Genomic DNA, 72089 nt, shown 5'->3' on the forward strand with positions numbered 1-72089 from the left:
TGGAAGGACATGAAATAAAACAAAAACTTACATTACAGTCCTTTTGATATATCTTGCATGTGAGATCATTAAAGGTACAATTGAGCACCAAAATGACTACAAAGATCAAGTGTACACTTGATCGCCATTTCAATGAATGAACTAAATAGCTTGTAGACAGCTAAATAGACGGCTCACTGTATAAGCTGTCTTTTTAGCTTTTTGTGTCTAACATGGCAAATCAAATAGACAGCAGCTGTCTAAACTATTGTACGTGCCCTTACCCGTGAAAAAAAGGCTTCCTCCATGCATCAATGGCGCAATGCTGAATTTATGACCGACGGGAGGTCCTCGTCCTTTCAGTCAATGACACGTGGGCGTAGATAGGACCCACCATCAAGAGAAGATAAAGACCCATCGACTTCTCCCTGTCTCCCTTTTCCTTTTCTGGTGACTGTCTCTCTCCTTCTTTTTTTTCCCTTCCTTTTTGCAAGCGGCGCTGACCAGCACGCGAGTAGGAGACCGACAAGTGGCGGCGGGCACGGAAGCAGCCCCAGCGCAGCTCCGAAGGCACGGTAGTGCCCCGCCGGTGGTGAGCCCCACAAGGCTCTACCCCAAGGGCGCGACGGCGCACCGGCGGCGGCGAGCCCGCGAGGCTCCGCCCCAAGAGCGCGGTGGACGTCCCAGCGACGGTGGGCATCTCTTTCCTTTTTTGCATTTTTATTTTTTTAGTTTTGTTTTCTATTTTTTTCTTAAGTTTGTCTATGATTTTTATTAAATTTTGTCCTAATTTTTCTTCTAAAATTGTTGGTAAAATTTTTCTTTGAAATTTCGTGTCAAAGTTTTGTTCAGAAACTTTGTTTTAAAAATTTTTACCACATTTTTGGCCCCAAAAAATATTGTAAAGGTTTTTATACTATGTTTGCACAAAAAGTTTCCCTACAATCTTTTTCTAATAATCATTTTGTTTGTCAAATTTTTACAATATATTTTTTTTCACATGGGACGGATGGATGGTACTTCGAAGACCGACAGGTCATTCGGTCATGCGGTCAGAAATCCCCAGGAGCGAGTGCTCCCGGACCGTAAACTTGCCACGTGTGGTGGAACTATTTGACTTAAACTTATTTAAGAGCGCCTGTCGGAACAACAATTATTCACAATACACTCAAAATAGTTTAAATTCAGTAGTCCATTGAGTATTCTCGGGACAACCCGAATCATCCATGACTTGAATCTTAGCCATACGTTAGGATCACATCCACGAAGGGAAAGCACCAACAAACTTTATATTTTTACATAAATATTGAAGGTACGAATTATTACAAACCGTAGGTTGAAACAAGTGTAAGTTAAACCATTCTAAGAGTTTCAATTTAAACAAGCCTCGGAAGTAAGTAATTAAACGTCTAAGTCTAACACTGCGGCACTATGAAACTCATAAAATACCCTAGTTCTTCAGGTTTTCCTCTTCAACAAACTGTTGTTGCATGTTTGAAAACAACAAAAGAGAATCCACTGAGTACGAAGGTACTCAGCATTGCTGACTGACCCGTCTAACTAGTATAGATAGATTAAAATAAAATTTCAAGTAATATGATAGCTTAATACTGTACTGGCCGACTCGACATTTTGTGTAAAGCTTACTAATTGTGAAACCTTAGTTTTATTAGTTTAACCACAATTAATTCTTACCTAAGTGAATAAAATATTTGCTCAATCAAGTGGAACTAAACATCATACAACAATATTAATTTAAGAAAAATCATCATATTGAACTTATTTACTCTATGATGCTTAAGCGATGATTAGTGCATTCATAACCGAGAATTGTAGCGATCCAGACCAATTTACATCCTGTAGAAGATACCTAATCACTAGCCATGCGCAACTGATTGGGTTGCGTATAACGACCTTTTGATTAGCCGTACCCAAAGATTGGAAACACAATTATCTGAACCCAAGGACGCATCCCCACATGGGATCCCACATCTGGCCTGATCTCCATGTGAGTTTCAGGGTACGTCCCTACCTTTCTCCCACATGCCAAGCACGGGTAAGAATATTTCCAATTAGAGAGCCAACTAACCTACCGGGCTTGTTGGTTCCCAAAGGCAGCAAGCAACCAGGTAATATCACTTGATCAGTGGTTAAAACAATGAATGAGCCTTAAATAATTTAATCTTAGTGGACAGAACTACCATCTCCAGCTTCTGTCCACATCTTTCAAAAACCAAGCCATTTCCTTGAGTTAAGTGTAAGACAATATTATCCTTAAGTTGTTGAGCAACCAAAATTATTCAAAGGTGAAACTAAGCATTGCTAAGCATAGGATAATTACTAATTATTTCGAACAGGTGGCAAAGATGTCCTACAAACAAGGTTGGATTATGCATAAAAGTAAGGTTTCAATCAACTCCAAGACTTAATGCATAAATAGGAAAATAACCAATAATTTGGACACATGAATGTAACAACCTAGCCTAATAAAACCATGTTTAATCTTAAGCAACATCATTAGAGCATAAAGAAGAACAATTGGCAGTAGTGAAGACAAGTAAAAAAGACACTTTTGCCCTCACAAGCTGAACAACTTTTTAAACCATAACTCAAATTTTTGCTAAAGAACTTAAAAATATCTCCAACTAAGAGTTGTAGAGCTCAACTTCCCTAACAACTTTTATTTTTGGTGTTTTGTTTTAATTTGAGTAGAAGACCTTCATAAAATCAAAATTTGAATCTATGCTGATTTAAGAAAAATAAATAAAGTCCCAACTTTGGAGCTCTTTATCTAAAATTCTTCAATATGAACTCAAGCTGAGCTCTATACAAACATTTTAAAGCTTCGATCCCTTAACAACTTTGACTAAAGGAGTAAGGTCACAATCTGCATAGAAGGCTTTCAAAACTTAGGTCAAAGTCGGTCAGATTGGTCAACCTAGCCCCCGACCTGCAATCTAGACTGTCTGGAATCAGTTCAACCATGCATCTTGGCATAAGCTTATCTCACAAAACTTGAACAGAACGCCAGAAAAACCCTTTATAAGTGTTTGAGAACTAAGGTCATACAACAACTTCATCATTTTAACCCTGGTCAAATTCACCTTAGAAGCTTTTCGAAACTGGAGCTCAAGTTAGCCAAAAATCTTGAAAACAACCGAGGCGCGGTGAAAATTGGGCAGCGGTGGTGAAAAAGGTTAAACATGCCGGCGGGAGCGGTACTTATACAAAATTTTACCACCTCCTCATCGGCCACCTCATGCTTGCTCCTCTGCTTCGCTTGCACACTGCGCCGATGCGTGGCACGGGCGAAACCACCTCCGGCCATCGATGGCAAGCAGCTACGTGGCAGCGCCACTGCTCTGCTTCTTCTCCCCTTTCCTCCATTTTCGCCCAAAATTCAAACCAAAATTGCGCTCAACTTTCAATCCAAACTCTACTATTCCCTTTAACCAAACTTGTAGATGATTCAATCTGCTACAAGTCATAGATGGAGCTTTTGTTCCATAGAGCAACAGATTAAGAGATATGGATCTCGGAACATTGGCAAAACTTGAGCTTCTACTGAACCCTTCGAACACATTCTTCAGTTAAACCGTCAACACCAAAACAGTGCAAGATTCAAACTTTGAGCTCACATTTAAATACTTAAACCTCCTTTTCCTTGTACAAGAGCTACTGACATTAGTTAACCATAGGCTGGAGATTCCATTTTGCATGATCTTGTCCAATGTGTTAATGTAAACTTCCTCAAAATCTTGACCCAAATTTGCCCACTCAGCACTGTTTTCAGACTTATTCAGTTTATCAGCTAAGTTGAAAACTGCACAACTTTCAAACTTTGAGACTCAGTTTAAAATTGAAATCTCTCTTTTCCTTATGCAACAATATGTCTAAAATATTTACTGATCATCCAAGTCCACTTGTGGTCCAAAACATCCCAAAGCTTAGATGAAAAATTCTTCATAAGCCAATTTCAAATTTGGCTAATTGCCACTTGGAGAATTTACAGATTTGAATAGTTAATCCAAGTCAACAACTTTGACTATGCATTGAGATGCTTATGACTTGAATTTGATCTCAAACTGATCCACTGAGTTCCAAACACTTTCAACATATGATTCCATGTTTGATTCAAATTTTCCCAAATTCGACCATTTATTTGAATTTTTGGTCAAATTCATCCAAAATTGAACTTGACTCATAATACCTTAGTTTACTCCAAATTTCATTATTATCATCTTGATAACCTTTTAAATTCCCAAAAACACTTGGTGTTACAGCCTCTCCCACTTAAAAGAATCTCGTCCCGAGATTCCAATGCTAGACTTCTTCTTCAAAGTGGAAAGTAAAATGCGTCATATAACTTTCTTTCTATAACTTCATAAAAGAAATTGGTGGACTACTTTTGTACATATTATACATTTTTCCATTGAATTTCAAACCTCTTCAAACAATTTAGGATACTTGGATTCCATGTTCTCAAGTAGCCTCATCCTTGGTGTGGTTCTTCCACTGTACCTTGTAAAACTTGATACTTTTGGTACGAGTATCTCATATTTTGTGATCTAGAATCTTAATAGGTCTTTCTTCATAAGTCAAATCCGATTCCAACTCTAGTTCTGGATCTTCTAGAATTTCTTCTGGAACTCTCAAACATTTCTTGAGTTGAGACACATGAAACACGTCAAACATTTCTTGAGTTGAGACACATGAAACACGTCATGTATAGAGGCAAGTTGATCAGGTAAGGTAAGTTTATAGGCAACAGGACCCTTCTGCTCCAAAATCTCATAGGGACCAATATACCTTGGAGCCAACTTTCCTTTAACTCCAAATCGTTGCACTCCCTTCGTATGAGATACTTGGAGATATACAAAATCCCCAACTTTGAAGACTAAAGGTCATCTCCTTTTATCAGAATAACTTTTCTGCCTGGGCTGTAAGCTAGTAAAAAACAGCAGCCGCCATCTCCGGCCATCGATAGGGCCGTGCCTTGTACCATTTGATTCCCGTACACGATCGTTTCTCATTTTAAGTCTAACACAGCCCCCTTAAGTTTGGTGCCGGAGCAAACGGGCCAATGTCGGAAGTCATTTTTTTTTGAGTAAGAAAAGCGATGAATGATGTAACAGCTTGGATTCCTATCTGGACGACCCACTCTATCCCTATAGGCAGTTCCATAGTAATAAGCCTGGCTTGATACGAACGGTCTGTTAGTAACTTGTGCCTTAGTTGGCCAAGAAAATACGCAACTCCGGCCTTATTTGATATCTTGTACAAATGACACACTATTTAAATTGCTCTCATGCATGTATAGATGATTGGGGTTCATTCCACTCTCATATCCATCGATATTCATTTATGCATCCATAGGAGAAGACCAACACACCTTGAGGAGGCCGGTGTCGGGATCAAGGCCAAGAGGCAAATGCAGGGTTAGGGACAGAGGAGGAAGCTTGCGAGCATCGTGGAGGAGGCCCGCTGCACGTAAGGGCCGCAGACGTGCGATGGACAAGGAGGAGGCTAGCGCCAACAGTGACTTTTTTATTTTTTAACCTTTTTTCGAAAGATTCTCACAAATAGGCCCCTGGCGGAACCAATTCCAAAAATGAACCCTTAGCTTGGCGCCATCCACGCTGGCGCCAAGCTACAACGTCTCGGCGCCAGCCATCCTAGCGCCAAGGTCTTTGCGCAGCTGCTGACGCGGATGCCGACGTGGCGGGGGCTTGGCGCCAGCCATAATGGCGCCAAGCCTTGGCGCCATGGATCTTGGCGCCAAGCTAACTCGGGTCTCCAGGATAAGGAACCCACCTCCTAACTAGTTGAACCACAGCTTAGTTTGTTACACACTCCTCGGAATAATTATACTTCTTTAGTTCGAAACGCGAAGAGGTACGGCGTAGATAGCTCGGCGCCAAGATCTACGGCGCCAAGCTTGGCGCCAAGATCCATGGCGCCAAGGCTTGGCGCCATCATGGCTGGCGCCAAGCCCCCGCCATGTCGGCATCCGCGTCAGCAGTTGCGCAAAGACCTTGGCGCCAGGATGGCTGGCGCCGAGACGTTGTAGATTGGCGCCAGCGTGGATGGCGCCAAGCTAAAGGTCCATTTTTGGAATTGGATCCACCAGGGACCTATTTGTGAGAATCTTTCAAAAAAAAGGCTAAAAAATAAAAAAATCGGGCGCCAACAGCCAAGCAGTACATCTGGCGCATGAAAATTGTCCGCGCCGCATGTACGAAGCGACGCGAGACGTCTGTGATGACGAATAAAAATGCTGTCCACCTCCGTTTGCTTAGACATCATCAAACCTGGACGGAGGGAGTACATTGCTCGCTTGTAAACATCATGTTCATAATTAAGCACCTTCCGGGTCAACAGAATAAACTACGTGTACATTGAGAATACATATCAATCATTGAGCTAGCAGAAAATTACCAAGATATAACACTCACATGATCGCAAAAAGCTATTGTTCAGCCAGCAATTCGAAAAATAATTTGTTTTCAAAGCTATTTTTGTCAATGATAATTGGAGTCTGCCAAATTGATGAACACATTTTTCTACTTTTTGATAATTTCTAGGATTTATCACTTAGAGCTAGTTTGGAAGCCAAGAGCATGATAACCCAAGGAAGGAGGCCTCCGGTGAGGTTTTATTAGTCGAATCATTTCCCTGGGTGGCTTTCCCCCACATGGTATCCCTTCCCCATCACTGTTTGCGAGCTAGGGGGAATATCCAGGAAACAAACCATCTCAAAAAAAGCAGAAAGTGCTTGAATAAAAATGAGAGCCGTCCATCCGGCGAAATCGAACAGTGGAAACAAAGAAAGTACCATAAAGTACCAATTTGGTTGGACCAAATACCAAAATAGTGAGAAATTACTATGATACCCTTTTAATTATGTGTAAATCTACTTAATTCTTTTTTAAAACCATGGGTACTTTAAAAGCATTGTAACAAAGCTTAATAATAAACTCATAACGGACCATTGTCGACATCACAATATCATGAAAGGCTCCAGAAAAAATCTTTATTCAATAGCATATATCTCAAGGATGAAATCAATTAAGTTTAATTTATTAAAGTACTTTGTATTCACTAGCTAAACAAGTCTTAATATCATCTCCCTGCTATACTGTTGCATCCCGTCTTTGTCCTACAAGCCGATCTCTGTCTCAAATCCCATGTCTTCGAGAATCTGCAGGAACTTTGTAGGTAAATCAAGATGAACATAAAAATGCACAAATAGCCTTCAGTGCACAATGCAATTGGAAGAAAATAGCAGCAGGCTAATACTTGAGAGCAATTTGAAGTAATTCATATAGATAATTCAGTTAGATAAATAGTTAAGTGCAAGCTGAAGTAAACTGCCAATTTCACTGTCACCTTTCTGTGAAGATTTTGATTAATGGAGGTAGAATAGCTAATTTCATCCTTAAACTTTTACCCATGGATCAAATTCATCCTTCAACTTTCGTGCGGATCAATTTAGTCCACCAACTTCAGTTTTGCGATTCATTCTCGTCCTTAGGCTGACCTGGACGTCCAGTTAAGCCTTCCACATCAGTTAGCCGCATGTCATCAGATGGAAATGTCCTTTATGCCCTCATTCAATTAGCCTGCAGGCCCTGCACCCCTTCTCGCTCCACATCGGACGTTTGCCCCAGAACAGCACCTCCCTCTTGGCGCGTCCGTCCGCGGGCACACTCCTGGATCGTCACGGGATCCGTCACATCCACCTGCAGCCCAGGTGCTGGAGACCCTGCCGGCAGCGCATCCAGCTCGAGCTTCAACATGCACACCATCGCTGGGCCATGAGTCTCCGTCACGCCGTTCAAATAGATCACCAGGCGGAGAACACAGCACCCTGCATAACAACGAGATGACACTTCTGACTCAATCATCAATCAATTGAAGTAGCTTTCTGAAATATTCCAGACAGAGAATAATTCGCAAACAAATTCTGGGATCAACAAATTGATTTCCGCAAGAACAAATTCTGGGATCAACATATTGATTTCCGCAAGAACAAATTGCCTTCGCGTAGCAGCCAGTGATACTAGCTAAACGAAAAAAAGATGAACTTTTGGGTGCATAGGAAGAGGTAAGATAAAGAATTTGCTGAATCGACAACTCCATGTGACAGAAGAAAACGGAGGAACATGGCTCGATATTTTACCACATCGTGGCGTGCGATGCCCAGGACGGCGACAAGTCAGACACGGCTGGGTCTCTCGCCAGGTACATCATGGTGCCTTCCATTGTTGCGGTAGCCTCCAGCGAGGGCCTGCAGTTCGGAGGAACGGGTTCGCCACGACGAGGATGGATGGAGGCATGGAGCCTTGGAGCCTTGGAGGGATAGAGCGAGCGTTGACCAAGGCATCCGAGGGGGCAATAGATGGAGCGAGAGGGGATGCAGCCAAATAAAATGAGGGCATATTGGACATTTGCATCCAATGGCATGATGAGGCTGGCTGATGTGGAAGGTCTACATGGACATTCAAGTCAGATGAAGGATGAGATTGAACCGGAAAACTGAAGTTGGAGTTCTAAATTGGTCCACATGAAAGTTGAGGGACGAAGTTGACCTATGGACGAAAGTTCGAGGACGAAAATACCTATTTTGCCATTAATGGAAAAGAAAAAGCTCTTGCAATGGACTGTCTTTTTATGTAACATAGGCTATAACACCTACAATTTCAAAATCAAGAAGCAATTGAATGTGTAACAAACTGCATTATGAAATAACTAAGCGAAGGATTAATAATTAAGTCCATCATAAAATACATGTATTTGAAGCAATCCAATATCTCCTGGCAACCAAAAAGAGGAATAATGAAGTAAAGAATAGTAGCCTATTTTGTCTACGAATCTCATGAGTGGTTTCAGCTACTGCACAAATGAACTTTGGACCGGTATTCCTACAAATCAATTATTGAGCTAGTGCATTGATATTATGCATTTCAAAATAGTGAACTAGCCAGGAAAATAAGAACCCATACCTGATTAAGGGCCTTCTCCTAAAGACCAAGAAACCTTTACTTTTCTTGCTGATTAATTAGAGAACCTAATTATATGCATATATTAAACATACATCATGTTGAATTGTTGGACTAATCATGACTGAATGCATGAAGTATGCAGACATCAGGTTTATCCCTACCTGGCTGCTCGTGAGCTACCCCCAGAAGCTAATCTGAGATAGCCCTTCATGATTCCAATGATCCACTTTAGCCTGCACAGAAAACAAATAGAGGATTAGAAAAAGTTCCTAATGTTGCAGCTGAGCATTCAGTGACGCCGAAAACCAAATATTTTATAGCCGCATTAATCCACTACAGGCAACACGACCACAAATTTTCAGCACTGCTGTCCAAAAATCAAGCAACGTCTAAGTCACTTGAGAGAACAGAATAACATTGTACCTCGAGTGAATTAGCAGCCAACATCCGAAAAATGCATAAATTACCTACAAAATTTCTAAGACTCTAATGGATCCGAAGCTAACCAGATCTACCAAATTTTGGGCAAAATCGACACACGTAACTGATCAATCAACCAAGAACAATCACAAATACGCCTACGTCTGCACACCATTTCACGTACAAGAGAGGATTTTTTGGCTCCATACATTTGGTCAGGACAGAGAAGGAAGAAGCACATCAGCCTTCCCCTTTCCCCAGAGATATTCCGTTCCCTGAGTCGCCATCACCAAGCCTCTATAGCCATCCAGAGATCTTGCGCCTTCCCTGAGCTCCTCCTCTCGGAAGACAAACTGAGGACTAGGAGGAGGAAGGTTTACTTGTGAGCAGCGTCTGTTGGAGTGCGGGAGACAACTATGGGGGCTCGCGAGCATGGAGGTGGGGGAGACAGCTGCAGGGGCTCGTGAGCATAGAGGCGGAGGTGCTAGCGAGGAGGGGAAGCAAAGGGGTGGGAGCCGACTTTTTTTTTATTTTAGTCCTTTTCGTGAAAAATTTTCACAAATACATCCCTGGGCAGAACTAATAAAAAAAATGGATCCATAGGCACCAAGCTATCACGTCTTGGCGCCAGCCTCCATGACGCCAAGGTCCAGCCCTTAGATCTACATGGCGTGACTTACGTGATGGCGCCATAGATCTTGGCGCCAAGGCTTGGCGCCAACCAGCCTGGCACCAAGCCCTACAACCATAGGAACGGGATTCCTTTCTTTTCTTGCTTCTTCATTCAAACTATTCTTGCTATCTCCAACACTGCCGCCGCCGCCATCCTCGGAGCACGCCGCCGCCACCCTCGGAGTGCGCCGCCACCACCGCTGCCCGCACCTGGACCTGGGTGCCCGCCCCCACCCCTGGGCGCCTGCCCCCCGCCGATGGCCGCCCGCCCTCGCCCCTGGGCGCCCACCGATGGCCGCCCTCCCCCGCCCTCGCTGGTGGCCGCCTGCCCCAACCCCTGGGCGCCCGCCGGTTGCCGGCCGCCCCCGCCCCTAGCCGCCGGTGTGCGCCGTCCCTGAGATAGGTAAGAATAGTTAGTTCGTAGAATAGTTAGGTAGTTAGTAGAATAGTTAGATAGATTGATTAGTTAGATAGGTAGATAGATAGATAGATAAATAAGAAGATAGAATAGTTAGGTAGAATTTAGATAGGTAGGTAGAATTGTTAGATAAAATAGTTAGATAGATAAATTGATAGTTTGATAGAATTGTTAGATATGAAAACTAATTTAATTTGGTAGGTTTTGTGTATGAATTGCAACGAAAGAAGGAATACAGAATACTCATGACACTATTTAACTAGGTGGATATGCTTATAGATAGATAAATAGATAAGAAGATAGAATTGTTAGATAGAGAAATAGATAGTTAGATAGAATTTTCTTCGTATGTAATTTTGTTTACGTTGTTAGATATATAGTTAGTTACATAGTAATATAGTTATTACAATATTTAGTTAAGTAGTTATATACTTAGGTACATATGTACATATTAGGTGATGTAGTTAGTTAGTAGTATTTAGTAGTTAGTAGTGAATTGATAGTGTCTCATTTCATACTAGAGAGCTTGTACTTAGAATGCTTTATTTATTATGGACTAAATGAATTGTGCGTCGTTATGTTTATGTACTAGATGGACAATGTAGTGAGCATATATCATGGAGGCACCATGGAAAGGGATAACTACGGATGTGTTAAGTTTGTTGCCATGCAGTGCGAGGTTGTGATATTCGATGAGAAGCTCTCGTTTAGTGAGTTGGTTGCAAGGGGCTCGAGAGGAGATACATTGTCGTGGAGATGATGACATCACAGTCGAGGGTGTACTTCACCTAGGTTCCCCTCTCAACATTCAAAGGAAGATGGTCCCAATTCGGTGTGCAGACTAGTGGGAGAAATATGTGAGAACGGTTATGAACGACTATTCCCCAAGTATGTAAGTGGTTGTTCAACGGGTGTTAGTTGATCCAATTCCTCATTGGTTTTCCCGACCAATGGGTCAATGGGCACACTTCGACCCTCCCGTCCCGGAACCTGTTATGGACGTGAAGGTGGCACCTATGGTTCCTGATGCTGAATCTGCCCCCAATGAAGTAGTTGGAGATGTTTGTCGGACTGTTGATGATATGGCAGATTCTCCTTATGAGATCCTTATGACACAGAATAATCCGAGTAAGTGTCTTATCAGTTTCTCTTGTTGGGAGCTAACCCCTTTCGTTCCATCAATTTGTTCTTTACTCATATTTCTACTTATGTTGCAGGAGCCATTCCTGAAACTGTGGATTGCGTGGCTCCAATAGTGTTGAAATTATGAATTATGAAGATGCATATGAGATGGGAGTGGGTCTTGATTCTGATGATGATCGTCCTGTTGGAGAGATGACAGAGAGTGATGTTGAGATGTTCAGGCGTATCTTCCCTGGACGTCGTGATCCAAGAGTTCATGAGTTCAGCGATCTTACCTATTCTGATCACGCATTTGCAGAATGACGTGATGATGAGCTCCTAGAAGCTCCTGAGGCCAGCCCTAGTATGGTGATTGAGGAGGGTAGGGTACTCAAGGACCTTCCCGCATTGAAGAGGTGGTTGCAAGCGTTTGCGGTGATGTGGAAGAGACCTTACAAGGTCTTGCATTCATATGCACAGTGCCGTTACACAGTTGTGTATGACAAGAAACGGTGCCCATGGAGGGTTTGTGCAAGGAAGCAAAATATCATCGGGAAGTGGAAGATCACAAAAGTTGTTGGTGCACACAATTGTGCTAATCATGAGCTTACAGTCAAACATCGACAGTTGACATCTACCCTAATTGCCAAACGGATGATGGGAATATTGAAGGAACAACCCAACATGAAAGTTAGGACAATTATCAGAACCATTGCGGAGATTTATGGAGGTTATGTGACAACTTATGGTAAAGCTTGGAGGGCTAAGCAGCGAGCGTGGCAGATGATATATGGGGATTGGGAGTCTGGGTATGAGCAGCTGCCAGAAAAGTGCAATCAAAGTGGTGAATCCAGGCATACATTATGAGTACATCCCAAAACCAAATGCTTGGAAGAATGGGAGGCAGATATTTGGGTGTGCATTCTGGTGCTTCCCTCAGTGTGTCGAGGCCTTTAGGCACTGTCGTCCCGTCTTCTCTGTTGATGGCATGTTTTTTATTGGCAAATATAGGGGCACACTTCTAGCCATATCTTGTGACGCGAACAACATGTTGGTTCCTTTAGCATTTGCACTGGTTGAGAGGGAGAACAATGACAGTTGGGAATGGTTCTTGAGACTAGTCCGGATACATGTGGTTGAACCTAGTAGGGAGGTTGGTGTCGTATCTGATAGGCACCAGGGCATACTTAATGCCGTGCAAGAGCAGATAGAGGGGTATCCACCTTTGCATCATCGTTGGTGTACTCGGCACCTTGCCGAGAACCTACTTTGGAAGGATGGTGTGAAGGATAATTTTGAGCTATTTCAGGTTGCTGCTCGTCAGCTTGAGGACTATTACTTTCAGCGCAAGTTGGAGCAGGTTAGGTCTGCAACAAATGCAGAAGGTAGATAATAGCTCGCAGCTTTGATAAGAGATTTGGATAAGTGGACTAGATCTCACGACACCAGCGGATGGAGGTACGAGTTTCAGTGCAGCAACATGGCGAAGTCATTCAATAAGTTGCTATTGGGGATATGTGGTATGCCCATGAACGCAATCGCTCAATTCACCTTCTACAGGCTTGTTGCGTGGTTCAATGAAAGACACGCCAAAGCAGAAGCGTTGCAGAGTGCTGGGGAGAGATGGGCTGAAAAACCAAAGAGACACCTAAGCATTGCAAATGAAAGGGCTGCCACACATGAGGTTCAATGTTTTGACCTCACCATAGGGACTTATCAGGTGGAGCATAGGGACGGGACAACATCCAACGGCGAGATCCAAGAGTCGAGGATACATGTGGTAGTCCTCTGAGATTTCAAGTGCACTTGTGGTAAGCCAAGGCAGTACCACTTCGTATGTTCTCATGTGGTGGTAGCAGCTAGGCATCGCAACTTTGATATCGAGAGCATGATACCTCATGAGTTCAGTGTAGAGACGCTTGTGCGCACATGGAGCCCCCGCTTCGTGCCTTTTCGGGATCCTAGAGAGTGGCCTTCCTATGATGGGCCAAAATACATTGTGGATCCAGCTTACCATTGGAATAAGTGTGGATCAAGGAAGAGGACGAGGCACAAGATGACTATGGATCAGGTATCCAGAAGAACGAGGCGTGGTAGAGCAACACCATTTCTTACTGACCCCGAGCAGAACGAGTGCGGCAAGTGCGGTAGATGGGCCATAATTCACGCACTTGCCATTGGCAAATTAGTGAGGTGTGACTAATGGTTCTTTTCATTACTTCATATGTGTCTTCTCCATTCAATTAATTATGTGTGTCTTAATTTATGATTGTAATAGTGTCAGTTACCTGTACATCTCTAACTTTATGTTTCATTGTTTACTGATTTTATATGTCATTGACTTTTTCTAGGATGGCGCAATTCCACCTACTCGACCAGGCGTACGACCAGACCCACCGAGGACGTCTCATAGCGGGGGGAGGGGAGGTAATAATCTACACATGTTAATCTAATTTTTGTAAGCGTACACGTGTTGTTCCTCAAATAATGGAAGACTTCGTTTGTTTGCATGCAGGTCCTTCCGCTCCTTCACTCTAGAGCCCATGATGGGTTCTTGGCGTTGCAGTACGACGAACGCTACACTTCTTTACTAGAGATAGCGGGCCTAGATGTCATCTCATTTTAGGTTCGTCGTGGGTTGCCCAAGTTCAACTCAGCGGCCATAACTGTGTTGGTTGACACGTATTATCCTGCGTCTAGTGCCTCCGTTCATGTTCAATTTTTTGTGTCCTTACCTATTTGACAAGTAATATTTGTCTGAAATGTAGGTAGCGGCCCGAGACTCACAGCTTTCACCAGCCTTTCGGAGAGATGATAGTGATGCTACAGGACTGTTAGAAGATGCTGGGTCTGTCGATTCGTGGCAACTCAGTGATTGGGCCGTGCGTGTCAAAGGGTTGGAGAGCACGAGTAGCAGCCTTCCTTGGTCGTGAGGTTGAGGATCAAGGGGCTCGCACATCTGGAGTACTAATCTCCTGGCTGTGGGAACACTTCGGACATTGCCCCCAGCATGCGGATGCGGAGACAGTTGGGCACTACTGCAAGGCGTGGATCATGTACCTATTTGTCTGCGTTCTTTTCCCAAACACCACGAGTGACACTGCATCTTGGATGTGGATCCACTGCCTCTCTGACTGGTAGCAGGTGGGTCAGTACAGTTGGGGCTCAGCTATGCTGTGTTTCCTTTACCGGCAACTGTGCAAGGCGTGCCATCGGACTTCGGCCTCAGCGTCAGTTGGTGGGTGCGTGTACCTGTTGCAGTTGTGGATGTGGGCCCGTCTACCAGTTGGTCGTCCCGAGGCTATGGGCCGTCGACTGTGGTTCCTAGGTCAGACACCGAGACGACAGCCGATGTGGGCGTACCTTTGGGACCAAGTTAAGGTTGGCCACACGAGGTTGGAGCGGGCGTACCTAGATTACATTAACGAGCTAGACATGCTCACGGCTTATAGTTTAAGTAAATTTTATTTCTAATGATGCTTTCTATTACTTTAGTATAACAGCTAACATCTTGTTTCGACATGTTGCAGGTAGATTGGCAGCCGTACGAAGGAGAGGGGGCACTTCCTTTTGCTGTAAGTGTCATGTGTGTGAGCGACGATGATTTATACAGGATGAAGTGCCCTCTAGTATGCTTCTATGCTGTCGAGTTCCACATGCCTGATCGAGTAGCACGTCAGTTTGGGATAAGGCAGATTTGGCCAACTCCTGCAATCTCGACTAGAGTGGAGTTACACAAGTAGGTGTTTTTCTATTTCAATTATCTCATGATGGTCCATTACCATTAAGTAAAGTTTGGCAACTCATAACATCTAACGTGACATGCAGGGTGGATCGTAAGAAGAAGCGGAAGGTCTCTGAGTGGCACGAGTTCCACCAGGCTTACATTGAGCAATAGGATCAGTTCCATGACAACGTGGACGAGAACGATGACCCGCACACAAACAGTGAGTACAGGCAATACCAGACTTGGTACCAAGGAGCGACGTGTAGTAGGCTAAGGGTACAATGGACACAAGATAACTACGCCGACATCCAGTCATCCGATGATGAAGACACGGTGTACGACCAAAGTACTCGTGCAGGAAGGCAGGTGGAGACAGGACCAATCCTGGATAGGATGGTAAGTCAATTGCCTTACTTTTCTATGTTAAGTTACTTAGTGATTTAGTGAGTTAGTTAGTTAGTGACTTATTTCCATTCATCATTTATTGATTTAGTAGTTAAGTGGCTTAGTGACTTAATCATTTAGTGGTTTAGTGACCTAGTGAGTTAGTGACTTAGTGAGTTAGTAAGTTAGTGACTTAATCATTTAGTGGTTTAGTGACTTAGTTACTTCATCATTTAGTGGTTTAGTGACTTAGTGAGTTAGTGACTTAGTGACTTAATCATTTAGTGGTTTAGTGACTTAGTGAGTTAGCGACTTAGTGACTTAATGAGTCAGTGACTTAGTGACTTAATGAGTTAGTGACTTAATCATTTAGTGCTTTAGTGACTTACTAAGTTAGTGACTTCATCATTTAGTTATTTACTGACATAGTGACTTAGTGACTTAATCATTTTGAAAATTTGTTGCAGGGCTGTACCCTCCAAAGCTCGGTTAGAGACATTGAGCATTTCCATCCTAGAGTTACGGACCACGAGACACGAAGTTTTCTAGATGTAAGAATCAAAATATTCTTTCAAATACTTTGTTAATACATTACATTCTTTCATTTAACTAGTTTTTGCACAACATCGACTATCAAGTCGGCTTCACCGTGCGGCTGCTCGTTGTGGTTGTAGGACAGCCACGACGCTAGACGTGCACGTTCCATCCCCACACGGACGAGGCGTTGGTTCGTCTAGGCAAGGGCCATTAGGGTCTAGAGCAATTGCGTCCGAGGATGAGGACGACGACGATGATGACAACGGGGACCAGAGGCCCGAGGAGCTTGACCCGTCTCAGCTCCAGGACGCTCCTTGACTTAGCCTACACAGGTTGTATTCTGGACTTTTGTTGTGAACTATTGTGTATATGGACTTTCGTTGTGAACTATTGTGTATATGGACTTTTAGTGTGAACTATTGTGGATTTTTATTATGAATGTGCCATATGCTTGTATGTTTGTATTTAGGTTCATCTCATAATTGTGTATGGATTGCATCAAAAAATAGGGGGAAATTCTGCCAAAATTTCACTAAGAAGTACAATTTTCATTTTCTGCTAAAATTTCACTAAAGAGTACAACTTTAAAGTGCATTACGTCACAAAATAAACATACGTCATCTACCACTTGCATGCCCATACTTAAAGTGCATTACATGACAACATAATGAAAAGTCCCACAGTAGATAATATTGTTCATAAATAAACCATAGAACTAGAAACTAATTAAGATTACTGAGTGCAACGAGGCCACTTTCCCTTCCTCAAGGCATCAGGATTCTCCTGAATCTCTGCTTTCGCTTGGCACGCACGCTCAAACTTCCTCTCCATGTCTTCCCTTTCCGCAGCAACACGCCTCCTTTCCTCCTCTTCCTTGTGCTCCTTTTCTACAGCCTCCTCTCTGAGGCTCTTCTCCATCATCTCTTTCCTCTCTGCATCCCAGGGCAACATATCCTCCATCTCCTCCTTGTCTTCAAGATTGATCTCAGTGTGTTGGGATATGAGGTAGGCTACGCTAGCGCAAATCAAAATTTCTACCGCGTATAACCAGGAAGAGCTGCCGTATGAGGATCACGGGATTACCACTCGACGCACTACTGGTCCGGAAGATGTAGATATGCGTCGGTGCAGTGAAGACGATCACGTAGTCGTATGTAGTCGATCAACGTAGTCGTACGTAGTCGATCACGTCCAGCAGCTCCTCAGCAACTCGTCCACGTGCACAGCAAGATCGCCTCCGGTGCCGCGGCTCGTCGTCGGCTCGTCGTGGCTCGTCGGCGGCTCGTCGATGGCTCGTCCAAGTGCTGCAGGCGCAACACCTCCAAGGTATCCACACGTGCAGGGAGGAAGCGTCGCAAGCCGGATTGCTAGATCCGCGAGTTGCAACAGGCGAGGGCGTGGGAGGCGCGGCAAGTGTGTTCAGCCAAAAGGTCTAAACCCTAGGGCGCCCCCACCCCTCTATTTATAGAGGTTCCTGATGGGCCTCTGGATCCGAGGCCCATTAGCACTCCTAAACCTAATCCAACTCGGATCAGATCCGAATTGGGCTTCCAGCCCCTTAAGTGTGTGACCCTATGGGTTCGGATACGTATAGACATGGCCCGAGTACTCCTACTCGGCCCAATAGTCGGTAGCGGCCTCTAGCAAGACGTGCCAACTCCTATACGCATACGAAGATCATATCAGACGAACCATCACAACATAATATACATGCTATTCCCTTTGCCTCACGATATTTGGTCTAGCTTCAAGCCGACCGCTCTTTCTCGATCCTGTGATTCGGAATCCCTTTGTAGGTTAACTCTTAACCGTACGTAGCATGGCCATGCATTTTCGGATCCGATCACTCGAGGGGCCCAGAGATATCACTCTCAATCAGAGAGGGGCAAATCCCATCTTGATTGACCATGTCTCATAGCATGCTTCTTGACAAACCCGAAAGCTACCTTTATAACTACCCTGTTACGGTGTAGCGTTGGATAGCCCCTAAGTAGGTCAATCCACATCTAGAATACATGCGACAATCTCAGGTCTAAGGACAAAGCGTATATGTTGTTTAAAGAGAGAACTACTTCTCGTGTTGGGTCAGTCCTAACACATGTCTCCACATGTGTCCACATTATTAGTTCAACATCTCCATGTCCATGACTTGTGAAACATAGTCATCAACTAATACATGTGCTAGTCTAATATTCATGTGTGTCCTCACATGAACTCCGACCAGGGACAACTTTAGAATAACCATACAAGTAAAGAGTTTCACATACAATTCACATAATTGCAAATCAATTCAAGTAGCCTTTAATGGATATTCAATGAACACAATATACAAATCATGGATACAAATGGAATATCATCATCTCTATGATTGTCTCTAGGGCATACCTCCAACAGTCTCCCACTTGCACTAGAGTCAATCTAGAAGGTACCTAATACCCATAGCTCTTACATGCGCATCATGCTTAGCTTGCGGGAGTGGTTTTGTCAACGGATCAGAAATGTTCAGATCCGTGTGTATTTTGCATATCTTGATCTCACCCCGGTTAACGAAGTCTTGAATGAGATGAAATCGCCGCATTACGTGTTTGTTCTTCTGGTGGTTCCTTGGCTCCTTTGCTTGCGCAATTGCCCCATTGTTATCACAGTAGAGATTCAATGGGCTGGACGCATTCGGGAACACACCAAGCTCAATGAGGAAATTCCTTATCCAAACACCTTCCTTCGCGGCTTCCGAAGCCGCGATGTACTCGGCTTCTGTCGTAGAATCGGCCACCGTCTCCTGCTTGGAACTCTTCCAACTAACAGCACCACCATTTAGCGTGAACACAAATCCTGATTGTGACTTTGAATCATCTCTGTCGGTTTGGAAACTAGCATCGGTGTAACCTGTTACAACGAGCTCCTCCTGACCTCCATAGACGAGGAACATATCTTTAGTCCTTCTCAAGTACTTAAGAATGTTTTTCACCGCTGTCCAGTGACTCTCACCTGGATCAGATTGGTGTCTACTTGTCATACTTAGCGCATATGAAACATCTGGGCGAGTACTTATCATTGCATACATGATAGATCCAATAGCCGAGGCATATGGCACTCTACTCATGCGATCCCGCTCATCAGCAGTCGAAGGACACTGAGTCTTGCTGAGATGTATGCCATGTGACATAGGCAAGAACCCTTTCTTTGCCTCTTCCATGCTAAACCGCTTCAACACTTTGTCAATGTAAGTATCTTGGCTTAAACCTATAAGCCTTCTCGATCTATCTCTATAGATCTTAATACCCAGAATATATGCCGCTTCCCCTAAGTCCTTCATCGAAAAACTATTTTTCAGTGAAGTCTTTACGGACTCAAGCATAGGAATGTTATTTCCAATCAGTAATATGTCATCCACATATAAGATTAGAAATACTACAGAGCTCCCACTAACCTTCTTGTAAACACAAGACTCTTCTTCGTTCTTGGTGAAGTCAAACCCTTTGACCACTTCATCAAAACGAATGTTCCAACTCCTAGATGCTTGCTTCAATCCATAAATGGATCTCTGAAGCTTGCATACCTTTCCAGCATTTTTCGGATCGACAAAACCCTCGGGCTGTATCATATACACGTCCTCAGCTAGGTTTCCATTCAGGAAAGCTGTCTTGACATCCATCTGCCATATCTCATAATCGAAATATGCAGCTATAGCTAGAATAATCCGAATGGACTTAAGCATCACTACGGGCGAGAAGGTCTCGTCGTAGTCAACTCCTTGAACTTGTCGAAAACCTTTTGCGACAAGTCGTGCTTTATAGATGTGAACATTTCCATCCATGTCCTTTTTCTTCTTATAGATCCACTTGCACTCTATGGCTTTAACACCATCAGGCGGGTCAACCAAGTTCCAAACTTGATTGTCTCCCATGGACTCTATTTCGGATTGCATGGCACTCTGCCATTTTTCGGAGTCTGGGTCCATCATTGCTTCTGCATATGTCGCAGGCTCATCATTGTCCAACAATAATATTTCTCGCATTTCGCGGAGCCTTGCCGACCTTCGTGGTTGTGGCGGTGCTTCTCTTGCCATGGGTATCTCAACTTGTTCTGCTACGTTAGCATCACTCATTGATTCTTGCCTGATTGGCTCATCTTGAACTTCTTCAAGATGCACTGTCTTTCCACTCTTTTCTCCTTTGAGAAACTCTTTCTCTAGGAAAACCCCGTTCCGAGCGACAAACACTTTGCCTTCTGATCGGTTGTAGAAATAATATCCCAAAGTTTCCTTTGGATATCCCACGAAAATGCAATTATCCGACTTGGGTGTGATCTTGTCCGACTGAAGTCGCTTGACAAACACTTCACATCCCCAAATCTTTAGAAAAGACAAACTGGGAACCTTTCCAGTCCATATCTCATATGGTGTCTTAACTACGGATTTAGATGGTACCCTATTTAGTGTGAAAGCTGCTGTTTCTGGAGCGTATCCCCAAAATGACAACGGTAGGTCCGACTGGCTCATCATTGATCGAACCATGTCTAACAAAGTTCGATTACGTCGCTCGGACACACCGTTTCTCTGAGGTGTTCCAGGCGGCGTAAGTTGTGGAACAATTCCGCAACTCTTTAGATGATTGCTAAACTCGTGGCTCAAATACTCGCCTCCACGATCAGATCGTAAGGCCTTAATTTTCTTGCCACGCTGATTTTCAACTTCATTCTGAAATTCCTTGAACTTTTCAAAGGTTTCAGACTTGTGCCTCATTAAGTAGACATAGCCATATCTACTAAAATCATCAGTAAAAGTTATGAAGTATTGGAATCCTCCTCTAGCCGTCGTGCTCATTGGTCCGCATACATCACTATGTACGAGTTCCAACAAGTCTACTGCTCTCTCAGGAAATCCTGTGAAAGGCGTCTTGGTCATCTTGCCTAGCAAGCAAGCCTCACATGTCTCGTATGATTCAAAATCAAACGAAGTTAGAAGTCCATCAGAATGGAGCTTCTTCATGCGCTTTTCACTTATATGACCCAAACGACAATGCCACAAGTAGGTAGGACTCAAATCATTAGGCCGAGGCCTTTTAGCACTTACATTACAGACAGGTGAACCATCAAGATTTAAAACAAATAATCCATTCACAATGGGTGCAAAAGCCATAAACATATTATTCTTAGAGATCACACAACCATTGTTTTCACTCGCAAATGAATAACCATCCCTCATCAAACATGAAGGAGACAAAATGTTTGGACTTAAACTAGGAACAAAATAACAATTATTCAACTCCATAATAAATCCTGACGGGAGGTGGAGTTGCATCGTCCCGACGGTCAAAGCAGCAACTCTTGCATTATTGCCCACGCGGAAATCAACTTCTCCTCTTTCCACGCTTCTACTTCTTATCATTCCCTGCATCGAATTGCAAATATGAGCAACCGATCCGGTATCAAATACCCAAGAATTAATAATTGTATCAGCGAGAAATATGTTGTCTATAACATTAACAGCAAGCGTACCTGAGGTAGAAGTACTCTTACTTCCGCCGTTCTTCAACGAAGCTAGGTACTGCTTGCAGTTTCTCTTCCAGTGACCAAGTTCATGACAGTAAAAGCACTCTTTATCTGGAGCAGGTCCAGCTTTAGCCTTGGGCGCTGGGTTTGGCTTGGACACTCCAGCCTTACCCTTCTTCTTCCAAGAATTGCCCTTCTTCTTGAAGGTAGGCTTGTTCTGTACAGCCATCACATGGCTGGTACTAGCGCTTTTCTTAATGTCTACCTCTGCTGTCTTGAGCATACCACACAGCTCATTCAGACCCTTCTCCGTCCCATGCATATGGTAGTTCGAGATGAAGTTCCCATAGCTAGGCGGAAGAGATGAGAGAATGAAGTCAGTGGCCAACTCTTTGCCCATTGGGAAGCCCAGCTTCTCCAATCGCTGAGTGTAACCAACCATCTTGATTACATGTGGTCCTACTGCTGCGCCTTCTGCTAACTTGCACTCCAGAAAGGCTTTGGACACATTGAACCTTTCGGTCCTAGCCTGTGTCTGGAACATGTCCTTGAGCGCCACGATCATATCGTAAGCCTCATGATTTGTTTCGAACTGCATCTGCAGCTCGGGTTCCATGCAAGCAAGCATAAGGCAGCTTACCTCAAGATTAGCATCAAATGCCTTCTTGTAAGCAGCCTTAACGGCAGCAGTTGCATCATCAGCAGGTACTGGTGGTAGTGGGGTGTCTAGAACATCTTCCTTTTTCTCAGCCCTGAGAACAATTCTCAGGTTACGGATCCAATCCGAGTAGTTTGTTCCATTCAACTTGTCCTTCTCAAGGACCGAACGCAAAGCAAACGATGCGGTGGTGTTGCTAGGTGCCATTTAATCTACAACAAAAGTAATGCAAAATACACTAAGACAAACGTATCCATGATAGAGCAAATTACATTAAACTATTTTAACAGAATCTACTCCCACTAAAATCAATATCCCTCTATTGAAACTTAGTGATTCAGAATCCACAACTAACAAGTCTACTAGTGAGCTTTAGCATCACCGCTAGCAAACGAGGTAGATCGGTAAGCAACTTTTGCTAATCATATCACATATGACTCCTGTTGTTGGGTGACATCTCTATGTCTCGGCGCCCAACCTTATGCCCCAAGGTCCTTAACCGTTAAGATAACCTTGTTAAGCAAACCAACCCTTATGCGTGTAAGTGTCCGACACAAACCCGTCTAGTCAAGGAAAACTAGTGGCACCCTAATTTCATAGACCCACCACTAATTGTACAAGACATGGGACGGTGCAAGTTTTAGTTGGGAGGGCATACTAACTTAAACTTTGTGAGGGATCGTTCTACTTCTAACATCACAGCATGCAGAAAGTAAAACATAAACAGAATAGCATTCACATAGTTGTGACACAGTATGGCCCGTTTTTCATATGGTGATCTCCATCTCCATAGAACCTGTTCACCATGGTGATCTCCATCTCCATGTTCCATGTGCGCCATCCTCCTGATGATGAATCCTCCAAGAACTAGAGCATGCTATTACGCCTAATAGCTAGTAAAGAATCTAGTAATGAAGATTACATAGTTGCTTGGATCATCACAGATTGGTACGCAGACCATTAAATACAATAAAGTGACAACACATATGGCTCCTGCCGTGTTGCCGTACGCGCGACACGCAGGTCACGAATTAGTTACACACATGCATCACATACACAAGGGGGCCATACTGATCACAAGATACATTCATACATCCTGCAAAACAGAGTTAGGCGTCCTAACGTTCCAAACTTGGGAGGCCCGAAACTCCATCTTCCAAGCCGAATTTGGCAAATCTAATTTCGCCGAAAACGGCGAAGCGGTTGAATTTCAATTTTCGTATAGAAATCGCCCCGATCCGAGATCGTACCGAAAAGTTACGGCCGATTTACCGAAGCATGCGCATACGGCAAAATCCCGACCCCGGCAGTAGATCACATCTACTATTGCACATCTAATGCGCCTGGTGTATGACCCTGGATCTCGATTTGACCAATCATATTGATCTTCCCTCACTGCAACTGGATTTACGTGTATCACTTAACTCCGATGGCGGAAACCGACCGGTAGGAGTATGTCGTTACACTACCATTGCAGCAAGGGCACGAAATCAAGACATAGATCAAACAGAGAACTCGCATATCTCCATATGCACACATCCCGAATCCAAAACTAAGCAGCTACGGCTCTTGATACCACTGTTGGGATACGAGGTAGGCTACGCTAGCGCAAATCAAAATTTCTACCGCGTATAACCAGGAAGAACTGCCGTATAAGGATCACGGGATTACCACTCGACGCACTACTGGTGCGGAAGATGTAGATATGCGTCGGTGCAGTGAAGACGATCACGTAGTCGTACGTAGTCGAACAACGTAGTCGTACGTAGTCGATCACGTCCAGCGGCTCCTCAGCAACTCGTCCACGTGCACAGCAAGATCGCCTCCGGTGCCGCGGCTCGTCGTGGCTCGTCGGCGGCTCGTCGATGGCTCGTCCAAGTGCTGCAGGCGCAACACCTCCAAGGTATCCACACGTGCAGGGAGGAAGCGTCGCAAGCCGGATTGCTAGATCCGCGAGTTGCAACAGGCGAGGGCGTGGGAGGCGCGGCAAGTGTGTTCAGCCAAAAGGTCTAAACCCTAGGGCGCCCCCACCCCTCTATTTATAGAGGTTCCTGATGGGCCTCTGGATCCGAGGCCCATTAGCACTCCTAAACTTAATCCAACTCGGATCAGATCCGAATTGGGCTTCCAGCCCCTTAAGTGTGTGACCCTATGGGTTCGGATACGTATAGACATGGCCCGAGTACTCCTACTCGGCCCAATAGTCGGTAGCGGCCTCTAGCAAGACGTGCCAACTCCTATACGCATACGAAGATCATATCAGACGAACCATCACAACATAATATACATGCTATTCCCTTTGCCTCACGATATTTGGTCTAGCTTCAAGCTGACCGCTCTTTCTCGATCCTGTGATTCGGAATCCCTTTGTAGGTTAACTCTTAACCGTACGTAGCATGGCCATGCATTTTCGGATCCGATCACTCGAGGGGCCCAGAGATATCACTCTCAATCAGAGAGGGGCAAATCCCATCTTGATTGACCATGTCTCATAGCATGCTTCTTGACAAACCCGAAAGCTACCTTTATAACTACCCTGTTACGGTGTAGCGTTTGATAGCCCCTAAGTAGGTCAATCCACATCTAGAATACATGCGACAATCTCAGGTCTAAGGACAAAGCGTATATGTTGTTTAAAGAGAGAACTACTTCTCGTGTTGGGTCAGTCCTAACACATGTCTCCACATGTGTCCACATTATTAGTTCAACATCTCCATGTCCATGACTTGTGAAACATAGTCATCAACTAATACATGTGCTAGTCTAATATTCATGTGTGTCCTCACATGAACTCCGACCAGGGACAACTTTAGAATAACCATACAAGTAAAGAGTTTCACATACAATTCACATAATTGCAAATCAATTCAAGTAGCCTTTAATGGATATTCAATGAACACAACATACAAATCATGGATACAAATGGAATATCATCATCTCTATGATTGCCTCTAGGGCATACCTCCAACACAGTGTCGATCCACTGCTCAAAATCACAGAGCGGTAGAGGGATCTGCAACAAATGCAATTGTTAGAAAACAAAAAAAATATGGAAAATAATTATAGCACAACAACAATTCCTTACCAACTTGTTAATGCGGCACTGATGAAGTGAAGGTTCAAACTCAAAGTTGGAACACATCCAATACCTCTGCCTATACGTGTCATGTTCATCAGACTTGGCAACCTTGCAAGGATCGCCACAAAAGCACATAGGAACTAGAACACCACTAGGCAGAGGCAATGGGTCGAAGGCATTTCCGGTCAGCTTGGTGCCATAACTACAATTTAGTTTATTTCGTTGTAAGAACCAAAAGCACTTAACAATAAACCTACAATTAGAGTTTCCCATTTGATCCACAACAATGAACACATAACATAACTACGTGCGCTGAGGTTACCTTGGTTTCCTAGCTTCTCCACACCTCGGCATCCTACGATTGCATGAAATCCTAAGTTCAAAAATCCAACTAATATATAGCGAATCGATGTGAAAAAAAGCTATGAGGAAGAGATGATACCTTGCTCTTCAAGATCCACGAACCAAATGAAAGTTTCTTAGGCCAAAATGCCGATTCGTAGTATAGGACGAAGTGGGGAGAGAAAATACCTGAGAGGGAGGAGAAAGAGGAGGAAGAAGGCTCAGGCAAGAAGAAGGGGTGCGGCCCTTATGTTGGAAGCATGGCGCCAAGCCTCCACCACGTCAGGTGCCCCGTCAGCCGCGACGGCTGGACCTTGGCGCCATGGAGGCTAGCGCCAAGACGTGTTAGCTTGGTGCCAGCCATCCTGACACCAAGCTATGGGTCCATTTTTTGAATTAGATCCGCCAGGGGCGTATTTGTGAAAATTTTTCATGAAAAGGGCTAAAATAAAAGAAAGTCTAGGAGTGGGAGACCCGCGAGAAAGGAGACGAAGGCGGCGTCGGCGCGTTGCGAGCGAGGAGGGGAAGCGTTGCCCGACCTAATGGGTCATGGATTTCGATCGGTCCACGAAACCCTGTCATGCAGGCTTCCAAATGCTAGGCCAATCTGGCATGGGGGAGCATTGCCCATGGGCTTCCAGCCCTAGGAAAAGCGTAGGATCCAGCGGGGTCTGGAGTCAGAAATCCTATCCATCTTTCGGAAGATTTTTTCTATCTTACCTTCCAATGTTTGACATTGGTGCAAGTTCCCTCTGCTATCTGATCACCCAAGCTTAGGCACATATACTTTTTTCTTTTCCATTCTTTTTATTTCCCGTTCTGTTACAATCTTTGAACATCTCCTTCCTCCGCTCGGGCCGTCAATCGAAGAGGCGACCACGCGATTCGTTGCTGTTGGCTCGCTTCACTCGGGTTGATGAGGAGGCAACCGCTGGGGTTCTCCGTCGGTGATTCTCTGGGAGATTGTTGCCGGCTTGCTCCGCTCGTGTCCTTCGCAAGGGTCGGAGCTGGAGGTGACCTAGGTCCGCCGCCACCGCCCCTAGTTACCACTGCCGGTGGGTTCCACAGAGGAAAACGGGATTCCGTGGCCTTCCTCTACGATCTGAAGCCCTTGATTTCCCGCCCGACTGCCCGAGGCCCTCCATCCGCAAGCCCATTTTCAAGCATTGCCCTCCATCAACGACTGCTTCCTCATCTCGCTACCCCCAACAATGAGTTCCCTAGTTCATGAGGTGAGGTCGTCATCCATTCACCCAGATCTCTGTGCTTCTCGCAATTTTTTCCCAAACTCAAGAGACTGTGCACAGTCCAGCATTACTTAATTTTACTTTTCTAATTATATGCAGTTCAATTGATCTAGGTGTCGATTTGTTCTTCTGTTGCTTTGGATATCCAATATGGGCATATTAGTAAGGTGACTAGGTGTTCTTCATTGTCACTGTCATTTTGACTGATGCGGTGATGCCTAATGAAAACCTATGACTTGGCATAAGTAATTTCTCATGGTGTAGCTTCGCAAATTCATCATTAATTCATTGCTTTTTTTTTTCCAAAATAGGCCAAATCAATTCCTTATGGCCACATTTGATGTTTAAAGCAGAGTAAAAAATCATATCTCCATGAACTGCCTGGTTTCAGTGCCTTTCCATGCTCCATTTAGCTAAAGCATGCCAGAATAGCCTAATTCCTTTTGTAGCTTACTTTGTATGTTCTGTTTTTTTATTCCCTTTTAGTTCAAGATCAAAGGCTTACATGGATGATGCTGGATTTCAGAGTTCCTTTGCAAGTTAGCGTTCATCTACTATAAATATTATGCCATTGTACCATAGTTCTTGGTGTTATATATTGCGTGTGATTATGAGGAGGCTGAACCATATATACCATCTGGATTGAACCCTGTACTTGAAAGTCTTAGCATCTTCAACTTACATCTATGACTGGATCAAACACAACGGCATGAGGTCAGATACGTATTTTCCTTCTCAGCTGACAAATTGTTGATCACAAATCCTCCTGTTTATATAGATACTACAAATTGGAGATTATTGCGCATAAACCATACACTGATTAGTTGCAAAGTTTCTAATTTTTTTGCCACTGCTCTTGAGCTTTTGCACACTAGAAGAGTCCGTGTGCATATGTCAGCAGATTGATAGAAGTATATTATTGTGCCAAAAACTCTTTTTTCTTTATTATTAATAGTTGACCGTAGTCATGTGGTTTAGAAGCATATTTAATTTTCTAACCTCAAGTGCTCTATTCTGTCCTGGCTTGTGTATGAATTTGCTACAAAAAATATTAATAATCGGTTAGAATGAGTAATGAGGTAAATGAATAATGGATGGATTTTAAGATAAGATTTTTGTTTACTAGCAAATGGTTCGGAACCCAACATTTAATACTCAACTTCAACATTTCCATTAGTTTCACTAACATTTTATATTTCTAGTTTCAACAATTCAAAAATGTTATGGTTTGAATATTTGCTTAGCATGCATCAGCATTTTTTTCTATGTTATTCAAACAATTTTTATACTCTAACCAACATTTTTCTTGAGAACGACCAACATTTCTTTACATACACAAACATTTTCCTATAACTTATTTGTGGACACACACCAACACTTCTACATATTGACCAACATTCTTTTTACATAAATCAATATTTTTTATGTTTGCAAAACATTTTTCCACACTCTCCAACAATTTATTTGACATACACCAATATTTTTCTTGATACACCAACATTTCCTTTAAATAATTCAACATTTATTGATGGCTCCAACATTTTTGAGCATGATATTCTTAAAGCTGTTTCTAAACTCTTAACATTTTAGAATCTGTTCAACTTATTTTTGAACACATCTCCAACATTTCCTTTATATTTCTCAACATTTTTTCCTAAATCAATATTTATTGATGATTGCCCAACATTTTCCACAATCTCCAACATTTTCTTGACCATTATCAAAAAGATTTCATACACAGTTTTTTCTTAAACTTATTTTTTAATATTATCCAACATTTCGTTGACATACACTAACATTTTTCTTTAACTTATTCTGGACACATAGCACCATTCCTTGATATTGACCAACAATTTATTTGACATTCACCAACATTTTGCTTGATAGACCAACATTTCCTTTACATAATTCAATATTTTTTTAGCATATACCAATGTATTTTAAAATTGTTTGCCCAACATTTTTTTACATACTCCAACAATTTCCCAATAATAGCCAACTTTTTTTTAACGTGCACCCAACATTAATCAGGAATCCCACTTTGCACGCTAGGGTAGTGTGACAACTACTATTCCTGATGCACTAGTCCATTTCGAAACAGAAGCTCAAAAGATGTTTTATGACAAATTCACTTATAATATTCCATGAGGACAATAGTTGTTCATCTTATTTTTGTTTCAACTCCTCTCTTAGAAATACAACAAATTTCATGAAAAGTTCATCGACATGCTCCTTTAATTCAAATGCTATTCTCTACCGTTTGCTTCCAAGATTGTCACAAAGTTTCCTATCAATGATTATCTATGTTCTATACTTTCAATGTTATCATAAAAAACAACATCTTTCTAACATTTTATCTTTCTAACATTTTGTTACCATAAATGTTTTCAACATTTCTAACTGCATGTTCACCTTTTATGATGAATATTTCTAACATTTCTAGTTTAAACATTTTTTAGTTACCACTACATATGAAGGTCCAACAATTTCACAGAAATAGGTTCAAGTGTTCTAAATTCAACCTCTTATTGTTCAATAAATTTTCACCATTAGATTTATCAGTTTTAGAAATTTAACCTTCTACTACTCAACAATTATCATGTCAGTGCCATTATGATATTCAATATTTTTAACACTTTCTTTTCCACATCCCAACATTTTCTAAAACTTACCACATGTTCAACTTTTATGACGAATGTTTCCAACATTTCTAGTTTCCAACATTTTTTATTTATCACTACGTATGAAGGTCCAACAATATTGCAGAAATAGGTTCAACTGGTTTGAATTGGTTTGAATTCAACCTCATATTGTTCAACCATTTTTTCACCATTAGGTTCATCATTTTTAGAAATTTAATCTTTTACGGTTCAACAATTATCTTGTCAAAGTCATTATGATCTTCAACATTTCTAACTGTTCCTTTTCAACATCCCCACATTTCTAAAGCTTACTATAATTCTATGTTTATTATTAATAGGTGCTCCAGTTCTTCATAAGGAGATGATTCATTATAGGGCGGTTGATGTTCCTTAGTTGAAGATCGAGTAGACCTCGAGTTTACTTAGTTAATTATTACTACTTAGTTAAATAAAAGTAGGGTAGGGCGGCGCGCGCCGAGCCGGGGAACGCGCAGGCTCGGCGAGCGCACGGGCAGGGCGGTGAGTGGCGAGCGCACGGGCGGGGCCTGGGCGTCGAGCGTCGGCGCACAGGAGCAGGCGCAGGCACGGATCAAGCGACGCGCAGGAGCTCCATCCGGCCCCCCTTCCCAGAAAATCGATCTCAATCGAGAGGGATTTTGACGCCCACCAGGTGATTCCTGTGAAAAATCCTCTGCCCTCTTAGTGATTCCTCTGTCCCTCTCAGTACTTGCTATTCCCAACACATGATTATCGTCATTGCAGCCGGAAAATTTCTCTCGATCCCTCACAGTGATTCCTCTCTCCATCTCAGTAGTTGTGCGCGTGATTTGCTAGGAAAAAATATGATTACTGTTTCGGATACTGGATTACTGAGATACTGTTAGTGTGCGTGGAACAGCTTAATGAGGTCATGAATCTTATGGATTGCGAATGTCAGAGATTACTGTACAAACTATGCTATTGGCGAACTACTGAAGGTTACTGATGATTTTGCCGTAATGTTTGTTCAATTGGTGCATAGACTATTGTGCCTTGGGATACAATTTGTTTAACTAGTTGCAGCAGCCTACCGTTTGCTTGCAAATTGCTGTACTAATTTCTATTCCCCAACACAGTGGTTCCTCACAGTAATTCCTCCCTCCATCTCAGTACCGTGGGTACAAAAATAAAAGAGGCATATCCAGTGCGAAAGCTCCCATACAAGGTGGGGTCTAGGGAAGAGAATTCCTAGACATCCTTACCCTTGCAAAATTCTTTTAAAATTATGCAAAGAGGCTGGTTCGAACCTAGGACATCCGGGCCACAAGTGGAGAGTTTTACCACTGCGCTAGGTCCGCCCTTCACTGTGCGTATAAAATGCTAGGAAAAAAATAAGCTTTGTGTTTCGTGTACTGGATTACTGAGATACTATTGGTGTGCATGGAACGGCCCCACGACCACTACCGCGCTAATCCGATTAAATTCCGCCAATCCTGCTGCCATCCCTGCCCAACCACCGTCCACCACCACCACGGCGGGCCGCGCCCCTGCCGCCTCGCCGTCCCGCCCACCGCCCACCTCCACCGCCAGGCCGGCGACCTCTCCCGCCTTCCTTCTACAGCCGGAGGCCAATAAAAGCCCCAAAGCCCCAACCCAAACCCGAACCCTAGGTATCTAGCAAAGCTCTAAAAAATATTGGATTGCTAGATCATCCTCAAAAATGTTGTTGTCTTGCTGGGCTACTTGATAAAACAATGAATGACAAAATGCTGGAAAGATGAAATTACTGAATTACGTATATCTGTTGATGGGTGGTAAAGTTGGCCAGACGGGCCGCCCGGCACGGCACTGGCACGGGCACTATCTGGCACAAGACTATATGGCACGATTACTTAGCCGTGCCATGCCATGTAGTGCCGCCGTGCCTAACTGTCGGCACAGGCACGGCACTAACAGGCCGTTAGCGTGCCGTGCCGTGCCACAGGGCACGGCGGCACTGCAGTGCCCATGCCAGCCCTGGCACTAAGTGTGCCTACCACTCTTTTTACACAGAATTACAAGCACAATTCAAAAATAATGAGATTCACAAGCAATTTAGAACTTATCTTGCTGTATTCACAAACACAAAGTCACAACACAGTCACACAGACAAAGTCACAGAGATAACAAAATAACATTTTATTGGGAGCTTTAGTGCAATGGCTGCCTCATTAAAAACCTATCTAGGTAAAACTCACCCTTGTGAGAAACCCTAGACAGGAAAAAAGAGTGCAGCCCAGCTCCAATTATAAAGTTCATCACAGTCCAGTACTTAATATTACAGTCCCATTACATAAATGATAACTAATCAAGATAAAGTTCTTCAAAAGCTTCTTCAAGTTCCTTGTCCTCCACCATGTGTTGCAGCCTTGCTTTTGCAGCCTCCTAGTCTTTGATGCAGGTGAGCATCTCCACCATGTTAGGCTTTAGCTTCCTCCGCCGCTCCTCGATGATCCTGCCAGTCATACTAAAAGTGGATTCTGAAGATCTGATTGAAACAGAAATAGTTAATATATCCTTAGCCATGGTTGACAACACTGAATATGTGAGTTTGTGTTGATGCCACTAGTTTAAGATGTTAAAACCATCATCTAAATGGTTCACTGTGTCACAGTCCAAGTAAGAAACAAGTTCAGAGACATTACCACCTGAAGAACTTGCAGCCTGCAGAAGGGCAGTTGCAGATGTATCTCTAGCCATGCTTAGAGTAGCAGCTAGAGTATGCATGCCACCAGCAGAACCAACATCATCATCATCATAAATTTCATCCCAAGCAGACCTTTTCTTACTAGATAGGTTAGGAGGTACAGTCCTCCTCAACCGAACACCTCCATATTTCTCCTCATACTTGTTGTAGACATCAGTAAGTCGAGATCTAGTGCTAACCTGGTAAGCACTGTAATCTGTACTGGTAAGGGTACCCAACCTCCTGAGCACTCTATTGAAACCTTTCATTTTAGCTCTAGGGCCCAGGATGAATGCAAAAGAATAAAGCAAAGGTATGTCCCTCCAGTATTTGTTATACTTGTCTATCATAGGTTGAACCACATGTCTGATGTGAGTATCATTAGCATAATTCTTTAAGTGCATAGCAATCTTAACAAGATAATGAATCATAAGTGGAGATGTAGGATAGTACACACCAGACAATGCAACTGTAGCATCATAAAATAGTTCAAGAAATCTTAGCACTTTTTCTGTCATAGCCCAATTATCATCAGATAAAAGCAACTGATCACCTTCAACCCTAGGATATTGAGCAACGATGAAAGTTGTGAATGGGACCTTATGAGGAAACAAATGCTTAAGCATTAGATATGTAGAATTCCACTTAACTTCCATGTCTAGCTGAAACTTTTTAGGCCTAACACCAGTGGCAATGCAATAACTTTATATGCAACAATTCTCTGATTAGATGAGTTTAAGAAAGATATTGCAACTCTAAATTTCTCAATCAATGGCTTAAGAGCAGTTAGAGCCTCCTTAACAATCAGATTGATAATATGGCATGCACAACGCTGATGCAAGAACAAAGAATTAACTGAATGTGCATTGTCATCCCTATCATCTTCCACAACTTCAATACCAAGATATTTAGAAAGAACAGGTCTAAGCTTTTGCATGGCTGAAACATTAGATGATGCATTGTCCAAAGTAACAGCAAAAACTTTTTCAGTCAAACAATAGTCATCAAGCACAGATGCAACACGATCAGCAATATTTTGACCATTGTGTGAACAATCAATCAGCCTAAGACCAAGCACTCTCTTCTCTAGTTGCCAATCAGAGTTTTATGTAGTGAGCAACAACACTGAGGTAGTCTTCTTTGGCATTACCAGACCAAATATCAGAGTTTAGACACACACAATTAACACCAGCAGATTTCACAATCTCAACAAGCTTAGCCTTGCAATCATTGAAGTATTTTAGCATGTCTCTAGTGGTGGTTTGTCTAGATACTGCAACAAATTTAGGATTATGAGCAGTTCTAATGTAATCTTCAAATGCATAAGATTCACCCAAAGAGACAGGAACATCAAGCCTAGCAAGCAGTCTAACAAGTTGAGTATGGGCAACTATAGGACAGTACTCCCAATTACGAATACTACCATCAGGATTAAAAGAGATTTGTGACTGAGACATGCGAGTTTTCTCATGCCTTCTAGGGCATCTATCCCTATGGCGGGTGAGGTGACCAGTGCCACCACTAGAGCACCCAAAGTACTCCTTAGAGCAATGGATGCATTTAGCTTCATACCTTACCTTCTTACCGTTCACTATTTTGAATATCTTCTTGAAATCAAGCCACACGGCTGAGGTAGAGGAGCGTGAGCGCTTACCGTTGTTCTCTTCCCCGTCCCCGTCCACTTCTTGGTCATCGCAGGGCTCGAGGACGATGGGAGGTTGAGCCACACGGCCGAAGAGCTCCGCGGCATCCTCGCGCATGTCGTCCTCGTCATCATCTCCGGCCAACCCGCAAAGCCGCCTCTCTTGGTTCGACCCACCCTTAACCGTCTCGTCGTCGTCGGATCCGGCCATCCTCACACGCCCGCGCCCCGGTTCCTCAACGGCTACACAAAAACAAGAGTTAGGGTTAGGGATAAGGGATCGATTGAGCAAGGGTTAGGGTTAGGGTTTCCTACCTTGATAGCCGGAGCACCGGAGTCGCCGACGACGTTGACGAAGCACAGATCCAGCGAGATCGACTACGGATCCGGCGAGTTCTAATACGGATCCGGCGAGATTGACGCGGGGCCGAGACCTGGCGAGGCCGACACGGAGGTGACGAGAAGGACGACGCGAAGTGAGATGCGAGATCAAGAATAGGTGATAGGAGTATACATGGCCATGCCGTGTGCAAGTGCCGGCGGAGGCCGGAGGCCACCGGAGGGCGAGGAGAAGGGCAGAAGGGAGGGGATTCGGGGAGGGAGGCAGAGAGTCGCTCTCACAGCGGAGAGAGCTGAGAGCCAGAGAGGGATAGGAGAGCGAGCGAAGAGAGAGAGAGGAGCGGTGTAAATGAGCTAGGGTTACGAATGGGGGGTGCGGGTGGCTGCGGCCTTGCTTATATACGCGCCCCCGCCAACGGTCGGATCCAACGGTTGGATGGAGCGGGGGAGGAGGATCCGACGGCTGATAGCCGTTTGAGCCGTGCCTTATGTGGGCTAGCCCATTAAACGTACCGTGCCCGTGCTGGTACTACGGGCCGAATAGGCGGCCCAAACACAGCACTAACGCCGTGCCGTGCCTAGCACTAGCACGATGGCTCACGGACCGGATCGTTGCCGGGCCATGCTTCTTTGTGTCGTGCTCAAGCTGGCCCGTCGTGTTAGTGCCAAAATGGAAATCTATAATGGGTGGGTTGGGGTACCTCATCCTTGTTGGTAGCATTTGCATGTGGGGCAGTGCCCCCACTTCGTGCCCTTGTAGAGGGCCTGCCAATCAGCCTAGTAGTTTTGGCAGCATCTGCCATTTGCTTTTATTGATGGGGGGCATCAACAAAATCGTCGGTTGAATTTGTTTCCTGGGAGAGCCTGCTGGCAGGGACCTTTCGCGCTGCAACCCGACGCTGTCTGGCTTGATGATTGCGAGCTTTCTCCATCAATTGGTGGTCGTCCAATGGTGGCTCGTTGTCGGAGCTGAAGTCGAATGTGGGTGCTCGAGCGGGATTTTGGACACCACCGGCTGCGGATGCACCTTCTCTCTCCGCTGCATTGGACATCGCGTCCGGATTCACATCCGAATGCTGCGTCTGAGTGAGGTCCATTCGAAACTCGCCGCCTTCGCTGTCCCTGATTGATATACCTTTGAAACCTTGAGGAAGATGACCACTATGGCCCCGTTTTTTTCCACTGACTTATTTTTAGCACCCGTCACATCGAATGTTTAGATACTAATTAGGAGTATTAAACGTATACTATTTACAAAACCCATTACATAAGACGAATCTAAACGGCGAGACAAATCTATTAAGCCTAATTAGTCCATGATTTGACAATGTATTGCTACAGTAAACATTTGCTAATGATGGATTAATTAGGCGTAATTAGGCTTAATAGATTCGTCTCACCGTTTAGATTCGTCTTATGTAATGGGTTTTGTAAATAGTCTACGTTTAATACTCCTAATTAGTATCTAAACATTCGATGTGACACGTGCTAAAAATAAGTCAGTGGAAGAAAACGCCCCCTATATTTCACCTTCTGCATTTATTGAAAACCCCCTATACAGAGATAAAAAAAAAGACAGTAGTGAGACACTTCGGTACTGAACACAAAAAACAGGTTACTAGGAAAAAGAGCAAATGCAATAAAACTACTGATAAGAAAAGAGCTACCATAGAATATAAAACCATTGAACCATGAATCTGAGGACTATAAACATATTCGGTACAGTATTCACTCACATTCAGTAATTAGCATCAATAGCAATAAAATCAGTAGAAAACTGAATAAAAAGTAGCCTTTTCATTGGCAATATTCTCATTCAGTAATTTAAAGGATCGTCTACCATGTACGAAGGGATAAACTATTGATAGTAAGCACTAATCATATGAGAAATTAGTGAGACATATAGTGAACACACGATGAAAATTACTAACATACAATAAATATCTGAAGCCACTATGGAACCATTCAACTTAGAATTACTGAATGAAGGAAAAATATTGAGGCCAAACTACTGATATGCAGCTTTCTGCCGCTTAAATTACTGAATCAATACCTTTTGGACTAATGGAACCATTGAACTAATGGAAGGTAGAATATACTATAGAGATAATTGTAAAAAAAAAAGAGACATATGAGTTCTACTGCTTGAGGGACAACAAATTGTAAAGACTGAACTAACAAAAAAGGCCAGGGGTGCTAATCAACAAAAACAAGTTGCTGAAAACCGGAAAATGATCACATACCTACTGGGCTGGTATACATGTTCTAGTGAGCTAAACAAAATCAACTACATACTACAACCCTACTACCATCATACTGAACTACTGAACTGCATGCCACTTCTGTGAACTACTGAACTACCATCATACATATTGCTAATTCAACATACTGTGAACTGCATGATGCTACTGAACTACTGAAATACTATCAAACATATTGCTAATCAACATCACAGTGGGGAAAATTTGGGGGAAACAGGGAGAGGGAGGCGTGCGGGGAGGTGTGTGTAGGGGGCGGGGCTCACCACAATTTCGCGTTGCTGCTCACTTCACGACCGAATGATCAACATCCCGCCATCCCCCCTGAATTGAAGAAAAATCCAGCGAAAAAATTCAAACCCTAGCACATCCATCCCGTCGAGCGGCGGAGCCGACGCCAGCGCAATCCTTTCCCTCCGCTGGCACCGGACTGGCCCTGGAGCAGAGATATTTGGATCGACTTCGACATTTGCTGGTAAGCAACAACCTAGCTCACTTGGTCGGATTGTGCTTCCGGGAATCGATATAGTTCCGGTGGACCTTCCTTCTCTCGAACTCAAATGTCCCATTTTCTCCGTTCAATTACTCGCGGATTTGGCTAACCTAATCCATCCATGGTGCAGTCAGGCTCTTCTTCCTCAGCGCGCGAGGCGAATCCACCTGATGTGCGGGTGCAGCTTTACTTCCCACGAATCTGGGGTTTGACTGAACCCCTATGTCCCTCGTTGAGTCCGCCTCTGCTTCGGATGGGCCGCCGCCACAGGACGCATGGCACGCGGAGTTTCAGCGCCTCCTCCCGCTCTGGCAGTCGCTGCGCGATTCATCCAAGGTACAGATGCTCCCGTTTCCCCTGTATGGCGCTTGAAATGCTACATGATTTCTCATTGTATGAGAATCGAAATGCCACGAAAGCATATAAAGTTGCTAATTTTGCTGTTCTGGGTTATGGTTTTGCCTATGAAGTACAGATGAAATTTTGTGATGATCTGGAGCTCTGAAAAGCATATTTATTAATTGCAATGGTTTTTGTTTTTTCTGATGTAGATGTTGGTTCCTAGTTATTTTTTATTAATAGAATGCTCACTGGCTCTTAAATAGAAGAGAAGTTTTGTGATCTGTCTGTCAGAATGGGCATGATGATTGCAGGCATAGAGGGTTGATGTTGGATGAAACCTCTTTTTCTCGTGCAGGTCATTATCCCAATTTCAATATCTAGGGTGAACCAGTTTGATGCTGCAAGGCTAGATGTCGAGATGTCCGCGATGTTGAAAGAGCAGCTAGTCAAAGTGTTCTCTTTGATGAAGGTGCTTCGTTTACTAACTCCGGTGATTTGGGTGCTCCTTGCAGCTTGCATAGAACCTAAATGCACTGCTAGTTGTTGCCTTCAGTTTTCATGCTTTTTCTTCATATCAGCCAGGACTCTTATTCCAATATGAGCCTGAACTCGATGCTTTCCTCGAATTCCTCATCTGGAGGTTCTCGATTTGGGTTGACAAGCCAACCCCAGGCAATGCACTGATGAACCTAAGATATAGAGATGAGCGGTTAGTGCCCATCACTGGAAAAGAAGGTATTTTTCTGTTAAGTTTGTGTCAACTGCTGCCATTTTTTTTGTATGGTATGCACTTCATGGCTCTTTATTTTACTAATCACGCTGGTTACAGCTAATCAAGTGTAGATGGTTGTGCAACTATATGCAAAACAACATGCATGCTATGCCTCCTGGAGTAAGATAGATTGTTTTGCACAATTCCTTTAAATCAGAATACACTTTGCTTGCATACTGTGGTTGAGGCAACTACAGTATATTAAATTGAAGTTGGCTGATCCTACATTCCTACCTCTTGTACGTCTAACTTTGCATAGAGGCTGCATCTGCAATATGCTCATTGCCTGTCCTTTTACCAAATAAAAGATTTAGTCTCTTTGCAAAAAAAAAAGGAAAAAAAAGGGCGTACCCAGTGTGAAAGCTCCCACACAAGGTGGGGCCTGGGGAAGGGAATTCCTAGACAGCCTTACCCTTGCAAAATTCTTTTAAAATTCTGCAAAGAGGCTGGTTCGAACCGAGGACCTCCGGGCCACAAGTGGAGAGTTTTACCACTGCGCCAGGTCCGCAAAAAAAAATGGAAAAAAACCCGGAAAAACAACCACAAGAAGAAAGATTTAGTCTGCAAATACATGGTGGTCTTTTAGCAATTTATTCAAAGTCTCCAAGGTCTCACTTGAGATGCTATGTTCTTGAATTACCATAGACTAAAAGCACAAAAAGCGTGTTTGGTTATTTTAGTATGTTTTCATTATGAATTTCGTGCCCTACTGAGTAGAATACCTAATAAAAATACACAGTGGAGTGGTTCAATTATGATAATCTCGTATGGAGGGACCCCCAAATAACTTCTAGATATTTTGGTTATTTTTTAGCTGTTTTTCTCTGAGCAGTGTTGATGAAGGATATTTTATTGATTATATGAGGGAAAATAGGGAAATATTAACTATTTGGATGACATAATATGTCAAAAATATAATCTAATTTATCAAACAGTGTGCTAGATCTATGATTCTATGCGGGCTAATGGCGGACATTGCTACGAGGCATAACATGCATATTGTTGCATAATTGGGACATTCGCGTATATCTCATAATCTGTTAGTTTGTTGAGACTTATGATTAGTTGCATATCTTTAGTATTTTCTTGTTTATAGATAAGTTCCTTATTGGTCTTCTAACATCTAGAAAATGGATAGGACTATCATCCTTTATGTTTACAAAATGAGAGTGACTTACCATCGGCCTTTGCCTTGTCTAAAGCCTTCATCTATGCTCATCCTCTCCTGTTCTAGTGTATCGTCCCCTCAGGAGTCAATATGCGCCCTTCTGGCCCATTCTGGATGGTTTTAACCATTCAGAAACTCATTCAATCATATTTACATGAACACATCAAAATTACACCTTGGTTGGAGCTTCTTCTTTTTTTACACTGTGCATGCTATTGATGATCTCATTTTCTCTACACGAACCAAAGTTGAAGTTAAGCTCTGCAAACAAACTGAACCGCACCAAGGTTATCTGAAATAGCAAATCTAGTTCCAACTAAATGACTATTCAGAGCCTCGATATGAAAGTGAATACACTCAGTTTCTTGCATATCTTGTTCAATCCCAAATATGTCTTTGTCTTAGCCAAGTTTAGCTCATTGGTAACAGTCCTAGGAGTCTGTTTTTCCATACTGATTTGTTTTGTTTGAGGAACTGCTAGTGATATGTAGATGAATATTTCTGAGCAACATCTGATGGATTCTTTGTGCTTTTCAGTAAGAACAGGTTTGGAAGGACCTGGGCTTTCTGTTTCTCAAAAGATCTTTTATTGTATTAGCTTTGTTGGTGGCCAATATATATGGTCGCGATTGCAGTCCTTTTCTGCTTTCCGTCGATGGGGTGATTTGGAACAGGTGACCCTGATACCTTCTTTTGAAAATTTAAAGTTCCTTTTCACTCTTATAAGTTAAAGTATCTATTTCATGTTGTAGAGACCACTAGCACGCCGTGCCTGGGGCTTAGTGCAGAATGCTGAAGGATTGTACCAAGCTGCTTCATTCTTCAACCTATTATTGTTCCTTTATGGTGGAAGGTATCTTGTGCCTGCTTAATTATGGGAATGTCTTCATGCATGCAGAAATTATTCATGCTTAACAGGGTCCGAACCTGGGATCGGACCAGTTCTGTGATTCGTTCCTTTCTTCTTTTTCTTCTCCTTCTTCTTAATAATGATGGGCGGCTCTCCTGCCATTTCATGAGGAAGAAAAAGGATTAACAGGCCCTAGCAGGTGGCACCTAGTTTGGCATTGCTAACCATCTATTTAGAGATTGAACATAGTCAATGTGTACAGCATGTACTGTCCACTGTGATAAGAAATTGGCTAATAGCTGCGGAATATTGTATTTGAATGAACTAGATCAGCATGCCTTGTGAGAAAAGGGAAAGCTATTGTTTTTTTTTAAGAAGATTATTGTCCTGTTCATCTGTCAATTGTTATGAAGTTCATATGACACACACCTATTTTGAGCCTTGCATATGTGTTTTTGAAGGTACAAAACTATCGTAGAAAGAATTCTGAAAGCAAGACTTGTTTATGGGAGCCCCAACATGAATAGAGCTGTTAGCTTTGAGTACATGAATCGGCAGCTGGTTTGGAACGAGTTTTCGGTAAATATCTTTCTTGCAGCACTGTTGTTATCTCACAATCAGTTAGTAATATTAAAACTTGCTAGTTTATGCAGTTATCCATTTTACAGTTTGATCTAGGCTTTTGATTGGATATATACTGATGTATGTAATGAAAAGTCTAGCCAATGTGGATCACATGCATTCTTGATGGATCAGAACACCTACCAGTTTTCTGAATAATTAGTTGTATTATATCCTCCACTATTTGACATTGTAGGCTGCATATTTTGTGCACTCCCGATACTAGGATGCAAATCTGGGAGGTTGAGGGTACCTTAACCACATATGTTTCAATTCAAGATGAAAAAGCATCTCTATCACAATTCCATGGAATAATAATTTTACCAATTCGAACACGTTGCCTTGTTATCAATGTTCAAATGTGGTTTGCATGACAGTGGTGGCGTAAAAAACTGTTTGTCCTGTAATGAAATCCTTGTAGGTGTAGTTACATATACTCAGGACTATCTAGTTAGGCACTTTCTAATGGATTGGTAATGTGGTCCTTAATGTAGAGTAAACAGGGATGCTGTGCAGATTTCTTTAGTTGTTTCTGAGATTTCCCATAAAAACATTGGTGGGATTTTGTGCCATGGCGGCAGGCTGGCTGGCCATGTGGCCCAAGGAGTACTATAGCAGCAGCAAGAGTTCATCTAGTGTCCAGTATTTTGTTAGGATCTCTCTCTGGCTAGGTTTCAAGTTAGGTTAGAATGTTATCTCTATACTAATTGTTAGTCAAGTCAAGTTAGTAGATTTCATCTATTAGGGGCAGCTATATGTGCCTGCTGATCTCATCTATTTGGAATGAAGAAAAGAATTATCAGGAGATTTCATCTGCTAGGGGCAGCTATATATGCCTGCTGACATCATTTTTTTGAACAAAGCAAATAATTATCAAGAGAGATCCTCATCGTCACACTCCCAAACTCCCGAGAAGTCTTTTTTACTTAACTCTAGGACTTCTACGCTGGGCCTTGAGTTTGGGCGTAGCTGTCTCCAGTGTGCCCGATCTCAAGTGTTTGGGTCGAGTCTGTTCCCCTCGCACACTCAGTCCCTATTGTTCTACACAGCCTCTAGTCCTGGCCATATAACATTTTGGTACAATTGAAATCCTGTATTGTTTATGTAGATAAAGTTTTACTCAAATATGCATCAGAATGCTTGGACAGCAGTGAGTTATCTAATTTGCAAGGTCATAGTTGCCTAACAGAATGTAAGTATATAAACATGGGCTGGTGGCTCCATTGCAATAAACTTGATGATATATTATTATAGGAACTGAAATGCAACAAAATGGGTAAAGGGGGCTTGACTGCACTAGATCACATTGTTAATGGTTTCTATTGTGACATGTTCTATATATAGACTTGTGTTTTTCGAGCTATTTAGGTTCATGAAAGCAAAGTATCACTAGTAACTTTACTGCTGTTCGTTACATTCACCTCATTGCAATATGAAAAGATAAAAAAAAATCAATGAATTTATCTCTACTCTTCAAGCAGAAGTGTTATCGAGTCTGAAATTTGGACACGTATGCGAAAAACTAGACAAGTGTGGTACGATGAAGCAACCTCAAGCATGTTCTTACGAGCATTGCTGAATGCTGATATTTGTACTCTGGGGAGCTTTTATTGTCACATAAGAGTGTATTTTACCTGTGTTTAATTGGTGTTTTTGCCAGCGTCTTGATATTCAGCGAGACTTTATATTGATGTACTGTAGACATTACAAAGTAGAATCCTGAACTTTGAGCGGTGCATGACAGCATGACACTGCTTAATTCTGCAGGAAATGTTGCTTTTGCTTCTTCCGCTCTTAAACTCATCCTCTGTAAAGAAGTTCCTTCTCCCCTTCTCCAAAGATAAGTCGGCAGGTTCTTTTGGTGATGAAGCAAATTGTCCTATATGTCGGTCCAGTCCTAGCATTCCTTTTATAGCTCTTCCATGTCAACACAGGTATGCTGCATGCTGCTTCTTACTGCTTTACGTTGGTCATATATTCCTTTGTGGTGTACTCCCTTCAGTGGGTTCCATCCTAACATTTTGCACAACAACGAAGCACGTTAGAAAAGGCACATTCTGATAGCTATTATTATATTAGTATTGCTGGGATGGTGTTTGTTTCTCTAGCTCGAAGTAGTAGATATAAGATCATTCAGAGAGAGAGAGAGAGAGAGATAAGGAAAAGCAGGTGCATATATCTTGTTATTGTGGAATGGTAATATCCTTACCAGGATTTCTTGACAACTGTAATAATCATATTTCAGTCTAATACCTATGTTTCTTCTAAGAAATCAAAGCGCCGAAAAGCCAAATTAAATAGTTTTGTATGAGTCGTACACATGCTAGGTGATTATGCAATATCTGACTTATATGTTTGTTTCCGACAAATCTGATTTCTGGAATGACTTAATGTCTTCCTTACCTATTATGCTATTGGTATTGTATCTAAATTCCTGTGCTGATGTTTGCCTTAGACAGGTTCTTTGTTTGTTTCCAGGTACTGCTATTATTGCCTACGCACGCGGTGTTCGGCTACGAGTTCTTACAGATGTCCACGTTGTAACGAGGTGGTTGTTGCAATTCAAAGACAAGGATCAGTTTAGTTTACTTAGTCGGGTTCAACAATTCTTGCCCACGTACAGATTAGCTCTTTGATCTTCATACTTATAAGTTTCGATGCCCCCATTTAGGATTCGCATCATGACATTGTACATGTAATGGCCCAAGCATGGGCAATTTTAATGCCATGAATTGCTGGTTGTATATTGAATATTACGTTCAGTTTGTATTTTATTGAGTAAACTCTGCACGCATTGTAGCCAATAGACTTCCGTCAAGGCACATATGTCTCTCTTTGGGTAAAGTAATTGTTGTATTCTTATGAAAATAATTTAGTGTTAATAGCCTGGTATTTTGAAAAAGCAAAAGGAAAATTAACTTTTAGACTGTAAGCTACATATCGTTCCTATTTTTCTGTTTTGCGAATGTGCAGTTGTCCCTCAGTACTCCGATTACAAATATAAGAGGATTTATATTTGCCCTAAGTTAAACGTTCTTAGTTTTGATCACCAATATGTATACTCTCATATCGACAAGTTAAGGTTGACCGTTGATGTCATAAGATACACTTTCGTAGTATGTAGCTCGTTTGATTTAAGATGATTTTTGTAGATTTATTTACAGTCAAAGTAAAACATTCGAAAGTGAGAGTAAGATTTGCGAATACTGAATATTACCTTTATGTTTAAATATATTCAAACGATCCAAACAGAGCAAAACAAGCACAACAACGTACGGAGGAGCTGATGCTGATTCGTAAACGACTATTGTGTTTTCTTCCTTCTGGGTCATCCAAGCCATGAGTATGAAGCAAGACTGCAAGAGATCTCTTATGTCCTCAAATCCTTGGAAACGTGCTGCAAAAAAGAACTTAATCACCAGGAGATTTGTCCCTTAGATTTGTTTGTGAAGGAAGTCAGGAGTTGGGTAGAGATGATTGAGGAACAAGGTCCATATATATATATATATATGCAAAGATGGATCTACACTTCTTTGGGAAATGCTCATTCACAAAATCATTCTCCATATCATGCCTCAAAGAGCATTCGAAGCTCCACTGTCTTTAGCACAATATTTTGAGTCTTGTTGTCTTACCATTTCACCGTGAATGCATATTGAAACTGATCAGTATGGCATGAATATGATGACTATCGAATGTTATACATGGAGTGTATGACAAAGGCAAGAGTCTGGAAGTAATTTGTTCTATTTATCATATAGGCGTTAGTAGCTTTGATTTGCATTATCCATAGAATACTTTATATGTGTTGAAATTGAAACAATCGTGCAACTTATTTTCTTTAAGCATACCCATTATGTATTTCTCTATTTACTCTACTTGTTGACACAATTAAAATTTAATTTTATACTCCCCTCAAAAGGAAATTCAAAGTGTTCAAGGTACAAAAAATTCACCACAAAAGAGGAAAAATATTTAAAAGGAAGGTAAAATGTTGCATAGAAGCTTATCTTGTTATCGATAATTTCATTTTTCCATCACAGATGTTAGTTTCTTGCATGCTCGAATTTGAACAGACTACACCAGCCCATATATGCTACATTCTTTTTTTGTTTTTGAATTTTTTCTTAGTGAATTAGAAACTAAAGCAAAAGTCTGTTTGTGCTATTTGGCATAAGAATTAAAGAAACCTGCAGAAAGATTCAATAGTTTCCACATTTAAGCTGTAAAAACTTTAGAATCATTTGAAAGTATGCCACTGGAACACATTTTTGTAGAAAGACTCTTGATTTTTTAGATTTTCAACTCATACTCAATTTTAGTAGTTTTCACGTTTAAGCCCTTCAAACTTTATAATTCTTTACAGTTATGTTTTAGCACTATTTTTATTGACTTCTGCGCTCAAGCGATCGTAGCAATATGTATAGTTTAGCATGCCTTGTTTTTCCTGTATATGATGACCAGTGTACTGTTATTATCTTTTTGTTTTCTTGCTTGTATGCATGGTTACCTTAGATGCTTGTGATCAGTAGGAGAGTAATATGTGAACTTTCAAGAACAAAACTTCAAAGACTTCGAGCATGTAGTTTGAGGCAGACAAGTGACCTTGACCACTTTGCCCTATGAATGTTTAATCACTTTTTGCATGTTGTGTCTTGGTAGAATGCAGTTGAGTTGTAACTATCTTTGTATCTAAAAACTCTCTTGTTAAAATAAAAAGATAGAGATGTAATCAGTAGTTAAGAAGAACAAAATATATTAAGTCAAAATTCTATGTGTCTACCAAACAAACCATGGATATTACTCTGCTATAACAAAAAATGCGTAAGGAAATTGCAGACACATATTTTGAAGTAGCTAGTTTTCCTAATCATATTAAACTCACGTCTTTGACAAATACAAACATGCATATATATGATGGTTAATCCAATCCACAAAGCTCTAATTAATAACCATCCACAAAAGTTCCTAGCTCGATGAGATTTCTGCTACTAGTTCCAAGGCGAACCCTAGAACTGCTACCACCATGCTAGTCAAGTTTATGATCCAAAAGTAAGCTAAGATCTTGATGGAATACTTATTAGCCATCATGTGGCTATTTCTTCTGAAACCCTCCTTGAAAGATGGCGCCGTTGCTGCTGCAGCTACTACCAGGCAGCCCTGCCAAGTCATTCCCCTCCTGGAATGCAGCAGCATCCATGGGACCGGGATTATTGTTCATCCTGCTCACGGGCGCCCACACACCGGCGGGCATGCGGTGCTCAAGCTGGTAGCCGGTACCAGCATGTCCGGCAGCAAAGTCTGCTTGTCCAGCAGCAACATAATCGTCGACGTACACTCCACCTCCAGTGGCATCAAAACCTAGCATAAAATCATCATAAAACCCGGCCGCGGTGGCGCTCCCATTGGCGAAGTTCGTGAAAAAAGTGGGGAAGTCCATGGTGCCAGTCATTCCCAGGTCATGTGGTGCTATCAGCGTTGTCGTCGCCGGCGGCATCTGAAAGGTGTAGCTCGGCAGCGGCATCTGATGATAGGCAAGGCATGGCGGTTGGAGGGGCACTGGCTGTGGCAGTGGCATCATGTCATGAGGAGGGTAGTCGTACTGCGTTACCATGGAGCCGGCGTCCGGCATGGCGAACGCGAGGTCGAAGGAGCTGTACTCCGCCAGCGGCAGCGGCATGGGCACGGCGTGCGGCGCGGTGACCATCGCGGTCGCCGCCGGCAGCACGTCGCCGCCATCGTCGTCGAGGTGGCCGCCGAGCGCGACGATCCGCTGCTGCGCCTTCCGCAGCGTCTCGTCCAGCGCGACGAGGAGGGTGCCGAGGTCGGCGGTGGAGAGGTCGGCGAGGCGGCAGTCCTGCAGGCTGAGCATGTCCGGGCCGCACTGCTCGATCTTGAGGAGCTTGCGCTGCTGCTTCGCCAGTTCCTCCTGGTAGTACGTGGCGGCGTTGAAGCTGTGCCTGATCTTGTCCGCGGGCGTCTCGCGGTACTTCTCGATCAGCTTCAGCACGTCCTCGCGGTTGGCCGGCCACGTCGTGGCTGCTGCAGCGCCCCCGCCGCCGCCGTCTTGCCCGGAGCCGGCGGGCTTGGGGTCGAAGCAGACGAGGAGGGCCTCGACGCCGCAGAGGGTGGCGAGCTGCGAGGTCTTCTGGACGAGGCCGTCGCGCCGGTTCTTGTAAGTCGCCCTGCGCTTCTTGGGGTTCTCGATCAGCTTCATTCCAAGCTTCCCTCGAGGCATCGTCGTCGTTTGTTCTAGATCTCTACAAAGAATTGATTGTTGAAGGACAAAATCAAAATTTCATTGGGTTCATGCGTGGTTGCAATATATAGAAATTAAAGGTGAATGGTGTAATTAAGGAACTGGATATCTTCGTGATTATATTAAATCTCAAGCGAACCTTCTCTACAAGCAAATGCATTTATAGAAAGTGTTTTTATTCAATAAAGAAGATTTTTTTTCTAAACATATAAGATGCTGATCGATGCATGCACCACCAATCAGATCAGACCGGGGCGGACCCAGTATGGGACGGTAGGACGAGTCTACACATGTACACCTCATCATTTTTGCGAAAGAACAAAAATCGATGTTAGCATGGAAATACATAGTCGGATTTAATACAAATAGCATACATCAGGGTTTCCAGTGTTCGATTTCGCACCACAGGAAGGGGAAGGGAACAGAAGGGCATACGTGTCTGATGCTTGTTGGCGGGCGAAGCGCCCGTCGCAGATCAGGCAAGGGTGGCCGCTCACCATGTCATCGTCGACTCGCTGCTAGCTAGGAAAGAAAGCTGTTCTGGGCCGGTAGGCAGCCGATCGATGGATCTTTTTTTTTACCATCGGTTCAATCAAATAGTTAAAATCTATTATTATCTATTATTAGTAGTATATACAGAAAATACTAATTGGAGAAAATTTGGACCAAAGTTTAGTTCGGCCTATTATTGTGTAACCATATAAATCTCAGCTTTACAGTCTTTTTTCGGAATGCATAGATGTCTCTGCAGCTAAAAAAAGTAAAAAGGTGACAAATCTTCGTAGTTGGCACGTCGTCTGCTTCGTCCGCTCCTCCCCACCCCATTTTCTTTTCCACCTCCCGTTTTCCACCCTCCCCATGTTCTTTTTTGTCTTGAGCCGTCGCCGCCTCTCCTCCACCCTTCACCCGCGCCTCGCCTCCTCCCTCTCCCTAGCCACGCCTCCTCTGTCTGCCTCTGGGCAGAGTCTTTGCGTCGTCTGGGCAGGCCAGCTCCGACGGGCTTGGCTCGACGCTGGTGAAGAAGGGCATTACCGGGCGGCGCCTCTCTCCTCCCTCGATCCTGCCCCTAGACGGGCAACCAGCTTGAGGGCGAGGGGTTGGCTTTGTGCAGGCAAGGGGCCACGACGCTTGGAGGTGGTCAGGGCCATCTTGACGGACACTAGTGGAAATCCGTAGCATTACCAGCTTCGGTAACGACGAATGGCTTTCGTTACTGTGAAGGTTAAATTCGTCACAAAGGAAGTTCTGTGATGACCATGTGAGCTCCATCGAGGCTATATTGTTGATCATGAATTTTTTTCACCAACGATACCTTTTAGAAGCTCACAATACCTTTAACCATGGCCAACTCCTACACGAAGCGTATGGTGATGAACCATGACTCGGAGGGCTCCCTAAAACCTCCCTAGGCACGGTCACACCTCGTGCTTAGCAGGCCACACACCTCCAAAGCGCAACAACCTAGTCCAAGAGGGATCGTGGTACGATTCCTATTGAAGACAAGCTCAGCCATGTGACCAGACCCTAACATCGGGGCTGGGCCTGTGGCACACTCCAATGACTGTCTAGGCCGTGGAGGACATGCACAACAAGAAGGGTGTGCATTGAATACCGCCTTTGTTCCCTGCCACGTCACCGCTAGGCTTCTTGTCCCATCCCACGCAGGTTCCTAGGTGAACATCAAAGAGGAATCCTGCTGGATTCCCTCTCACCCAGCTATGCAGCATATCCATACCGTAAGATCACATTTGATCTGTGCGCAGTGGGGAGGAGCAAGGCAAGAAGCAAGCAAGCTTTACATTCTCCCCAACATTTGATCTCTGCCCCGATGGCATGCAGTGTGCCATCTCTCCCACATAAGTGTCGTGCCATACGGATGGGACGTATAGTAGGACCAAGGAAGATCCTCTTGACCACTGATGGTGAGAGGGTAGAAGTAAATTATGGGGGTGTTTGGGAGGAGGGGAATTTAGCCCTCGAATGTTTGACACTAATTAGGAGTATTAAACTTAGACTAATTACAAAACTAATTACACAACCTCTAGGCTAAATCGCAAGACGAATTTATTAAGCCTAATTAGTCTATGATTTGATAACGTTGTGCTACAGTAACCGTTCGCTAATGATGGATTAATTAGGTTTAATAGATTCATCTCACGATTTAGCCTAGGGGTTCTGCAATTAGTTTTGTAATTAGCTTATGTTTATTCCTCCTAATTAGTATCCGAACATTTGATGTGACAGGGCTAAAGTTTAGCCCCTATAGTATCCAACCGCCCCATATATTCTCCTAAAAAATTGTGCTCTTGATGATTCAAACATGCCCTTTGACAGGTGTTGCACCCAGAATCATCCATTTGTACACCCCTCTCTCGATGTATTGCACCTGCAGCCTGCCTCTGCGAAGGCACGGTCCGGTCCCGAGATAAGGGCTTCCCGATTCCAGATTCCTGCTAGACTCCACATACAACCCAAGCTTGCCTTCAGTTCCCCTTCAACGAGCTCAAGCCAAGCCTGACATGGGAGAGAGAGCCCCCAGCAGCTTTCTCCTCTCTATTATATGCAACATCCCAGCCACAAACAGAGACCGGAATCTGAAGACAAAATATCACCTCTCTGTGCTCTCCATTCACGCAACTGCTAGGGCAGTGGGCAGTGGCTACCAGTGTCTGCCCCTTGCTGAACTTTAAAGGGGGCGCATCCGCGTTCCCAGCTCATTAGCACATAGCCCACCAAAACCTTCTATTCCTTTTTATTTGCACGTCCAACACGCACGTATTTTTAGAAAAGTCCAGTAAACAATAATTTGAATATGCAATGGATTCTAAAAAGTTCATAATACACTTGACTACTCGCCTCAATGGATTTCAGTATACTACGGGAAATAACACCTTTGCCGAGTGCCCTAGGCACTCGACGAAGCTCTAAAACACTCGGCAAAGCATATGACACTCGGCGAAAATTCTGCCGGCAAACAGATATTTGTCGAGTGTCATATGTCGGACACTCGGCAGTCAGAATACACTCGGCAAAGTTTAACCCCGCTCACGGTGAGGGCTAGTTTGCCGAGTGTCACACGGCAGACACTCGGCAAAGTATTGATTACTTTGCCGAGTGTCAGAGCCCCGACACTCGGCAAAGAAGCGTCACCAGCCAGCCTTTTCAGGGCACCTTTGCCGAGTGTTTTTGTGATTGTTATTTGAGAGGGATCCTTTATACGTATACAAAACAATAAAAACAGGGGTTGTTTGGACAGTTTGCTGAGTGTAACACTCGGCAAACCTCCCCTTTGCCGAGTGTTACACTCAGCAAACTGTCCAAACAACCCCTGTTTTTATTGTTTTGTTACGTATAAAGGATCCCTCTCAAATAACAATCACAGACATATATTCAGCATCACAGGCATATGCACACACAAATAAGCATCATCATCACAATCCGTTCACAACCACAGGCAGAAACTTAATCTGCAAGTCTACGTTCTAGTTTAAACAAGTAATCCAAAAGTATAGGTTCTAGAAAGCATTGCTTGATTAAAACATCACAGTCATTCAACCAAGTTACTGAGGAGGCAACGATGGCCACTGCGACCAAGCTGGTGTGTCCGAGAAAGCATTCGATCCCGCCGACTAATTCTGCACAAAGTTAAAGAGATTGCATAAGTCACTTTTAATCAAGCATTAAAGAGATTATAAGTTTGACAAGTGACTCACAGGAGTAGCTGCAGGAGGTGTAGGTGGAGGGAATAGGTTCGGTGGCATAGGTGGTGGAGTTTGACCCATCCTCTCAAAAACACTCTACATGTACTGGAACATCGACTCCGACCTCTACCTTTCTGCCTGCCGATCTGCCTCCCGTTCTGCATGGATCCTCGCCTCTAGGTCCTCCCATCACTTCTGTTCTGCTTCCAACTGGGCCTACAATATGTCATCTCAATGTCATATTGCGAAGCAAAAGGTACATAAAAATCAATGAACGATGAAAAGAACAGAAATAACCTGGAGAGCCTCTATCTGTAATTGTGCAGTGGTCGGTCGTGGCTGTATCGCCGGGCTCGAGTCCGTGCTCCTTGCTCGGATCTGGGAGAGAGTGGGAGTAGAGGTCGTGTTGATGACGCTATCGCCAATCCAATACCGACCATGCTTCTTGCCTCCTCCCCACCCTTATCATGATTTCTCCATCAATATCCTGGGAGCTCGGATCGAACTCTGGCCCATGAACCTCCCTTGCCATCACTGTATAATCGGTGATGCGGCTGTGGATGCTGGGATGGTTGTACACCTCGGGTGGGTCCTTCGGGTTGAAGTCGATGTCGGCCGTTGCCTTGCCCTTTTTGGATAGAACACATCCCTTGAGCTGGGAGCAAGGCTAGCCATCATGTGACGATGACTGCGGCAAAAATGCAAAGTGATTAGAAATTATGCAGAATTGAGCGTTAGAATAAAGAAATGAAGTCGCGTACCTATTTTTCCCTGTATTCATCAAGGGTCAGGCTGCCTTGATGGTGTGATGCACCTGGCATCAGCAAACACCACTCCCAGCAAGCAAGGTGGTGCTCCAACCACGCGGGCTCCAACCACACGTCCACTATTCTTTCCTAGCACTGCATATGCGCTCGGCACCACCATGCAGGCACCTACATCATCAAGTGTGTGACATATGAAAAAAGAAATTAAGCGTAATTAATCTCAAATAAAGTAAGTATCAACCTTATTTGCTTACCCTCATGAATTGGTCCTTGGTTAGGTTCATTGTTCTTGTCTCTTCTTTTTTAACCTTCATGCTTCTGTATTGAGCGTAGAACTCGATGATGGCCTGGACGCGCGCCTCGTAGTGCATGTCCTACATGAGCTTCTTGGCGGCTTGTTCAGAGACGGACTTTGCCTTGGCCTCGAATCCCTCCTGGCATCTGTAGAAGTCCTACATATAGACACGATGTATACAATTATTATTTCAAGAATGTCCAATGAAGCTGATGTATTGAGCAATGTAGTGTGAGGAATACTTACCCACAGCTCAGCCTTCACCCACTCCGCTACGTTGGGGAATCTCCTGCGATCACAATCAAGGACGTCGGGGGCAGCGACGTAGTGGTCCCACGTGTAGGCCCGCTGCTGCTGTCCGGCGTACGCCACCAAGCCAAGGAAATGTACCCTGCACAAAAGGCCAAGGATGCCATTGACCTTGTGGTTGTGATCACCCCCACTGAGCTTAATCCAACCCCTGCAAAAGTGATTAATATAAATTATTAGTTTCTTTTGTAATTTTCCACATATCAGAATTATTGAGAATATTTAAAGTTACTTAGTTGTTCCCAGACGGTTTAATCAGCGGGCGTCTATGCTCAGGTATCGGTCGCCTCGGGAGGGATGAGGGACTTCGCAACCAGATCCTGGTCTGGGAATCCCCTGCCTCCTCTCCCTCCCCCTCCCCCTCCTGGTCCTGCTCCTGCTCCTCGTCACCAGAGGCATGTGCGAAAGGTACCTCATCCTCCTCAGGTGACGGGGTGTCAGGTTCAGGCGACGGGGTCCTCGCCCCTTTACCCTTCCCTTTACCCCTCCCTTGAGGCCTCTGGACCTCTTCCTCCTCCTCCTCCTCACCCCAGCCTCGAGGTCTGCCTCGACGCTTCCCTCGACCCCTCCATGAAGCTGAAGCTGAAGCTGAACCTGACCCAGAACCTAAACCCCTCCCTACAGCGGCCAGTCTCTTGCAAATCACCGCGAGCTTCCTCGTACCGCCCACCATTTCTCAATTACCTACAATTAAAAAGATAAACAAAACATACTTAGAAAGATATGCAAAATAAACTTAACATACTTTAAAAATAACATGGTATGATAAATAATAAATAAATTAGTACAACTCATACATGTATTAGAAATGATCGTCATGATCGGGATTAGCTGGATCATAAGTCTCATCATCACTATCACGCGTGTTAATATAATCATGCCCGTGCTCCCGAAGGAGGAATGTCGTCATCACTGTCATTGCCTAACTGTAATCGCTGAAGTAATTCTAAGTCCTTCGCATTCTAAACCTCGTCTCCAGCATCCTCGTCAGCAACCCTTTCATTGTCTACTTCCATTCCGATCGCTTCGATTAAGTCTATCATAAAACTCCCTTCAAAGCCCATATTCTTGGAAGAACTCTTCGTCATATGTGTTGGGGTCTATATTGTAATCTTCATTGTTTGGTATAGGTAGTTTACCGTGTGGCGATACCTTGTACACAACATCCCAACCCTTAAGACGGCTGTCGGTTTGACACAGGTATGACAAATAATAAACTTGTGTGGCCTGTTGAGCCACAATATAGACATCGTCTCCTGGTAAGATGGATGATTGTCGAATTTCGATTAGCCAAAGATTAGGGGCCCGTCTCACGACAGATGGATCAAACCAATGGCATTTGAATATGACTGGATTAAGAGGTTTGCAACCATGAAAAGTTAGTTCGTATATTTCTTCAATTCTTCCATAGTACTTGATCCCATCAAAGCCTGGTGTAAAAACTCCGGTATTTGTGGTTCTTCGATTGGCCGACTCTGCTCGTGGCTTGTTCTGTGAAAGCGATATCCATTGATGTCATAATCGGTAAACGATCTGACCCTATAGGCACATCCATCGGCAACCTGTCTCAACTCGACATTCATAGACGCATTGGTTTGGCCCTGCAAGTTCAAGCAGGGTGGTTCATTATATTATTCACATGTACAAGAATTGATGATGAAATTGGATTGTACCTTCTGTTTGAACCAAGATATGAAATTGGGCATTCCATTTCCCACACACACTCTGAGAAGAGTCTCAGTTTCGTGCTGGTACGGTTGCATTGATTTATGCCAGAATTGATGATGAAATTCCCTGTACCAACGAGAAATATGCGAGTTGGAAAAAGAATAGTGACTAGTTCAAAACAAGTTTGTTGAGAACTTACAGCATGTACGGCTCCACCTCGGATAGGTTGGTCAACACATACAGCATGATAGTGCGCCACTCTTCATGTTTCAAGGTCTTGTGGGTCGCACCACTTGCACTTCTGAGTTGCCCTCAGAAAATGCTAAGGCTCAATTCATCTTCGCTGGCATTGTAACGAGGAGGTGGATTATGCATGCTAGTAAGGGTGTCAACATAGTATTTTGTTGTGAAGTTTGACACCTCCTCCAAAATGTATGCCTCTGCAATGGATGCTTCAATTTTACATTTAGTTTTACATTTAGTTCGAAGAACCTTTTGACATCTCTCAATTGAATAGCACCAACGGCCCTGCACATGCCCTCCCCATTCGTGCTTCATACGGGAGGTGTAGAATCATATGTTGCATCGGATTGAAGAAGTCAGGTGGAAAGATCTTCTCCAACTTACAGTGTAATGACCTAGATTAACTCAGCCGAGTTTAATCCTAAGACAAATCCCCTAATCCGGTTGACTCAGCCTTTCGTGAGCTATACCGGCTAAGTCTGGTTTTCAGCCCAACCTAGATCCTTAGGGAGGGTTTATCTTTGGAAAGTTGAGCAGGACGCCAAGAAAACTCTTTATAGAAGTTGGAGAACGAAGTCCCTGCTTTAGCTTTGTTAATTGGACCTTGATCCAATTCGCCTTCGAAGATTCCTGAATCTGCAGCTCAAATCAGCCCCGACCCTTGAAACCCAACTATCCGTCGTTTTCTCTAAGTCCCGAAACCAGTGTTCCTCTGAACTTTGGAGCCCTGGATCTCCAAATCCACTGCGTTTTTGGACTCAGTCCAATTACAATAGTTGGGCCTTAGCCTGAGTACTACAACTCTTGTTAAGGGAGTCAAAGTGGTGCAGTTTGGAAATTGGGAGATCAAGAGACTAGAAGATGGGCCCGGCAAGGAATCTCGCGGATCCATCGGACAAAGAGTGCCAGAGCGCGCGTGCGCCCTGTTTCAGATCCCCGCCGCCGCGTGGTGTCACCGCACCGACGAGTGCCGCCTCGCCCAGTCGCCAGCCACGACAAGATGGATCAGCGCGCCTCTTTCCCAATCGCGCGCAGAAGCGCCCTGCAAACTTTTCCGTCCCGTCTCGTCTCGCCCGAAGACCTCACCGGCCGCGCCAGGCGCCCTGCCGCCACTGCGACTGAAGATTGGCCGTTGCCGCACCAGTACCGCCTCACCTCCCACGCGCATCGCCTCACTTGGATCCCCGGCCGCGCGCCCCAACGCCTTTCAGCCCTTCCGTCATACCTCAGCCTCGCTGCCCACGCGCGCGCCCCGCGATGATACCGCCTTCGCCAACCACCGCGCAGGCAGTGACAACTCCTTTTCTCCCGCCTCGCCAGTCGTGTGCCACGGCAGAGCCGCTAGTCTGCGCATGCTCATGTCGCATCGCTCGCCCTGTCACCTCACTTGCAGCACCCTCACCTGCAATGCACCTCTCTCCCTCTTGTCCGCCGATACCGAGTCGCCGCAACCAATCCGGCGCTTGACGCGACCAGGCACGCGCTCGACCTCGTCAATCCTTCCGCCCAGCAAAACCGCACTTGCCTAGCGCTGTCTTCCTTGCCCAATGCCATAAGATCCTGTCCCCAGAGGTCCGCTTCGCCGGCCAAAGGAGACGCCCACCAATCGCCGCTGAGGCAGAGCACTCCTTCTCCCTCGATCTTATCCTCGTGCCGCTCGAGCTCGTTCACTTCTGCGCAGCTATAAAAGGGGTACCAAAGCCTCTTACCGGAGTTCCCTTCACCATATTTGCCCTTGCCGCACTGATTGCATGGTTTCATCTCCTTCGCCCTCGTCGCCGCACACTCCTCTGCTTCACGCGCAAGTGCCGCCGTCTGAGCTCTCTGTGGAGCTCCCCTTCCACCCAACGATGTGCCTTGCCAACCCCGCCAGCTTTTCGCCTTCCTTCGCGTTGTGCTAGAGCTTGCTTGTTGTCCACAAGAAGCACCGCTGCCACCGGAGCACCGCCGGACCTCACCGCCACCCGAACCTTAAATGCCCTTTGACGTTCCGCTTGAGCTTGCTTCTTCCCGATCCCAAGACTTCATCAGTAGGACCAAAAGTAAGCTGCCGACCCCTGTCCGCCTCGCCCGAGGGCTCGCCCGTATCCTTTTCTTTTGACCGAGGGTATCTGTGTAAAATTTTAGGGACTTCTCTGTGTTAAGTCTGAGGACCCCGGTACAGTTATTCCTTAAGTCTAAGGGTCAGATCGTAAGTTTTTCCTGATCCGACTCTTTTATCTTGTTCTAAATCAATAGAAGCTTGGGAAATTCATCTTAAATCGAGGAAAAATTAGAAAAATGTGAAATCATTTGGGTTGGAATCCTCTTTTTGAGTAGAATCCAATAAAATGAGTTCCACACCTTTCTGTAGTTTTGCTACAGTTTCTGGGCTGAATCTTACAAGTGTTGTTGAAATAACCGTCTAAGTATTTGACCCTTGCGTTTGCATTCCGTGTAGAGCTAAACCTTGTTGACGGCACGTACGAGCTGCACCCGGTGCCAGAAGACGGAGTTGTAGCCGAGCTGCCGCCTGCAGGAGCTGAAGCCGAGAGCACCGAAGATCAGTTCGCTTCCACCCCGCTCGAAGGCAAGCCCCGGAGCATCACCCAATCTTTCTAAACTTGCGCATAACTTCTGTTGTATGTATGTGCATTTACATTCAGAAGTTGTTTGGAACCATAGATGCATGACTTAGATCCCTTTTGATCTGAACACTAGTATGATAGGCTGAGTAGTTGCAATGCTGAAACAGGACTCGGTAAAAGTCGAGTGATTTCCGGTCACTCGCGAGTTGTAGGAGTTGTTTGATCTCCTTTTTGTCACAACTATAAGGACGATGGACGGGGCAAGGCTCGGTGAACTATTTTGGTGGTCGGTGGATTGCCCCGTCTGTCTACATGAAATTGGTTAAGGTCGGAAAGTGTTGGTGTTCATGATCAAGTGTTTGAAAGTACTAATCTCATACCTAGTATGGGATGGGGAAGCCTAGTACTTGATTGAACTAGGGCATGGCTTATACCCCTGCTGTCCCTGGAACGAGGTTCCCATGGTGCATCATGTGGGTGCAAGTGCGGTCAATGTACAGCAAGAGGTCGGGACTGTGGAGCATTGCATGCCAAGGGAAGTTTGGACCTGACGCGCGCCTGGGAATTGATGGGGACGGCTGACAAATGAAGCGACCTTCGTGGTGCGCGGATGTCGTGAGATTAGGTTCGCCATGTATGGTTAAGAAATTCGAATCGATTCGTCTGCCTCTCACAGTTTAGGACTGCTTGATCGCTATGCTGCACTGAGTAAGAATGGAACTTGAAGATGATGTAATATGTTTCTTGTCATAAATTGATTGGGAACTTTTGCTTGTTTAGTATAGCTGCTAACTTAGTTTGGTAAATGACCTAGAACTGGAAGCTAAAATATTGAAAGTAAGGACCTACTGTAGGCGCTTTTGGCAAAGCAAACCCCTCAGCCAAAAAGCCTTGCATGTCTAGAAGTTGGTGGAGTAGTTCCCACCCGTCGGTTAAATCTTGTTGAGCATAGTTGCTCAGCCTTGCTTGTGGCACATCTTTCAGGGGATGTTGAAGCTCCTGAGTTCGCTGCTGTTGGCACTTGGCCTCCCCAGCTTCCACCTAGGTAGACGGTCGAGTGGGATCCCTCCTCGGACGGCGAGGATAGGGATCAATGATGTCATGATTAGTCTCATCAGTGACATCCGACCCCGGCGCTAGTGTCCGCTGGTTTATCTTTTCCGCTGCTTACGAACTCTGTAAAACTTTGATTTTTGAACTAGTGTTGTAAGAAATTAATGTACATGTTTAAGTTGGATGATCTGTTGTATTCTCTGGAACCACTCACCTTCGTGTGAATTCTGTTTGGTCTTACCGGATGAAATCCGACGGGCTCCCAAGTTAACTTGATTAAAGCACAAGATCGCGTGTCAGGTGACTTAATTGTGCTTTAGCTAAGTTAATTAGGGCGGTTCTGCCACATACAGAGCAACACAGGCGTCATTGTTTCCATTTCTGCAACCACGGTACAAGATAACTCCTTCGCACAAAGCTGGCGGAAGAAAATGCTCAACTCCGCTAGCACCTTTCAGACATGCTCAGGGACATAGCCTCAAACCATCATCGGAAGTGGGCACTCAAGCCATATATGGTAATCATGACTCTTGAGCCTGGTGATTTGCATAGTAGCTAAATTCACTCCCCTCTTCAGATTCGCTGCATACCCATCAGGGAACATTCATGTTTGGAACCATTCTAGTACCTCCCTCCTTTGGGCCCTCGTCAGAACGAAATCGGCCTTAGGCTTTCTCCACGACTTGCCAGCTCTTGGAGGCACCATGTCTAGCTTTGGCCTATTGCATAACCTCGCTTGATCCACTCTAGCCTTAACGTTATCCTTTGTCTTGTCAGGAATGTCCATGATTGTACCAAAAATTATCTCGACGATATTCTTTTTAGTGTGCATTACATCAATATTATGTGCAAGAAGAAGGTTATAAAAATAGGGGAGGTTCCACAAGCACGACTTCTGAGTCCAGGCATGTTGCTCGCCATATCCCACAAAACCACCTTCTTCATTATTGACCTCGAGAGCGTCTAACTGAGCACGAACTGCGGCTCCTGTCATCATCTGTGGTGCGGGGTCTTTAACTACAACATCTTTCATAAAGTTCTTGATGTCTCATCTGAATGGATGGTCAGGTGGGAGGAATTGTCGATGTTTGTCGAACGAAGAATACTTGCCACCCTTCGACAACCAAATGAACTTCAAAGTTGCTTTGCATACTGGGCATAGGGAACTTCCCGTGAACACACCAGCCGCAGAAAATCCCATAAGCTGGCAAGTCATGCAGGGAGTACTAGTACCAAATATGCATCTTGAAGTTTGTCTTTGTAGCTCGGTCGTATGTCTATACCCCTTCCTCCCAAGCATAGACCAAATCACCAATCAGAGGCTCCATGTACACACTCATATTATTCCCCGGGTGCTCTGGAATTATCAACGACTAGAATATATTCTGTCATTGAAAGAGGATGCCAGGAGGGAGAATGAGGGGGATAACAAACATGGGCCAACAGGTGTATGGGGCAGCCGCCATTCCATAAGGATTGAACCCATCTATTGCCAACACAACACGTACATTACGGGCCTCTAGAGCTTTCTCAGGATAAATCGCATCAAAGCTTGTCCAGGCTTCACCATCGGATGGGTGTATCAGCTTCTTAGGATTATATTGACGTTCGTTTTTGTGCCATGTCATATGTTTTGTGGATTGTTCAGTCATGTAAAGCCGTTGGATCCTCGGTATGAAAGGAAGATACCGTAGAATCTTCACGGGGATTGCGAGCTGCTTCTTCTGACCATCACCAGAGTCTACCTTCAGGAACCTAGACAATTCGCACTTCACACAGTACTTTGCTTCTGCATACTCTTTCCTAAATAAGATGCATCCCTTCGGGCAAGCATGTATATGCTCGTATGGCATCTTAAGTGCACGAAGGAGTTTCTGTGCCTCATACATGCTCTTTGGCAAGATGTGACCATCCGGGAGCAGGCTGCCAAAAACTGCCAGCATAATATCGAAGACATCTCGACTCAAGCTAAACTGAGACTTCACGGCCATTAGGCGTGCAATGGCATCCAGTTGAGAAACCTTGGTATGCCCGTGAAAGGGTTGCTGTGCCGTAGACAACATGTCGTAATACGCCTTTGCGGTAGCCTCTGGCTCCTCCTCCCTCCGTGCTTCATCGAAGTGTGCTTCATGATAGTCATTTAACATGTCTCCCACCCCGACATCATCATCATATTCCTCGATGCATTGTCTCAAGACCTCGTCTCTCCCACGATCAGCTTCACCATGGTAGATCCACCTGGTGTAGTCAGACGTAAATCCGTTCATGTCTAGCTTAGTTTGCCGATGCATGTTTCCACATTTGCTACACGAACACCAAGTCGATCTAGCTCCTTTGACACTTGCAAATGCCCGTTCCAAGAAAGCATTCGTCTTGTCAATCCATTCATTGGTCAACGAATTCTGACTAGAGCGACCCGTGTACATCCACTGATGATCCTCCATCCTCTAGCATATCAGCGAGTAATATAAAAAATCACGTTGCATCTACACGTTCCTATACTGTCTATTAGGTTAAGATAGGTCCTAATCCCACCCGAGGATGTGTAGATGGGTCTAGTTTCCATGGTCTACTCTGACCTGAGACAGAATTTCGGCAGCACCTCCCCGCTGTTCTCCAAATACACGTCCTGGAAGGGAGATTGTGTATCCGGAGAACAATAGGGAGGTGCCGCCGAAACTTTATCTTGGATCAGAGTAGACCGTGGAAACTAAACCCTCCTACACATCCTCAGGCTGTCCAAAAAACATTGACAATTTGAAATAGATACGGTTATAGATATGCAAAGACCTGCATATTTTCAACCGTATCTCTTTCGAACGGGAGACGCCTAACTAGGTTACGTGATATACGAACATCATACAGAAAGAGAGGTGTAGGATGCCTCACCTTGCTATCCTGCAAAGTGACGAGTCGTGGACGGTAACGTAGCCTCTCCTGCAAGAAAAGAAACATAGAAGTGTCAAGTCGTAATTTTGGCAGCACCTCCCCAGCACGGGGAGGTTTCTAAAACCTGCATCAAATCAAACGGAATGATGGCCGACAACCACATCCACTCCAATTTAACGGCAGGATGGCCGACAACCACACACAGCTCAAAAGAAAGCAAATAATTCATAAATCATTCATCCTTTTCTAATTTCTAAAAAAAAGTCCTATCACCTCCCTCTCATCCTAGCCTTTTATAATTTCTATTTTTTTTCAAATTTCTAATCTATAACTCCTTTTCTAATTCATCCTATCATTTTCTAATTTCTAATTTTATTTTCTAATTAATTTGAACAACAAATATTGAAGAATTACTGGCCGAGAGTAGCGAGGGCGCGGGCGGCGCACGCCGGGGGCCGGGGGCGCACCGCTAGGGGCCAAGGCACCGCCGGTGGAGTGGGCGGGGCCCGCCGGGGGCCGGGTGGCGCCGGCGGGCGCTTTCCCGGGGCGCGGTCGGGGCTGGGGGCGTTGGCAAGGCGCGCCGGCGGGGCGGGGTGGGGCGTGCCGTGGGGGGAGGGGGGTGTTGCGCGGCACGCCGGCGTGTGCTTTCCCAGGGTGCGGCCGGGACTCGGGGGCGCCGGCGAGGCGACGCGCGCCGTGGCGGGGGAGTGGTGGCGGGGGGTGCTGCCGGAGGCGCGCCGTCGGGGACGGGGCGAGGGAGGCGCGAGCGTGTGTGTGGGTGTGTGCGTGAGTTAGGGCGGGCGGTCGGTGTTAATTTAGGGGCTTTGGCGAGTGCTAGATCGCCGACACTCGGCAAAGTTCCTTTTTTATTTTTTTCCAATTTTTGAACCGTAGGTTCGCATGGCAGTGGGCCCACGGAAAAGTTTGCCGAGTGTTGAATAGTAGACACTCGGCAAATCCGAGTGTTTCCATATGATACTCGACAAAGTACGCTTATATTTCATGCCTTAACCTTCAATAACGTGTTTTACTTATTTTTCCCCGATAAATTTTGAAAAAACCTTGTCAAAATCACTAAAAAAATACCTATTTCATTTTTCTACTAATATTTTTCCATTATTTCATGGAGTTATAGCTCAAATTGAATTTATATCTATTAAATTTTATAATTGAAGTTAATAAATAAAAATTATCAAATGGATCCGAAAAATTCCCAAAATTTAACAAGAACCAATCTATGTTGTCTATTGCCTATACAAAAAATTTTGAAGTCAAACCCAAATTCTAGTGTCAGTTGGATTCAAAATCTTACCGGATCCTTCCAACTTCTACAAATCATCTCCGAAGATGCTTCGATTTGTAAGCATCATACGTCACAGATTGTGCGAAACCTTCTTAATTTTTTACCACAGCCTCCACATATGATATCATGGCATCTTGACAAATCTCGTGATTTTCAGGCTTCATTTGTTTTTTTAGAATTTAAAAATCATTCGACCACACGTTCGTGATCGTGTTTTCTGAACAAAATGTTCGAAATTTCTTTTCATTTCCTGGATGAGACCTCAATTCAGACTCAATAAGATTAATATGATTTTTCCACTCATTTTATTCCATTATTTCAATCACTTGCAGTTCAAATTTGACTAAAATTAACAAATTACTCTAAATGAAATTAATTCATTAAATATAGCAAACAGATCAAGAAATAGACCACCTTCTAACATGCGGTGCCAAATACCAAGAAATAGACCACCTTCTAACATGCGGTGCCAAATATCGTATGTGGGGAGTAGAAAAAGTATGGAGGGTGGAGGAGGGAAAAATAGTTTTGGTTTTGCCGAGTGTCACAAAAAACACTCGGCAACCCTAGGCATTTGCCGAGTGTCGTGAGAAAACACTCAGCGAACCTATTGAGTTGCCGAGTGTCGCACAAAATACTCGGCAACCTTAAAACTTTGCCGAGTGTCAAAAAAAACACTCGGCAACCCTAGGTATTTGTCGAGTGTCGTGAGAAAACACTCGGCAAACCTATGGAGTTGCCGAGTGTCGCGCAAAGCACTCGGCAACCCTAGAACTTTGCCGAGTGTCTCTAATGGACACTCGGCAAAGGACTAACGGCCGGCATGCCCCCCTAACGGATATCGCACGTGCTGGTCACGTGGTGAAGATTTGCCGAGTGTTGTTTAAGGCTTTGCTGAGTGTTTTCTATTTGACACTCGGGAAAGAGGATTTATGCCGAGTGTAGAATGTTTGCCGAGTGCCTTCACGGAAACACTCGGTAAACACTTCCTTTGCCGAGTGCTCGAAATAAAGAACTCGCGAATAAAAAACACTCAGCATTTTAACTGTTTCCGTAGTACCCAACAATTTATGGTCCATATACTGCACACAATTTATGGTCCATATACTGCACACAATTTATGGTCCATATTGCTCTCTTCCTAGACAAAGTAACCCAACAATTAAGAATTGAGAACTACGTACTTACAAAAGTAATGCTGCCACCTAGTAACTTTTGTCTAGGTTTAAATTTTCCATGCACATAGTATAACTGCAGATGTTATTGTCCGTGCTTAGTCGTCTGGCTGACCGATGACCGGCTGATTCCCCTCGTCGCCTCACCTTCTTGCTGCAGCATCCCCGCCATGCAAGCTCGTAGCTGCATCACTCTAATATAAACGTTGAATTTCCTTGATAGTAAAGCTAAAAATTAGCACCAAAAAGCAATAAAATATACTGCATCAGACCAACCATTGGTGATCGAGGAGATAAAATTAAATATGAAAAAAATGTCATTGGTAATCGAGGAGATAAAATGAAATAGGAACATAGTACCCATTAAGACTGAATGGCTGATCAATGAAGATTAAAGAGCACCCAAACCCGTTTGTCAGGTTTGGTAGTTTGGCATTTCGACAAACACGTGATGGACAAACATCACATCCATTCCATGTTAATTCATCTTTCTAGAGTCACAACTCTCACAAGGTAGCAATAACAAGAACATATTAACACGCATCAGATTCAGATGGTGCGGGTTTGGCTGCTTTTTGTTGACAGGAATTCAATTGACCGTATTTGCATGAGTGAATTACACAGTAGGATATAAGTCTACCGAACCTGCCGAGTTGTGACCTTGACGGGCTCCTTGGGGAGGGAAAAGATGCCCTCAACGTTGACGATGGACTCCTTGCGGTGGGCGGTGGTGAAGCACACCATCTGCGTACTGACGGCGACATCGGCGCTGGCGACAAGCACGCACTGCATGGTACTCATGCTCTACCGCGCTCCGCGCAGCAGGACGAGAAGGCTATCTTGTCGCTGACCAGGCAGATAGCCTGCGTAGCCCCGCCGAATAAGCACGGAGCGGCTTGCGGCGGCGGCGTCGAGCTCGCCGGATCCACGAGCGGCCGGAGACGGACTTTGGACTGGATCTTCTCCATGGGGACATCGCCGTAGTTGGCCACGAAGGGGTCCTCGGCGCCGGCCGTTTGCTCTGGTGCTCCTGCTGCTACTAGCGCTGCGCCGCTTTCTCGGCCTTCGCCTTCCTCGCGTCCTTTCTGATGCTTCTTGCTGAGGGTGGCGGCGGAGAGGTCAGCCGCTACTGGTAGAGAAGAGCTTCCGTCCAAAGTTTTTTTTTCTCCCGGTTGTTTTTTCCGGTTGTTTTTCTCCGGGACTAAATATCTTTAGTCTCGGATCAAAAGACCAGCACTGATGCCCACCAATGGGGAGCTCTTTAGTCCCGGTTGGTAATATCACCGATGCCCACCAACGGAACGTTTTGTAACGGCCAGTGGCTCTCGGGAATCTGACGGGACGTTTTGTCCCAGTTGGAAATACCAACCGGGATGAAAGGGGGCTAGGGAGGTTAGTCTCGGTTGGTGTTTCCAACCGGGACAAAAACTCCTCGCCTATAAATTCAGTTTCTTCCTTCCCGAGCCTGAGCCACTCCGACCGAGAGCTTCAGGCTCCTTCTCCATGGTGAGCAAGCAACCTTTGGGAGGTGCTGCCCAATTTTTTTTCTCATTTTCGTGGGGATTTCACTCATCCAAATTGTTGTAAAGGTTAGCTACTTTATCCTCCTTCATTTATTGTTATTATGCTTTATTTTATGCTTAGAGATAGAGAAAAAAGAGTTTTTTAGAATGAAGGAGAATGGAGAGAATTTTTATTTATACATGTTTTTTAGCTAGAATTTGATGGATAGCTTGCTTGTTATATATGATTCATATTAGATAAATATCTTGATCAATATTAGGTATGGGAAAAAAATAAAGTAAATATATTTTTAATATTTAGTCATTGCAATAAAATTAAGATAAATAAATTGTAGGGGTAAGAAATAGAAATAGCATCATGCTAGGCAAAAAAAATTTCATGCATGCGTATAACTTTTTCTGCTAATTTGTGTGATCAGTCTGTAAATAAATTGTAGGTGTAATAAATAGAATTTGGTCATTGGTATAAATTTTTGGAAATTAGAGTGACATGAAAATTACACTGGTCAAACAAAGATACACTAAAGACTATAGACACTTCATAGTGGACTTGACGGAGTCAAGAATTAAAAAATAATGGTAGAACAGAAGAGCTCACAAACTCAGGATGAATATCATAAAAGAATCTTGAAATAGTTTTCCAAATGACTTTTGGAACCATATTTTCATAATAGAAGTATGGTGGCCCAATAGCATGTTCAGGCAGAGATCTGTTTACTGAAAATGGGCCATGCTCGGTGAATAGATCTTTTGCCTGGACGGGCTACTATCTGCCACCATACTTCTACTATGAGAATGTGGCACTTGCTCCAAAAGATGTTTGAAAAATTATTTCAAGATTCCTTTATGATATTCAGTTCGAGTATGTGGACTTGAAGATCTTCTGTTGTATCATTATTTTCTAGTACTGGAGGAGCGGAGGTGACTCTCCATAGACTTCGTAGAAGATTGAGTCATGTGCGGAGATGGCTTGGAGGGCGAACATTCTGCTATGTTGTACCATTATTTTAGGATAATTGACTACGTGAAGTCCACTATGAAGCGTTTGTAATCTTTAGCGTATATGTATCTTTATTGTCTTGTTCCAAAATTCTAGCATTTTTCTTTTTGTCGACCTAGTGAATGATATGAATGATCATTGGTGTAATTTTTATGTGAATTATTTTTATCTTTATGAAGGTTGATTGGTGTAAATTATCAATATTGATCATATTTTTTATATAATACAAAGACCTATGTCCATTTTTCATGTAATATGATGCAGATGGACTGGTATGGACGTATAACGCGGACAGACGGACTAAGGAGTTTGTTGATGGCTTGCATTATTTTCTCGAAGTGGCCAAAGCCAACAAGCCAGGGAAAGGATTTATATGTTGTCCATACTTCCAATGCAGTAACCAGAAGGACTGCTCTTCCTGGGGGACTCTTTACAGACACTTGTTTAGATACGGTTTCATGCATAATTATTTGGTTTGGACCAAACACGGTGAAAGAGGGGTTATAATGGAAGACGACGAAGAAGAGGGGGATGATAACAACATTCTGGACTGGGCTGCAGGCCAGGATTTTGCAGATACTACAATGGGCGAGGTTGATGAAGAAAAATTTGCAGAAGATGGTCCTATTGATGATCTTGGTCAAGTGCTACGGGATGCATAGAAAGATTGCAAAACTGAGAAGAAATCAAAAAAGTAACAGCGCATGACAGATGATCACAAAAAATTGTTGTACCCAGATTGCAAGCAGGGGTATAAAAAACTAGGTACCACACTGAAAATGCTGCAATCGAAGGCTAAAAATGGTGTCCGATAAGGCATTTCAGGGGATATTGAAAATTGTAAAGAACATGCTTCCCGAGAATAATGAAGCCGTCCACAACATATGAAGCTAAACAGGTTGTTTGCCCTCTGGGATTGGAAGTTCAGAAGATACACGTAGGCCCTAATGACTGTATCCTCTATCGTGGTGATGAATATGAGAAATTGGATGCTTATCCTATGTGCGGAGCGCTGCGATATAAGATCAGGTGAGATGATCCTGGTGATGTTGAGTGGCAGCCTCCCAAGAAGAGAGTTCTCGCGAAGGTGATGTGGTATTTTCCTATAATACCATGTTTGAAGCGTTTGTTCAGAAACAAGAAGAATGCTAAGTTGATGCGATGGCACAAAGAAGAACATAAGCAAGATAAGATGCTGAGACATCCCGCAGATGGGGCCTAGTGGAGATCAATTGATAGAGCATTCCTGGACTTTGAAAGTGATGCAAGAAATATAAGGTTTGGTTTAACTACTAATGGATTCAATCCATTCGGTGAGTTGAGTAGTGGTCATAGTACTTGGCCTATGACCCTATGTATGTTCAACCTTCCTTCTTGGCTGTGCATGAAGCGGAAGTTCATTATGATACCGGTGCATATTCAAGGCCCAAAACAACCCGGCAACGACATTGACGTGTACCTAAGACCGTTGGTTGATGAACTTTTACTACTCTGGAAGAAAGAAGGTATACGTGTGTGGGATGAGGATAAACAAGAGAGTTTTGACATACGAGCATTGTTGTCCATAACCATCAATGATTGACTTGCGCTGAGTAACCTTTCAGGATAGATAGACAAGGGATATCGGGCTTGCACCTACTGTTTAGACGACACAGACAACATGTATTTGAAACATTGTTGGAAGATCGTGTATATGGGCCATCGTCGATTTCTTCCTGCTAACCACCTATTAAGAAAGAAAGGGAAGCATTTCAAAGGGGCGTCAGAGACCATCGTAAAAAACCTGCATACCATAATGGAAAGTATGTATTTGAGATGATAAAGGATGTAAGGGTAGTCTTTGGAAAAGATCTTGGTAGTGAACCTATTCTGAACCATGATAACGGATGTGCACCCATATGGAAGAAGAAGTTTATATTTTGGGAGCTAGCTTATAGGGAAATCCTAGAGGTCCGCAACACAATAGACGTGATGCACCTGACAAAGAATCTTTGTGCGAATGTGCTAGGCTTCATGGGTTGTTATGGGAACTCAAAAGGTACATTGGAAGCATGACAAGACCTGAAATGTATGAAGCAACGAGATGACCTACATCCGGAAAAGAGAGAAAAATGACAGCATTACTTATGTCCTGCCAGTTCCACTCTCAGCAAGGAAGAGAAGGATAGCATGTTTGAATGCGTGAATAGTATCAAGGTTCCGTCTGGGTACTCCTCGAATATAAAGGGAATAATAAATATGAAAGAAAAGAAGTTCACAAATCTAAAGGCCCATGACTTCCATGTTGATGACCCAGTTGCTTCCAATTGCATTGAGAGGTATTCTACCAGGGAATGTACGATTGTCGCTCGTAAAGCTATGCGCGTTTCTCAATGCGATTTCACAAAAGGCAATTGATCCAACCAAACTACTAAAGCTATTTAACGATGTGGTACAATGTCTTGTCGGCTTTGAGTTGGTATTTCCACTATTCTTCTTTAATATTATGACGCACCATATTGTTCACCTAGTCAAAGAGATTACTATTCTCGGTCCAGTATTCCTGCACAATATGTTGCCTTTCGAGAGATTTATGTCAGTCTAAAAAACTATGTTCTCAATCGTACCCGTCCAGAAGGAAGCATCGCCAAGTGATATGGAACAGAGAAGGTCATTGAGTTTTGTATTAATTTTATTGACTCAATTAATTTGATTGGTGTTCCAACATCACGCCATGAGAGAAGGCTATGGGGAACGGGCACCCTTGGAAGGAAATCAAGTTTGAGCAATGATAGTGATTTGTTCCATAAAGCACACTTCACGGTTCTGCAGCAATCATCCTTTGTGACTACGTATATCGAGGAACACAAGCAGATTCTATTTTTCCAATACCCAACAAAATACGATGCCTGGATTATATGTCATCACATGGATACTTTTCCCTCTTGGTTGTGTTAACACCTTATGGGTAACTCCGTGATTCACGAACAACTCGCTTGGTTAGCCAAGAGACCTTCTAGCACAATCATGAAATTTCAAAGTTACGAGACAAATAATTATACATTTTATACGAGAGCTCAAGGCCAAAAAAGCACCAACCAAAATAGTGGTGTCCGTATAGATGCCATAGACAGTAATAGGAGCAAGGACTCATATTATGGTTTCATAGAGAAGATCTGGGAACTCGAATATGGACCATCCCTCTATTTTGTTGCCAATGGGTGAAGCTAATTGGAGATGGCGTAACGAAAGATCAGTATGGAATGACAATAGTGAACTTGACCAAGACTGCATACAATGATGAACCATTCATCCTTACCAATGATGTGCATTAGGTTTTCTATGTGAAGGACATGTCTAGCAAACCCAAGAAAAATTTAGAAGATAAAGAAAAACCATGGGAGTCAAAGGGCCACATAGTTCTTCTAGGTAAAAGAAAAATTGTCGGAGTCGAGGACAAAACAGGCCAGTCAGATGATTATGATCTATTTGATGGCATGCCTCCATTCGCTGTCGAAGTTGACCCAAACAACATGCTAGTCAAAGAAGAAGCTCCGTACTTACACCTTGATCATGACCAAGGAACTTTCGTCAAGAAAAAGTTTTTTAACGTTACATTGTAATGCACTAAATATGGTGCACCTTTATGTAATGCTCTATGGCCATTAGAACCTTTGAATTATATTGTAATGCTCTATTGTGAACCTTTATTCGATCAATATAAACAATGTTAACTTAACCACATACAACAATTGCATTTTTGCACGTTGAAATTATTTAATTGAAGATTTTGTTGATGATAGTGATGCATTAAAATAATTATTTTAGAAACTTAATCAACTAGTATAGAATTAATGACTAATTCAAACTTATTTTAAATATACTTGCTAATTTAATATATTTTTGCATGTTCAAAATATATAAAGTTTTTATTTTTCTTTAACAACACTAGTACAAAACAACTTAAAATATTTATAAATTAAAACTACAAAACCAGCGGGAAATGAAAAGTTGGGGCCTTTAGTCCCAGTTGGTAAGACTAAATGGTGCTTTTTCATCTCCCGCGTGAAAAGCACCCTTTAGTTCTGGTAGCAAATTCAACCCGAGACTAGGGTGTTAGGAAGCGCGGGTATGCTACTCGCTAACACACAAAAATATATCCGTGTAAATAGGATCACTTGCGAGTAGATGATCATAGATTACACCTTCTCTCATCGCGCGTCACAGCGGAAGACTTGACGAAGCGTGTGTAGTCGATGTCGAGGAGGTAGTCGTACAGCTTGATGTAGTGCGCAAATGAGTGGCACCTCTACAGAAGTCCACACGTCCAGAGAGATGAATGGCACGACGGAATGTGCTAGCACTTGACGGCGTGCGTCGATGGACAGCAGCAGTTCCTGCGTATGCACCTTTATCCTATATTTGCAAGCACAAGCGCACCAGCCGGCCTGCGTATCACAGGTGATAGCAAGCACTCACCCCACACGCAAGATGAAAAAGGTGCGGCGGCCAGGAATCATGTGGCTAGGGTAATTAGGGTTTACCTTTATTCCCTTGGCCGGTGATTAGTATTTATAGACTAGCTAATGGGCCATCCGTATGGGCCATTTGGGCTGATCCACTCTTGGCTCTTGGGCATACTTCAATAGTCTCCCACTTGCACTAGAGTCAATCACCAAAGCTATATACCGCAATGTCCTGGACTGAATCCAATTAAATCATTCGATTCTCTCTCCTTAAATGTGCGACCCTATAGGTTCATGCGACCAAAAGTCATGACATGGAAACCATTTCCAATCAATAGTTAGCATTAGTCTGTAGCAAGACATACTATCTTCTGAAGGTCCACGAAGATCATATCCTGCATAACCTGTGACACTCACCAATACTATATCCTTCTGCCACACGACACCTAGCCAAGTATAAGGCGAGTGAAGTGCTACCCTTATTCTTAGCCATTTCTCGCTCAGTGAAGAACCTTTTTGATTGACTAACCTTTAATCGAGGCATGGCCATGCGCTTCCAGTTCATCACATTGAGACGGTCCAGAGTTGTCTCTCCCTGAAACGGGAGGAGCAGATTCCTTCTTAATTCGGTACACCCTGCAACTTGCTTCAACCACATCCAAAAGCTTCTTTTATAACTACCCAATTACAGAATAGCATTTAGTAACCCCAAAATGCGATGCTCCAATATCCGGGACTCTGCACCGATCTCAGGTTAGAGGACATAACATGCGTGTTGTTACGAGACTCACCGATAGCAGTGTACTCACGGTGTCTTGTAGTGGGTCTATCCGGCACCGTGTTCCTAACACGTGCCTACATTGTTGGCGCAATATCCTATATTGCCATGACCTATGAAACAAGATCATCCACCCAACACATGTACCAGCTTATCTCTACGTTGTAGTCCCGCATGACGGATGGAAACTGGGGATCATTTTTAGTACAATATCAATATTGTATCATGGAGTTTCACTAACGAATCACAGATTTGCTAATCACATATAATGACAAAGTTATGGAACATATCACTAAAAAATGCAGATTACAGACGTTGAGATGATGTCATCATCTTATGACTACCTTTATGGAATACATCATCATAAGCCTCCCACTAGTGCTAGTCAGTTATGCCAGCATCTCATGCCATTGACTTCATATGCATCTCATGCTTTGCTTGTGGGAGTGGCTTAGTCAATGGACCTACAATGTTCAGGTCGGTGTGCACCTTGCATGTCTTCACATCTCCTCGATCGATGGTTTCTCGAATCAGGTGATATCGCCGTAGTATGTGTTTGGACTTCTGGTGCAACCTAGGCTCCTTTGCCTATGTGATAGCACCACTATTGTCACAATAGAGGTCTACGGACTGGAGCAACTAGGGACCACGCCCAACTCAGAAATAAATTTTCTGATCCATACAGCTTCCTTTGCAGCTTCCGAAGCTGCAATATACTTGGCTTCTGTTGTCAAATCTACAATTGTCTCTTGCTTGGAACTTTTCTAGCTCACTGCCCCACCATTGAGGCAGAAGACATATCCCGATTGAGATTTGCTATCGTCCTGGTCAATTTGGAAGCTAGCATCGGTGTAACCATTTACAACGAGCTCCTCCAACCTCCATAGACTAGGAACATATCCTTAGTTCTTCGGAAGTAGTTAAGGATATTATTTGGTGCAACCTAATGACCATCACCTGAGTTGGATTGGTACCTGCTCGTAACACTTAGAGCATACGAAATGTCTAGACGTGTGCACAACATGGCATACATGATTGAGCCAATAGCCGAAGCGTATGGCACCTGACTCATCCTTTCTTGCTCATCAGGCGACGACGCACACTGAGTCTTGCTCAAGGTTACACCATGTGACATAGGTATGAATCCTTTCTTGGAATCATTCATGTTGAACCTATTCAAAACCTTGTCAAGGTACATGC

At 43.8% G+C, this 72089-nt stretch overlaps 2 protein-coding genes and 1 long non-coding RNA gene across 9 annotated transcripts; 1 reads left to right on the forward strand and 2 right to left on the reverse strand.

The window, feature by feature from the left end:
* Nucleotides 1-6987: 6987 nt before the first annotated feature.
* Nucleotides 6988-9878, reverse strand: LOC101771612. 4 transcript variants are annotated; one of them, XR_002675715.1, is made up of 5 exons: nucleotides 9614-9878; nucleotides 9146-9217; nucleotides 8985-9049; nucleotides 7369-7849; nucleotides 6988-7180 (listed from the first exon to the last, which is right to left on the reverse strand). It is a non-coding gene; the product is annotated as an uncharacterized LOC101771612 (long non-coding RNA). The 4 variants fall into 4 exon arrangements; XR_002675712.1 differs by having other exon boundaries at nucleotides 6988-7849; XR_002675714.1 differs by lacking the exon at nucleotides 8985-9049 and having other exon boundaries at nucleotides 6988-7849.
* A 21985-nt stretch (nucleotides 9879-31863) lies between these two features.
* On the reverse strand, nucleotides 31864-35624 carry LOC111255796 (zinc finger BED domain-containing protein RICESLEEPER 3-like). 2 transcript variants are annotated; one of them, XM_022822979.1, is made up of 2 exons: nucleotides 34387-35624; nucleotides 31864-34314 (listed from the first exon to the last, which is right to left on the reverse strand). In XM_022822979.1, exon 2 carries the CDS (start codon nucleotides 33083-33085, stop codon nucleotides 32309-32311), a length of 777 nt encoding a protein of 258 aa, XP_022678714.1. In that variant the 5' UTR covers nucleotides 33086-34314; nucleotides 34387-35624; the 3' UTR covers nucleotides 31864-32308. Both variants share the same exon structure in this region, with proteins under 2 accessions (XP_022678714.1, XP_022678715.1).
* A 1377-nt stretch (nucleotides 35625-37001) lies between these two features.
* On the forward strand, nucleotides 37002-43728 carry LOC101771862 (peroxisome biogenesis protein 2). 3 transcript variants are annotated; one of them, XM_004983174.4, is made up of 9 exons: nucleotides 37002-37143; nucleotides 37292-37497; nucleotides 37859-37972; nucleotides 38082-38238; nucleotides 39981-40117; nucleotides 40196-40296; nucleotides 40755-40872; nucleotides 42682-42848; nucleotides 43370-43728. In XM_004983174.4, exons 2-9 carry the CDS (start codon nucleotides 37384-37386, stop codon nucleotides 43548-43550), a joined length of 1089 nt encoding a protein of 362 aa, XP_004983231.1. In that variant the 5' UTR covers nucleotides 37002-37143; nucleotides 37292-37383; the 3' UTR covers nucleotides 43551-43728. The 3 variants fall into 3 exon arrangements, with proteins under 3 accessions (XP_004983231.1, XP_004983234.1, XP_004983233.1); XM_004983177.4 differs by having other exon boundaries at nucleotides 43374-43728; XM_004983176.4 differs by having other exon boundaries at nucleotides 43393-43728.
* Nucleotides 43729-72089: the final 28361 nt, after the last annotated feature.

This window comes from Setaria italica, chromosome IX, assembly GCF_000263155.2.
Source record: "Setaria italica strain Yugu1 chromosome IX, Setaria_italica_v2.0, whole genome shotgun sequence".
NCBI lineage: Eukaryota > Viridiplantae > Streptophyta > Magnoliopsida > Poales > Poaceae > Setaria > Setaria italica.

Excerpts from the sequence above, each read along its gene's own strand:
- LOC111255796 (XM_022822979.1), bottom strand. The coding sequence starts at position 33,085 with ATGGAAGTTAAGTGGAATTCTACATATCTAATGCTTAAGCATTTGTTT.
- LOC101771862 (XM_004983174.4), top strand. The coding sequence starts at position 37,384 with ATGTCCCTCGTTGAGTCCGCCTCTGCTTCGGATGGGCCGCCGCCACAG. Across the intron at positions 40,297-40,754 it reads TTGTTCCTTTATGGTGGAAG|GTACAAAACTATCGTAGAAA; the intron begins GTATCTTGTGCC and ends GTGTTTTTGAAG. Across the intron at positions 40,873-42,681 it reads TGGTTTGGAACGAGTTTTCG|GAAATGTTGCTTTTGCTTCT; the intron begins GTAAATATCTTT and ends TTAATTCTGCAG.